Raw genomic sequence first — 66,463 nt, 5'->3', positions numbered from 1 at the left:
CCATTTTCGGAGTAATATCTTTTCTTCCACGGCAAAACCTTGTTCCCTCCAAATTTTAGTACGACGGCTGCGCAAAACGCACAAATTTTTCGTTCCCTCCACTCCTCCCGCGCACCCCACCTATCAAATATTTCGCCCTCCCTTATATACGTCGTGCCTCTCCCCCATGATTTACGAGCATCTTAACTCCCCACGTCCCCGACCTCATCCTCTCGTGATCACCCCGATCCGATGTCTTCGCCGGACGTTCTTCCATCTCGCATCTATCTCCCCGGCCGGTGGTCGCCATGGCCGGCGATCGTCGAAACGTCGGGGGAAGGAAAATCGCGCACACACGCCGAAGAAGGCGCCCAGCTCGAAGAAACGCCAAGGTAAATCTGTCGGTGATCGGCTTGTTGTTGTGTTTTTCGGATGGTTAGATCGACGAGATCGGTTTTACATGTCTACCACGCCCGTTTGACCTATATCTAGATCTTGCATATTTGATAGATCCAATCCCGACATCATACGTATAGGGTTTATCGTTTTTATTCCGGAGACAATCATGCCGTGCTATACAATCTTTGCCATCCCGCTGCTTCGTACAATATTTTGCATAGACAATTGTTTTCCGAAACACTTAACCGAACTAATTCCAGCCGTTGCCGAAAACAGCCTCGACGAGCTACGGTGAACAACGACATTGCTTCAGTACTTTTATTCCTCGGTTTCGGAGGGAAGCGAGAGTTTGATCTAGAACAATTGTTTGCTTGTTTTCTATGAAACTAGTTAGTTTGCACGTGCAATGCACTTCTTAACAATGTAATGAAGTTTTTAATCATGTACTTTGTTTCATCGGTCTATTTCAGCACATATCTGAACTTCTATCGAGCACATATCTGAACTTCTATCAGCACATATCCGAACTTCTATCGAGCACATATCTGAACTTCTATCGGCACATATCCGAACTTGTATCGGAATTGGCCCCCTCTTATGTTTTGTTCACGCTCCGCTCTTCCGATTATTTCAGCGGAGACACAAAACCCCGTCAAGCCGAGCATATGAGCTTGCCAAGGAGAAACAAATGCAAGAAAATGTAGTACGCATGGAAAAAAAATTCGCTGAAAAATATGGACTCGGCCACAAATTTCGAAAGATTTCTCCGGTTTTGCACGTACATTAGTGTATGGTGGGGTACAAATAGGAACTAGTAACAATCTAAAGGACACGGATCGCGAAGAGACGGAGGTCGAAGAGGACCCTTCGTATGAACCGAATCCGAGAGAGATAGCTACTGCTGATGATGATCTTCATTCAGATGAGGATCAGCGCACTGTCGGCAAAACTTCAGCTCGGGTCTGTGGAACTATGTCTGAACTATGATAGGAAATACGTACATGCTAAATGTTTCCTACTAATGTAGCCTCTACTTTGCTTGCAGATAGTTGCTTCTTCTGCAATAGTTGCACAGAAGAAGCGATCCATACCCGAAGTTGCACCATCCAACATTGCAACAAGATCAATGGCAACAACCGAACCCGAAGTCGGGTCATCCGATGAGCCGACTGGCCATCGCTGAGTCCGAACACCGAAGGAGCACCCTCACCTAACCAGATCATGACATCCGGAGGCAGCACCTCATCTCCCGAGGACAATCAAATTGTAAACTTTGAGCGGCAAGGTATGAAAGTTTGTAAAAACTAAACAACGTACCGCATATTTTCATATAAAAGAGAATCATTTCATATCTCTTATTTCAGAGATATTGACAACATCTGGCGGTAGTAAGAGAAAGAGAGGTGGACGCAGACGTACCATGGGCCATGAACTACATGAGTACACAAGAAGAAATGGTGGCAATAAGATGCCAATTGAATTCACCTACTGGTGTCGGGAGACCCAAGGATTATGTCCAGTCGGCAAAGCTGAGCAATGAGGTTGGTATTCACATCCGTCAAAAAATGCCGCTTGCAACACACCTGGACACGAGTACAAGAAAGATGTAACTCTCAGACATGTCATTCCTCATGCTATAAGTACTGTAGCGGTGAGTCCTGTACAATCTTGGTTTAACCTAATTAGTATGCTACATGATCAACTATCTAAGAATCTACTAATTAATGCATCACTATTTTGCAGGGAAAGTTTAGTATGGACAAAAATGATGAGGTGGCTCAAGATGTGTGCACTGATATGCTGCAAGTTAGTATTCGGCAGTTCCGATATAGGCTTAAAAGGAGTATTGGCCGAAAATTAAAAATTTCACAATCTGGAGCAAGCATATCTCAAGAAGCCAGATCATGTAGAAGAGAAAAGCTGGAAAGAACTGGTGAAAAGATGGTTTGATGAGAAGTACCAGGTACATAAACGTTATTCCTTTCAATAACAGCTCTATCGAATTCTTACATTTATCTGATCTGGATAAATAAAATGCATGTACTGAACATAGGGAGTGTGTGTAATAAATGGAAAGAACAGAGAAGCTATGAAACAGTTCCATACCACTTGATCTCGAAGCTATGTTGCTCACTGGGAACATCTAGTAAGTGTTCTGAATTTCCCAATACAGTTCATACTTCTGTCATACACAGTGTACTATGGTAATGTGCATTCTACATTTTTTCAAGCGAAGGCTAAGCAGCAGGAAGAAGAAACCTCTCCAATTGAATTTTTTAGAATCACACACACTAACAAGGATAACATTATGAGTGCTGAAGCAAAAAGTGCATATGTAAGAAATATTTCTTATTAGCACAATATAATATAATCAAGTTTTGTATGTTGTCCATGCAATGATTGTAATCTTTATGCAGGATCAAATGGTGGCAAAAAAAGCGGCGCCACGCAATGAAGATGAACCTGATTTGACTGATTTGCAAATTGTTCAGCTAGTCCTGAGCGAGAAAAGCCCATCCACCACCTGCAACAGCACATTCCTACCAAGATTGGGCGTCGCAACAAGTTCCAGGAAGTCTTCTGTCTCGGCTACACACATCCGAGAGCTACAACAAAGACTGGCAGATCAAGAGCAGAACTCCATACAGGCAGCTGAAACGTACCACAGTGAGATGCAGGCAAGACTGCAAGAACAAGATCAAAAATTTGAAGAGATCAGGAAGAAGCAGGACGAAGAACTTGAAGCTGTGAAGAAAGCTGATACGTCTCCGACGTATCGATAATTTCTTATGTTCCATGCCACATTATTGATGATACTCACATGTTTTATACACATTATATGTCATTATTATGCGTTTTCCGGAACTAACCTATTGACGAGATGCCGAAGTGCCAGTTCCTGTTTTCTGCTGTTTTTGGTTTCAGAAATCCTAGTAAGGAAATATTCTCGGAATCGAACAAAATCAACGCCCAGGGTCCTATTTTTCCACGAAGCTTCCAGAAGACCGAAGGGGAAAAGAAGTGGGGCCACGAGGTGGGGACACAGTAGGGCGGCGCGGCCCAAGCCCCGGCGCGCGCGGCCTAGTGTGTGGTCCCACCGAGGACCCCTCCGAGGCTGCCCTTTCGCCTACTTAAGGTCTCCGCCGCGAAAACCCTATTACGTTCGACGAAACCGGAGAAAACCTTCCGGAGCCGCCGCCATCGCGAAGCCAAGATCCGGGGGACAGGAGTCTCTGTTCCGGCACGCCGCCGGGACGGGGAAGTGCCCCCGGAAGGCTCCTCCATCGACACCACCGCCATCTTCATCACCGCTGCCGTCTCCCATGAGGAGGGAGTAGTTCTCCATCGAGGCTCGGGGCTGTACCGGTAGCTATGTGGTTAATCTCTCTCCTATGTACTTCAATACAATAATCTCATGAGCTGTCTTACATGATTGAGATTCATATGATGATGCTTGTAATCTAGATGTCATTGTGCTAGTCAAGTGGATTTTACTTTTGTGATCTCCGGAGACTCCTTGTCCCACGTGTGTAAAGGTGACAGTGTGTGCACCGTGTGGGTCTCTTAGGCTATATTTCATAGAATACTTATTCACTGTTATGAATGGCATAGTGAAGTGCTTATTTATATCCCTTTATGATTGCAATGTGTTTTGTATCACAATTTATCTGTGTGCTACTCTAGTGACATGGGCATACCCTTCGGGTACCCATTATTAGTATACCTGGCTCGGCCCAATATGGAGAAGACCAATATGGAGAAGGCCCAACAAGGCAACCCGAAGAAGTAGTCGACTAGGACTCTTGTAAAACCCTAGGCTGGTTGCATATATAAATCTAGCCAGGGCACCCGAAATAAAGGAGAGGGCAGATAGACAGAATATAGACAACACATCTCCGCCTACGGCGGCACCCTGTAAACATACATATGATCATATAGTGGATTGCTAGCAGCACGTAGAGATCCTCCACCGAGGGGACCCGAAGCTGGGTACGTCGTGTGCCTAATCTCGCTCCCGGAATCTCCATCGCCGCTCTCTCCCGAAACCCAAGTCTACAATACGTAGGCATTGGCGAGGTGATCCCTCGTCAATTGGCGCCGTCCGTGGGGATCGCGGCGACTGGATTTTGTCATCCGGGCGAGATCGTTCGTCTACATCAGCGGCCGATCGCATCTGGCTGGATCGTCTACTTCAAACTTCATGCAAAAAACCTGATAGTTTCGTCGCCAGGCCGTTCACCATCACGTATTGCGCGGCCATAGAATCTCTGAAGATCCAATCTACAGCGAAAAGTCTTGAAAGCATCGGCAGCCTCGAGCTATAGGTGGTCGACCGGCTGACCAACTCACGTATTCATCAGGTCAAGCATCTGTGCTAGGAGGTTGCAAGTCCCAAAGAAAAAAATCCTGATCGAGTACTCTGGAAAGGAAGCAAATAACACACGGTGGCTGAAGTCTACAAAGGAAAATCGAGGACACACCAGAGATCAACTCCTAGACGAGGAAAACAAAAAGATACAGATTCACAAGAGGAGCGGAACTTGCGAACTCACGGGGCGACGGTCCGATTTCATCCGACATGAAAATCTTAAGACTCCAGACGGGCAGCATCTGAATCGGTTACCAATTATTCACTTCCACCACAGACGTTGGTTTGCGTCCAATACAAGGAACGAAAAGGCAGCCAGAGAATTTGCAAAAAGAAAAAAAAAAGGCGGCGTGAGGACTAAGCCGTGACTTTGGAGTTTACATCTGCATCCGATCTATACCAAAAAACAAAGCTAAGTATTACTGCATTCTACACATATTGTTTGGCTCTATTACTTCGTTCACTAGTGCTATCTAGCTATGATTATTACTTCAGTATTTGCACGAAAGTACAGCGACTCGGCTACCAGCCAAACAAAATTTGACTCAGTTGTCGAGCGTGATGTCATCCGATGCAAGGACCATGAGCCGTTATATTGCCAATTTTTTTTCTCTTCTTGTATTGTTTACTTGCTCGCGGAATTTTTGCACCGTAATATCACTGCAGATCAGAACAAACGTCGACTACTTTGCTTCGATGACTCTATTCTCCATCGCGGACTCAACACATTCGGGTGTTCACCCGTCGCGGATCCGTCGGATCGACTGCGTCCTCATCATCGACTATGTCGGCCACATCTACTACTTCCGGCCAGGCGATGCGCGATTACAGACTACGTCCGGGGCACGATATGCGTCCACATCGGCTTCGTCGCACCCGATAAAAAGCTAAGTTTTATTTTTCCTCCAAGATTCAATTATTTATTTTCATCATACCCGAATACTCGAGGGCTGCACCATTACATTATTGCAGCAAATTCACCCAAACACTAGGGGTTGCGCCATTACTTTGTTACCACAAATGCACTTGGTTACTTGGTGAAATTCTTTTCTTCGCCTCTGGATATATCTACTTCGGCTGGGTGGATTTATTTTCGGCTCAATGGAATTATTTTCTTCGGATCAATGGATTCATCTTTTTCGGCTTACTGGATTCTTTTTCATCGCATTCATCTTATAAGATTCATCTATATGAATATTACTGGCTTACTCTTATACAACATTATCCGAGGCGTTTCGGGTCACTGGATTTATCATTGGGGATTATTACTGGATTTATTTTCTTCGGCGGATTCATCTTCTATATTATTGGATTCTTCGGTTCAATGGGTTAATCTTCTATAATTATTAGTGGAACTATTTTCTTCGGATCAATGGATTCATCCTCTATGATATCAGCGGATTCATCTTCTATAGTTATTACTGAATTCTTCGGGTCAATGGATTCATCTTCTACGGCTATTGCTGGATATATTTTCTTCGAGACAATTTCCTCTACGATATCGGCGGATTCATCCTCAATATATGCTCTATATTTAATGGCATAATCCTCAATATGGGTTCATCTCAAGTACTTCATCTTGGATTCATCTTCATGGACTCATATTATATTATTGACAATGGTTTCATCTTAAATGGCTTCACCTTATATGACGCCGCGACTCCATCAACTTATTTCGACATCATGGCTAACGCTCGGGGGCTCGACAACGATTTCGCCTCGGGTCACGACTGCGACATAACAATCATGACATCACCCCAGCAGTGCTTGGGGGCTTGGCTATTTCTTCATCAACAATTTGGCGGCATCCATTATTTGCTATTTGGTGGTTTCTACTATTGGCTAGATTTCTTATCTACACTCGAATACTTCATTGTGCATCGACTCCGTCGTACCCAATAAGCTAAGTGTTCCTTTATTTTACACAAAGTTGATTATCGTTTACTTTCACCGCACCCGACACTCGGGGGCTGCGCGGCATATATTCACTTTACATATCATCGAATTTGAGCATCTGACACCGCATGCGAAAAAGAGAGTCAAGGGAAAGATAGAAAAAGTTTGTTTATTTATGCAGGAGAAAGCCGACGAAATTGTCTACAAGAGAGAACCCGACAAAATTGTCCAAAGGGAGAACTCGACGAAATTGTCTTCAAGAAAGAACAGGACCCGAAGAATTATCCTCTAGGAGGTGCCGAAGAATTATCTTCAAGGAGGTGCCGAAGAATTATCCTCTAGGAGGTGCCAAAAAATTATCTTCAAGGAGGTGCCGAAGAATTATCTTCAAGGAGGTACCGAAGAATTATCTTCAAGGAGGTCCCGAAGAATTATCTTCAAGGAGGTCCCGAAAAATTATCTTCAAGGAGGTCCCGAAGAATTATCCTCAAGGAGGTCTCGAAGAATTATCTTCAAAGAGGACCCGAAGAATTGTCCTCAGGGAGGACCCGAAGAATTGTCCTCAAAGAGGACCCGAAGAAATTTTCCTGAAGGAGGAACTCGACGAAATTTTCATCAATGAGGAACCAAAAAAAAAGATGGACAAATCTTCGGGTCCATTGACTCGTCATATTCATCCGAGCAAGAGCATCGGTGATGAACCCGACAATATAGAAGAATCCAATATATTCGGCTGTCTCATCAAGTCCGAGAGAAAAATAGAAGAACCCGCAAAATGGGTCATTGCATCAGCCAAACAAGGCACTTAACAAAATATTCTCAGAGCGCCAAAGTCGCGAATAATCTCTGAATGCCGCAACACTCTGCGAAGGTAAGACCCCGGGTCCGTCCTGTGTGGCGTGGCATCGCCAAAGACTGCGCTCTGCTACTTTTTTCCGTATCAACAGATACGAAGAAAAATCCTAACGGACGCGTTAGGTACCCGATAAAACATGACTGGGACTCGACAGAATGGTAAGACCTTAAGCGGCACTCGTCGAGTTAACACCGAGTATCCCGAGATCATGTCCGGGGACATGATCTTGAAGTAGGTTTTTGCGGATTGCCACTAGAGCGATTAACTAGTACCTGATCCGTCAGATGAACTAGCCCCAACTACCATTATCCCTGTACAATATAGATATGGATGTCAAATAAAAATAGCAACGGCTTGGAGTCGATAAAAAGAGGAGCTGCGCCAAGTTCTTTATTGAGTAGTACAACTTGAGCCTATGCCAGGTGCAAGCACCTGCTCATAGGCTCGGGGGCTACTCTTATCGAGAGCATTGTTTACCCTCTCGATAAGATACAAAAAAGAGAAAAATTGTGGTATCAATTAAAAGCAAGTTGAGCCTACACCCAAGTCCAAACACTTGGATGTAGCCTCGGGGGCTACTCCCATCGGGAGCGCTGGCCGCGCACCCGATAGAAAAATAACTTTGACAGCATCTATGACAATCAAGGTTGGTAGACTCAACTCGATTCTACGACTCGAGTGGAGCCTACTCTCATCGGGAGCACATGGATTTCATCAAGTCTTCCAGAAATATAGTTAAGTTCTTCATCGAGTAGTACAACTTGAGTCTATGCCTAAGTGCAAGCACTTACCCATAGACTCGGGGGCTACTCACATCGGGAGCGCTGTCGCGCACCCGATAGAAAAATAATTTCAAGAATCGTCGACATCATCTACTACACATGATCTACGACATGGACCTCGCCTTGTATTTCTTCGACTTCGGAGATGGTTATGCTTGGAGTTTCTACGCAAGTCTTCGACTTCCCTATAAACTCGGGGGCTACTGACATGGGCATACCCTTCGGGTACCCATTATTAGTATACCTGGCTCGGCCCAATATGGAGAAGACCAATATGGAGAAGGCCCAACAAGGCAACCCGAAGAAGTAGTCGACTAGGACTCTTGTAAAACCCTAGGCTGGTTGCATATATAAAGCTAGCCAGGGCACCCGAAATAAAGGAGAGGGCAGATAGACAGAATATAGACAACACATCTCCGCCTACGGCGGCACCCTGTAAACATACATATGATCATATAGTGGATTGCTAGCAGCACGTAGAGATCCTCCACCGAGGGGACCCGAAGCTGGGTACGTCGTGTGCCTAATCTCGCTCCCGGAATCTCCATCGCCGCTCTCTCCCGAAACCCAAGTCTACAATACGTAGGCATTGGCGAGGTGATCCCTCGTCATCTAGTGATGTTATTAAAGTAGTTTATTCCTCCTGCACGGTGTAATGGTGACAGTGTGTGCATCGTGTAGTACTTGGCGTAGGCTATGATTGTGATCTCTTGTTGATTATGAAGTTAACTATTGCTATGATGGTATTGATGTGATCTATGCCTCCTTTCGTAGTGTGAAGGTGACAGTGTGCATGCTATGTTAGTACTTGGTTTGGTTATGTTGATCTGTCATGCACTCTAAGGTTATTTAAATATGAACATTGAATATTGTGGAGCTTGTTAACTCCGACATTGAGGGTTCGTGTAATCCTACATAGTTAGTGGTGTTCATCATCCAACAAGAGGGTGTAGAGTCTAGCATCTATCTATTTATTCTGTTATGTGATCAATGTTGAGAGTGTCCACTAGTGAAAGTATGATCCCTAGGCCTTGTTCCTAAATACTGCTATCGTTGTTTGTTTACCGTCTTACTGCATCTATACTTCCTGCAATATTACCACCATCAACCACACACCAGTCCTGGACAGCAAAGCACTTTTCTGGTGCCGTTGCTACTGCTCGCATTTATTCATACCACCTGTATTTCACTATCTCTTCGCCGAACTAGTGCACCTATTAGGTGTGTTGGGGACACAAGAGACTTCTTGCTTTGTGGTTGCGGGGTTGCATGAGAGGGATATCTTTGACCTCTTCCTCCCCGAGTTCGATAAACCTTGGGTGATCCACTTAAGGGAAACTTGCTGTCTGTTCTACAAACCTCTGCTCTTGGAGGCCCAACACTTGTCTACAAGAATAGAAGCACCCGTAGACATCAAGCACTTTTACGGCGCCGTTGCTTGGGGAGGAAAGGTAAAAGGCACTCATACTCCGGTCCCAGGTAAAGTACTTTTCTGGCGCCGTTGTGTGTGTGCTCGAAGCTATTTCCTTTAGATCCTGCAATTGCATCTTTTTGTTTCTTGTTTACACTAGTTAGGCACAATGGACAACAATGAGCTTCTTATTCTATTTCCTGATTTCAGACATGGATGGTTTGATGCGAAAATTAAAAAACCTATGGAACCTTGTTTGCATGCTGGTAGTAATATTAGTATGAACGCTTTGAACACCATTGTTGATAATGATATAGAAAGTTCTAAGCTTGGGGAAGCTGGTTTTCATGATCTTTTTAGTCCCCCAAGCATTGAGGAGAAAATTTTCTTTGATGATACTTTGCCTCCTATTTATGATGATTATAATGATAGTGGTCTTTTGGTGCCACCTACTATGGAGAGTACATTTTGTTGTGATTATACTATGCCTCCTACACTTGATGAGAATAATAATGATAGCTACTTTGTTGAATTTGCTCCCACTACAACTAATAAAATTGATTTTGCTTATGTTGGGAGTAGTAATAATTTTATGCATGAGACTCATGATAAGAATGCTTTATGTGATAGTTATATTGTTGAGTTTGCTCATGATGCTACTGAAAGTTATTATGAGAGAGGAAAATATGGTTGTAGAAATTTTCATGTTACTAAAATGCCTCTCTATATGCTGAAGTTTTTGAAGCTGCACTTGTTTTATCTTTCTATGCTTGTTGCATTATGCTTCATGAATTTGTTTATTTACAAGATTCCTATGCATAGGAAGCATGTTAGACTTAAATGTGTTTTGAATTTGCTTCTTGATGCTCTCTTTTGCTTCAACTACTATTTCTTGCGAGTGCATCATTAAAACTGATGAGCCCATCTTAATGGCTATAAAGAAAGAACTTCTTGGGAGATAACCCATGTGTTTATTTTGCTACAGTACCTATATTTTACATTTGTGTCTTGGAAGTTGTTACTACTGTAGCAACCTCTCCTTATCTTAGTTTTGTGCCTAGTTGTGCCAAGTAAAGTCGTTGATAGTAAGGTTCATACTAGATTTGGATTACTGCACAGAAACAGATTTCTTTGCTGTCACGAATCTGGGCCTAATTCTCTGTAGGTAACTCAAAAAATTATGCCAATTTACGTGAGTGATCCTCAGATATGTACGCAACTTTCATTAAATTTGAGAATTTTCATTTGAGCAAGTCTGGTGCCTCAATAAAATTCGTCTTTACGGACTGTTCTGTTTTGACAGATTCTGCCTTTTATTTCGCATTGCCTCTTTCGCTGTGTTGGATGGATTTCTTTGTTCCATTACCTTCCAGTAGCTTTGTGCAATGTCCAGAAGTGTTAAGAATGATTGTGTCACCTCTGAACATGTGAATTTTTTATTATGCACTAACCCTCTAATGAGTTTGTTTCGAGTTTGGTGTGGAGGAAGTTTTCAAGGGTCAAGAGAGGAGGATGATATACTATGATCAAGAAGAGTGAAGAGTCTAAGCTTGGGGATGCCCCCATGGTTCATCCCTGCATATTTCAAGAAGACTCAAGCATCTAAGCTTGGGGATGCCCAAGGCATCCCCTTCTTCATCGACAAATTATCAGGTTTCTTCTCTTGAAACTATATTTTTATTCGGTCACATCTTATGTACTTTACTTGGAGCGTCTGTTTGTTTTTGTTTTTGTTTTTGTTTGAATAAATGCTTGTGTGGGAGAGAGAAACGCTCTGCTGGTTCATATGAACACATGTGTTCTTCGCTTTATCTTTTAGTGTTCATGGCGAAGGTTGAAACTGCTTCGTTAATTGTTATATGGTTGGAAATGGGAAATGCTACATGTGGTAATTGATAAAATGTCTTGGATAATTTGATACTTGGCAATTGTTGTGCTCATGTTTAAGCTCTTGCATCATATACTTTGCACCCATTAATGAAGAAATACATAGAGCTTGCTAAAATTTGGTTTGCATGATTAGTTTCTCTAGAGTCTAGATATTTTCTGGTTAAGGTGTTTGAACAACAAGGAGACGATGTAAAGTCTTATAATGCTTACAATATGTTCATATGTGAGTCTTGCTGCACCGTTTTATACTTGAGTTTGCTTCAAACAACCTTGCTAGCCTAGCCTTGTATTGAGAGGAATTCTTCTCGTGCATCCAAATCCTTGAGCCAAATAATATGCCATTAGTGTCCACCATACCTACCTACCACATGGTATTTCTCTGCCATTCCAAAGTAAATTACTTCATGTGCTGCCTTTAAACAATTCAAAACTTAATTACTCCTTATTTGTGTCAATGTTTTATAGCTCATGAGGAAGTATGTGGTGTTTTATCTTTCAATCTTGTTGGGCAGCTTTCACCAATGGACTAGTGGCTTCATCCGCTTATCCAATAATTTTGCAAAAAGAGCTGGCGCGGGGTTCCCAGGCCCCAATTAATCAACCTTCATTAATAATTCTCTTCACTTGTTTTGCTCTGATTCATCAGTAAGCAACTTAATTTTGCAAATAGACACTCCTTCATGGTATGTGAATGTTGGAAGGCACCCGAGGATTCGGTTAGCCATGGCTTGTGTAAGCAAAAGGTTGGGAGGAGTGTCAACCATAAATAAAACTAAAGTACATGTGTAAACAAAAGAGAAGAGGGATGATCTACCTTGCTGGTAGAGATAACGTCCTTCATGGGAGCCGCTCTTTGAAAGTCTGTTTGGCAAGGGGGTTAGAGTGCCCACTACCATTCGTTGACAACAACAAACACCTCTCAAAACTTTACTTTTATGCTCTCTATAAGATTTCAAAACTTAAAAAGCTCTAGCACATGATTTAATCCCTGCTTCCCTCTGCGAAGGACCATTCTTTTACTTTATTGTTGAGTCAGTTCACCTATTCCTTCTATCTTAGAAGCAAACACTTGTATCAACTGTGTGCATTGATTCTTACATGTTTACTTATTGCACTTGTTATATTGCTTTGTGTTGACAATTATCCATGAGATATACATGTTGAAGTTGAAAGCAACCGCTGAAACTTTATCTTCCTTTGTGTTCCTTCAATACTTTTACTTTGAATTTATTGCTTTATGAGTAACTCTTATGCAAGTCTTATTGATGCTTGTCTTGAAAGTATTATTCATGAAAAGTCTTTGCTATATGATTCATTAGTTTACTCATTATCTTCATCATTGCTTCGAATTGCTGCATTCATCTCATATGCTTTACAATAGTATGATCAAGATTATGATAGCATGTCACTTCAGAAATTATCTTTGTTATCGTTTACCTGCTCGGGACGAGCAGGAACTAAGCTTGGGGATGCTGATACGTCTCCGACGTATCGATAATTTCTTATGTTCCATGCCACATTATTGATGATACTCACATGTTTTATACACATTATGTGATGACCCGGCATACCACTGCATGGTGTAGTATGCAAGTCTGATATAACACCAATGAAACACCGTTCCACTAGTATTATATCGCTCAGAGTGGTACAACAGAAACATATGCGGGTCCAAGGCATGTCTATATAATTACAACATTGACTCTGTTACATAAGATCATCACAGCCTCCTACTTTACAATGAGGTAAAATTGCAAATAAACTCCAGAAGAACGACTCGTAGTCTAGACTTATCATGAACTCTATTTGTAGAGTATTTAACTAGCTAAAGAGGCTAAGAATAGATTCTAGCTAAGTAGGAGCTAGGTTTAGGAAACTAGTTCCCTTCTACTTGCTTAATCTAGGTTTTCTCCTTGCTGGATGTGGTATTTGACTCCTCCGACGGGGTCCCGCCTCTTGAGGTAGTTGTTGACTTCTCGGTCTTCGAGTTGCACCTGTAGATCCTCCTTCGTGGCCTCCATATCTAAGCGGGGATTTAAGAGTGGGATGAGTACGAGCGTACTCAACAAGTTCATTATAGGAAAGAGGTGTTTAATGCACTAGCTACAGCATTAGACCGGAAAGTCTAATACCAATGCAGGTTTTCATAATTATTTCTTCAAGAGGTTGCTTTTATTCGGAAGAGCTATGTCCGTCAGCCTTCACCGGTTTACTAGAACTTCATGGAGCTCCTTTCCGGCCGCGTTCGCAGCTTCCATATCCCGGAACGGGGAGTGACAGGTCACGGCTTCTTTACACTCTGCAGAGGTGTGTTGCTTTACCCATAAGAGATCTTAACCTTGTTGCCAACCGGGCGCGCAACCCGTCCACACTTCCTATGGTGTGAGGCCCGGTATAAGGTCTAGCCAATCATGTTCCTCCGCTACCTCGAACACCCACCCTTTGTTGCATGCCCCGACCCTGGGTCCACGTCGGTCCCATTATTCCTGTAGATTTCAAGGTGGACCCCGACCACGACAACGATGTCTGGGCTCTACCATACACTCCTACGCCGGTAGCTGCAACCCATCCTAGACCGCAATACCGTGGGGACTTAGGACTCCCCAGCCTCACCATCTTGCTCCTTCGGGCGACAAGTGTACTACGGACTATGCCGTGGGGACTTAGGACTCCCCGGCCTCACCAGCTTGCCCCCTTGGATTACAAGTGTACTACGGTAAAGCGCATCCGTTGATGAACGAGAGGTGGAAACACTTTTGACTACTCCGTCCCACTCCGGATCTTATGGTTAACACGGGTATTACGGCACAAGAATCACTGGCGACATTTGTTGTTTAATCCTAGATGGATATAAACCCGTGCAATGGAACCTCCACCATATCAACACAATCCATGGTTCCATTGCCCACCACATAGTCATATTCATAGTTATGAAAGTAGTGGTTTTGGTTTTTATGCAATAGTGATAACCATAATACTTTGCAAGTAATTTGCTAGAAATACTCAAATGACATGAGCAAGTGATGAACTTGCCTTTCTTGACTCGCAAGATTATGCGAGCAAGGTCTTCGATACGTAGTAACTCCAACTTCTGAAATAACATCATCGTCCGGTAAGGACGATGTTTAAAAGATTGGCAAGGATGCAATAATGCATAATAATGAGATGCAATCGCTCTAAGCGTGACCTAACCCCGAGGATTTAGGATTAGTGAGTTGAAATGATTTGTTTAGAATGTGTTGCACTTTTAGGGTGATTCACAAACAAGGTTCTTATTCAGGTGTGGTTACATGGTATCATGAACAGGTGCTGCAATATGTAATAACAATAAGATTAATAGCACACAACTATAACATTTGGTATAATCTTAACATGTAATGAATAGTGATTGGTTTTAACACTACATGGCATGGTTAATGATTAATTATCATATACTTCAAAAGAATAACTTTTGAAGAACATGTTCTTTAATAAAGAACAAGTATGATAATTAGGGTTGTGGGGTTCTATGGTTTACTTTGTTTTCCACTGCTTCTGGAGTAAGTAGTAGATGAATCCCAACAAAGTTGGATTCCTCAACACCTAGGGCTTGTAAGGTTGAGTTAGGCCTGGCATTCTAAGCAATTATTCATACAAGGTTGCTATCAAGATTGGTTCATCTTGTTGGTGATAGCTAGCTAGGGTTTATAGGTCCTTATAAGCAGGTTGTGGATGATTCCTTATTTTCTTTGAAAGAATAACTTTTGAAGAACATACTTCTTAAATAATAAGAAGTATATCAATTAGGGTTGAGGTTGTCTAGGGTTTGTTATTGGATTCACTAAGTAAGGAATAGTGCTTTCCTGAATATGATGCTTAATAATTATCTTACACTAATAGGGTTTAGTAGAGTATGGTTAGGGGGTGCATGATAATGGGCATGGTTGCTATTAGGGTTCATCATAATGGTGTGATGCTAGGCATGGTTAATTACGATTGATATCTTTAAGGATAGGAGCTAGGGTTTGCATTTGGTTGCCCTTATTTGATCAATTAGGTTGGATAGGTATGCCTACATGGACTACTAAATTATTGATAATAGGGCTTTTATAATTTTAGGTGGCATGGCAAGTATTTAATTGCTGTTATGATTCTATGTATGAAAGTAGAATGCCATGATTACCTGTGAGGATCTAGGGTTTATGTTTTAGAAGTAATCTAGGGTTCAAATGAAATAGTGGAGCTAGGTTATAAATGGCATTAGGGTTTTAGGATCCCACATGAAATTATGGGGTTATCACTTTGCTTTATAATGGAACTAGGGTTTCCTAATTACTCTATAATTCTTGTATTAATAACTTCATTAATAAAGTGGAAGTTATTAATAAATTTGAAATTAAAATAATATTGGATTTTTCCTTTTATTATTTTTTAAAGAATTAATAATTAGAGTAATTATTAATTAGGATTTACATCCTCCTATTAAGGATTTAATAAATTATAAGCAAAGGAAAATTAGTTTTATTATTTTCCTGATTTGCTTATTGGTTTTTATTAATTTTAGAAGTTTTTATTAATTATTGATTTTTAATTAAATTTGGAATTAAAAATAAAGGTTTAAATAACAAGTGTTAAATAATTAAATTTTTATTAAAAATAAAAATTTCATTTTATATTTTTATTGGATAGAGTTTATTTTTAGGATCATTTTGATATCACATTTGGTATTTTTCAGAATTGAATTGAATTTGATTTATTTCTGTAAAGTTGCAGCAATTTGTGAATTTTGAATTTAAACTAAAAATAACTAAAGCTACCCGGCCAGGATACACCCACAGTCAATGACTGGTGGGGTCCTAGCCATGTCACCAGCCATGGTGGCGATGACGTGGCACACCCCACGGTGGCCGGTGACAGTAGCGGTGGTCGCCGGCGATTCCGGCCACCCGCGAGGCCGTGTTCGGTTGCGTTGGAACGAGAACGAGGAGGCGGTCCTAGTGGTGGTGGCGCCGCCACCAAATGGTCGCCGGAGCTTGGCCGGCGGCGAAGCCGAGCGGCAGAGCTCACGGGTTAGCCGTCGCGGTGGAGCTACGGCGCCTAATCGAGCGAAGCGAGCACACCAGGAGGTTGAGGAGCTCACCAGGAGGACGTAGGGCGTGACGGCGAGGTCCATGGCGGTCGGGTTCGCCGGAATCGTCATCTCCGGCCGTCGGAGGGAACGAGCTCGACGGAGACGCTACAGATCGCCATGGCTTGATTCCTTTTGCAAATTGACCATGTCGAGGACGGCGATCACGGTGGTGGTCACGGCGGGGCCTCGGGGCTTCCCCAATCGACGGTGATAGCCGGAGTCTGGTCGGGTAGGGTTTCGGCCTAGGGTGAGAACGCGCGGAGGAGGAAGGAAACCGAGTCGAGGGTTCATGCTGGGGTTTTTATAGGCGCTCAAACGAGCCTCGTCACGTCGTCGATGAAGCAGAGATCGCCAGCGAGAAGAGAAGCCCGCCACGGCGTCGTGCTGTCCACCATGCGCGACGAAGAGATGAGGACGACCCTCTCTCTGTTTTAATTCGACGAAGGGGTATCTTGGGCTAAGCTGGGCTGTGCTGGGCCAGTGCTTATTGGGCTGCTGGTGGGCTTCTGCGGACAGAGGAGGTCTAGGTGAGATTTTCTCCTCTCCTTTTCTTTTTCCATTTCTGTTTTTATTTTCTGTTTTTCCTTTTCTAATTTGCATTCTATTTTAAATTCAAATTTGAACCCTTTTCTATTTTGCAGGTGTTTGATAACTGCAATTTTATGAGGACTAGTAAGAAAATCATTATGTTACTGCATTGTTCTTGAATAAACATTAATAGATATATATATATGTGGCCTTGCTACCATTTTTAATTAGGCAAGAATTTAGGTATTAGTTTTAATTTCCTTTTTCATTTATGATATAACCCTCTGTTGAACAATTAGAGTTGGTTATGCCTCTTCCAATTGTTTTGGAAGTTATTATTATGACTTGGTTTCATATTTGAGGAGTTTGTCAATTGCACATGATTTTATGTGAGATCCAATGTATTAAATTTAATAATTGAAGCTAAAGATTTATTAATGTGCCATACTGGGATTCTATCAGTTCTAGTATAACCCCCTTGTTAAGGTTAATACTATCACTACATTTGAAAGTATCTCAGTAAGGATTGTTTCCATCATGGGTTATCTTGTTTACAAAGATAAATGGTTGATCACTACCCATATGGTGTAATTATAGGTTATAGAAGTGAAATGGCACCATAATGCATGTGCTTGGGTTTATCTCCCCTAACCATGATAAGGTGGTTGTTTACTTAACATTTTATGTACTCCTCTAGTTACTATGATATAGAGAATTAGTTTTACCTTCCACCAATTGACTTCTATTGTTAACCCTCAATTTATCATTTAAGCAACTACATTGGTTATAGTTATTTTTATAGTTAACTTTGGTCATATGGATATATGGTTTCTCACCATATAAAGTATAGAGTTTTACTCTAGAGTTTTCTTGGGTCCTTTAATTGAGGAATAAATGGAATATAGATGTGCTAGAGTTCTACTTATGATCACCAAGTGATTCACAAGTTAAGGTTGGGGTATAAGCCTGGTTTTGATGACTAGTGATCTCCCTATAATTTCATGTGGTGAATGATATTTACTTATCCTCTTAGGGTTTAACTTATCCTCATATACCTCAAGAACATGATCATGGATTAGGCATGATCAACTTGTTTTTAATATCTTTATCTCAAGTTCTTAGGGTTTATGATCATCACTCAATTTATAATGATCAAAGTTTGACTTCCTAAGGATCTCTCATTAAATGGAATTCTCACTTCAATGATCAAGCATTGTCTTGATCAATTAAGGTATAGCACTTCTATTTTACTTACTAGGATGATCATGGTTGTCTCAATAGTTTTATATCCCAGGAAAATGCCTGAGATATTATGTTAGGGTTCTACTCAACAATGATGATATGATCATCTGGTCCTAAGAATAGTTCTCTCTCTCAAATCCAGGTGTTGCCTCATCTATTTTTAGTGTAACTCCATAGCTTGAGTTCTCTCATATATAAGAATGGATTATTCTAGGTTATGATGTACTCCTACTACTCTAGTTCAATTGTTGTCCTTTATTCTTAATTAGATAAAGTTATATTTTGTATGATTGGTCTCTCTCATTTTGGAAAGGACTTTAATACTAACTTAAGGTTAGGCTCCATAGGGATTGATGTGATCATCAATATCTATGTTTAACATAAATGGTTTCTCTCTCTAGGGATTGTCTTGAATAATATCCTAGGGTTCTTTCTAAAGATGATGATTTGAATACTTGGATGTATATCCAAGGTTTAGCTCAAGGTTTGTTATTGCTTCTCTAATAAGTAAGATAGAGCTCTCACCTCTCTGGTTTTGGTGTATAATAATTTGAACTAAAGAAGAATTATATTCCTTAGTTGGATCTCCTTGTCTTGTTTTCAAGATTAAAGTAGAATGAATACCATGAGGTTCATGGTAGGATCAAGGATTAGTTTCAGACATGGACAAGATAAGTAAAGAATGGTTTCTCCATTTATGGTTACTTGATTTCCAATTGAATAGATGTTCTTATGTTATGGCAAGGAATACCATGTTATGATCTTTTATGAGATCAAGCAATTGATCATTGAGTAAAGTGTTGTTGTGGTAATTTTAGTTCCATTTGATCTAACCCATTAGATCAAATCATCTTTTCCCAAAACAAGGTTTTAGCAAAGTCACATTGAGGTTTATAGCGCTTGACTTGATGAGCTACTTCAATTCCACCAAGGTCAAGTGAAACTTCGGCTATCGTGACTCGTTTTACTTTAAAGCGCGAAAATTACCCAGATTTTCTATGCATGAATGCAATGCACACATCTGTTTCCTCTATTTTTGTAACCCCAATACCTGGGATATTACAGTCTCTACCCCTTAAACTAAACTTCGTCCTCGAAGTTTGATCTCTCTCACGTTTCGGAGTTTGGATCTGACTTGTGCAGACTACGACTTTTCTTGAACTCCGTATTGAACTTACTGGATATAATTGAATATATCCCTTGTCCAGATTCTTCCTGGAATCCACTAGTGTCTGTCTCTGAACCATGGTTCTTACTTTTATTCTTTGATTTCTTCCAATATCATTTTCTTGTTTCCATTCTCATTGACGATTCAATGATTAGGACTTCTTCTGGTACTGCTAGTCTTAACTGAAGACTAATTTAATAACATACTCCTATTTGGTAAAATAGGTCTTTGTTTTCCCTTACTACCAAAATTGCAGTAATGGTGCTTAATAAGGTACTAACTATGGAATTGGTCGTGATGGTTTATTTTTCTAATAATGGATTAGACTCATTTAGTCCATCCAATCATGGTTTATAATTGATACCTATAACTCTTTAGATTCATTTAGGTTCCATGAAAGGAATCTTTCATGTAGTCTCTGATTCTGGTATGGTCAAATCCCTTCAGTCTTTGACCTCCTTGAGCTATATTTGGTCTCTGATATTTCCTTCGTCCAACTTCTTTATCTTTGACTTACTTGAGCTTTCGTACTTCTGAGTAGATATTACTCACTTTCTCAAGTTAAAGTCCAATTCTTACTTCCTCGAGGTATGAACCTCGGCTTCTGGTCTGACATCCTTCTGAAAGTAATGTTCAGCAATCTTATGAAAATAAGATTGAACTTCCTCTTAGTTCAGACCTTCTTCTTCTCTCTTGCTCAAAATATTGAGTTATTGTACATCCAACTCAATGTTTACTCTACCCCTTAGAGTTTTCTAATGGTGTTCAATTCCTTTTCTTCCAACTATTGGACTTATGATTAGAATATTGGTATAGGTCTTGTTTATAATTTATATTCCTCTAAGGTTTTGCGAAGAAACTTTGTGGTGTATCCACTCAATTGTGGACATCCAATGTGAATCTTTTGACTAAATGTTTATAGATCTAGCTATTTGGCTAACAAGATTTTTATTTGTTCACGAACTTTTGTTACAACTAATTAAATCGTGGACTATTTGTAATACTAACTGGTACCAGCTGTGGTTATTATACCAACTGTGGCTATTTGATATCTAAAAATGGATTCTATTATAGGTTCTGATCAACTGGACGAGACATCTTCTACTTTATCTCTCAGTATTTATACTCTACCAATTGTGGTCTTCTGATATCAACTATGGTCTTCTTATATCTGCTATAGTTCTATATATCATCCTCCTTCATTCAGGGTTTATTTTGCAAGAAAAAACCACTAGCTGACACTATGAATATAGTATCCTAAGTGATTTCCCATGCATTCCCTTTTCCATAATGACTATGGTTCTACTTCTACTACTCCACAGTCATCATATTTTTCACCTCCATGCTTCATATGTACTAAAGTACTCCTCTGTTGAGGTAAAGCATGAGTTTAGGTGGGTACTTCCTTCAGAGTATTGTGGTTACTTCCCATAACTTCACTTTCTTTTGCTGATGAACCTTCCTCTTGTCTTCAGAATCTTTAGAATTCGTCACTTCCTCACACAAATACCATTACCCTCTAGATCTATAGCATCAAGTAAGAACTTGATATTGCAACATGCATTTGCATATCAAAGTCAAACTTCATGTATGGATCTAGTCAAACAATGAAATTCCAATAAAATCCAAGAAGATTCAGCTTTGTGCTTATAATACACATCATCATAAGCCTGAATATGATTGTTGAGTAAGACATCTCTAAACATCAGGCTCAGATGTGTAGTATAGAACACCACATAATATAGGTTTATATCGTGATACTTAGCACGAATATAGGGAATTCTACTATTTGTCTCAACCTTTACCTTAATTGCACATTTGCAATGAGATAAACTTGAAACAAAGTGGTCTAGGATAGTTGTGGTTAACCTAATTTTCTTTGGAAGTATTGACTTAGCTTCCATTTTTATTGAGGACTATCTCACATGATATGTCTAGGTTCGAACATTGCTACTCTAAACACATAACTATGGAAATATAACTCCTATTCTTCCAAGTGTTTCTATCATAAGTCTATGGTCATGATGTGCTTGGCACACTTCCCATATTTTTGGGACACAGTTCTTGCACTATTGTCTGACTTCTAATTGTACTTCTTCTAAGTATTTATGATGTTCTATTCCATCCCATAATGATTCTCAGGTGAATCATATATGATTAGCTACTCTACCACGTAAGTAGACATATATTATTCCTATCACTCTTCCTTATTTCCCATGATTGACTCATCATGGTCTATACTACCTCATATAACTCAGAGTTATCACTTACCATCAATTGTTTCACATGTCTAGATAATTTTACTTACTCATTACTTATCTGGGTCTACATCTTCTATTAGGATATCTTAATTATCTTCGTTACTTGATATTACTTCTAGTACAGGTCTAAGTAATTCTTATTTAACTATAACATGTGTTGGTACACATCTTCCAATAGGATATCTTCCTTATGGTTGTATCCTCTCTTTGGACTACCATGTATTGTATACCAACTGGGGTCTACTCATCTATTGTTTTAAGGACTTATTGATATGCTACATGTTTTGGATTAGCTACCTAACTTCACTTAGGAAGGATAGGTAGGAAATGTTGACCCAAGTGTGTCAGGATTATTCTCAAGTGAATATCCATCTTAAGTCATAAGAAGATTTGGTTCACCTAAGACAACTTCCTATAGACACTACCAATCCTATAGGTCTCCTTTAAAGGGTTTTAATCCTAAGGTCAAAGCATTTGCTCTGATACCAACTGTGATTACCCGGCATACCACTGCATGGTGTAGTATGCAAGTCTGATATAACACCAATGAAACACCGTTCCACTAGTATTATATCGCTCAGAGTGGTACAACAGAAACATATGCGGGTCCAAGGCATGTCTATAGAATTACAACATTGACTCTGTTACATAAGATCATCACAGCCTCCTACTTTACAATGAGGTAAAATTGCAAATAAACTCCAGAAGAACGACTCGTAGTCTAGACTTATCATGAACTCTATTTGTAGAGTATTTAACTAGCTAAAGAGGCTAAGAATAGATTCTAGCTAAGTAGGAGCTAGGTTTAGGAAACTAGTTCCCTTCTACTGCTTAATCTAGGTTTTCTCCTTGCTGGATGTGGTATTTGACTCCTCTGACAGGGTCCTGCCTCTTGAGGTAGTTGTTGACTTCTCGGTCTTCGAGTTGCACTGTAGATCCTCCTTCGTGGCCTCCATATCTAAGCAGGGGATTTAAGAGTGGGATGAGTACGAGCGTACTCAACAAGTTCATTATAGGAAAGAGGTGTTTAATGCACTAGCTACAGCATTAGACCAGAAAGTCTAATACCAATGCAGGTTTTCATAATTATTTCTTCAAGAGGTTGCTTTTATTCAGAAGAGCTATGTCCGTCAGCCTTCACCGGTTTACTAGAACTTCATGGAGCTCCTTTCCGGCCGCGTTCGCAGTTCCATATCCCGGAACAGGGAGTGACAGGTCACGGTTCTGTACACTCTGCAGAGGTGTGTTGCTTTACCCATAAGAGATCTTAACCTTGGTGCCAACCGGGCGCGCAACCCGTCCACACTTCCTATGGTGTGAGGCCCGGTATAAGGTCTAGCCAATCATGTTCCTCCGCTACCTCGAACACCCACCCTTTGTTGCATGCCCCGACCCTGGGTCCACGTCGGTCCCATTATTCCCGTAGATTTCAAGGTGGACCCCGACCACGACAACGAGTGCTTGGGCTCTACCATACACTCCTACGCCGGTAGCTGCAACCCATCCTAGACCGCAATACCGTGGGGACTTAGGACTCCCCGACCTCACCATCTTGCTCCTTCGGGCGACAAGTGTACTACGGACTATGCCGTGGGGACTTAGGACTCCCCAGCCTCACCAGCTTGCCCCCTTGGATTACAAGTGTACTACGGTAAAGCGCATCCGTTGATGAACGAGAGGTAGAAACACTTTTGACTACTCCGTCCCACTCCGGATCTTATGGTTAACACGGGTATTACGGCACAAGAATCACTGGCGACATTTGTTGTTTAATCCTAGATGGATATAAACCCGTGCAATGGAACCTCCACCATATCAACACAATCCATGGTTCCATTGCCCACCACATAGTCATATTCATAGTTATGAAAGTAGTGGTTTTGGTTTTTATGCAATAGTGATAACCATAATACTTTGCAAGTAATTTGCTAGAAATACTCAAATGACATGAGCAAGTGATGAACTTGCCTTTCTTGACTGCAAGATTATGCAGGCAAGGTCTTCGATACGTAGTAACTCCAACTTCTGAAATAACATCATCGTCCGGTAAGGACGATGTTTAAAAGATTGGCAAGGATGCAATAATGCATAATAATGAGATGCAATCGCTCTAAGCGTGACCTAACCCCGAGGATTTAGGATTAGTGAGTTGAAATGATTTGTTTAGAATGTGTTGCACTTTTAGGGTGATTCACAAACAAGGTTCTTATTCAGGTGTGGTTACATGGTATCATGAACAGGTGCTGCAATATGTAATAACAATAAGATTAATAGCACACAACTATAACATTTGGTATAATCTTAACATGTAATGAATAGTGGTTGGTTTTAACACTACATGGCATGGTTAATGATTAATTATCATATACTTCAAAAGAATAACTTTTGAAGAACATGTTCTTTAATAAAGAACAAGTATGATAATTAGGGTTGTGGGGTTCTATGGTTTACTTTGTTTTCCATCGCTTCGGAGTAAGTAGTAGATGAATCCCAACAAAGTTGGATTCCTCAACACCTAGGGCTTGTAAGGTTGAGTTAGGCCTGGCATTCTAAGCAATTATTCATACAAGGTTGCTATCAAGATTGGTTCATCTTGTTGGTGATAGCTAGCTAGGGTTTATAGGTCCTTATAAGCAGGTTGTGGATGATTCCTTATTTTCTTCGAAAGAATAACTTTTGAAGAACATACTTCTTAAATAATAAGAAGTATATCAATTAGGGTTGAGGTTGTCTAGGGTTTGTTATTGGATTCACTAAGTAAGGAATAGTGCTTTCCTGAATAGGATGCTTAATAATTATCTTACACTAATGGGGTTTAGTAGAGTATGGTTAGGGGGTGCATGATAATGGGCATGGTTGCTATTAGGGTTCATCATAATGGTGTGATGCTAGGCATGGTTAATTAAGATTGATATCTTTAAGGATAGGAGCTAGGGTTTGCATTTGGTTGCCCTTATTTGATCAATTAGGTTGGATAGGTATGCCTACATGGACTACTAAATTATTGATAATAGGGCTTTTATAATTTTAGGTGGCATGGCAAGTATTTAATTGCTGTTATGATTCTATGTATGAAAGTAGAATGCCATGATTACCTGTGAGGATCTAGGGTTTATGTTTTAGAAGTAATCTATGGTTCAAATGAAATAGTGGAGCTAGGTTATAAATGGCATTAGGGTTTTAGGATCCCACATGAAATTATGGGGTTATCACTTTGCTTTATAATGGAACTAGGGTTTCCTAATTACTCTATAATTCTTGTATTAATAACTTCATTAATAAAGTGGAAGTTATTAATAAATTTGAAATTAAAATAATATTGGATTTGTCCTTTTATTATTTTTTAAAGAATTAATAATTAGAGTAATTATTAATTAGGATTTACATCCTCCTATTAAGGATTTAATAAATTATAAGCAAAGGAAAATTAGTTTTATTATTTTCCTGATTTGCTTATTGGTTTTTATTAATTTTAGAAGTTTTTATTAATTATTGATTTTTAATTAAATTTGGAATTAAAAATAAAGGTTTAAATAACAAGTGTTAAATAATTAAATTTTTATTAAAAATAAAAATTTCATTTTATATTTTTATTGGATAGAGTTTATTTTTAGGATCATTTTGATATCACATTTGGTATTTTTCAGAATTGAATTGAATTTGATTTATTTACGTAAAGTTGCAGCAATTTGTGAATTTTGAATTTAAACTAAAAATAACTAAAGCTACCCGGCCAGGATACACCCACGATCAATGACCGGTGGGGTCCTAGCCATGTCACCAGCCATGGTGGCGATGACGTGGCACACCCCACGGTGGCCGGTGACGATAGCGGTGGTCGCCGGCGATTCCGGCCACCCGCGAGGCCGTGTTCGGTTGCGTTGGAACGAGAACGAGGAGGCGGTCCTAGTGGTGGTGGCGCCGCCACCAAATGGTCGCCGGAGCTTGGCCGGCGGCGAAGCCGAGCGGCGAGCTCACGGGTTAGCCGTCGCGGTGGAGCTACGGCGCCTAATCGAGCGAAGCGAGCACACCGGGAGGTTGAGGAGCTCACCAGGAGGACGTAGGGCGTGACGGCGAGGTCCATGGCGGTCGGGTTCGCCGGAATCGTCATCTCCGGCCGTCGGAGGGAACGAGCTCGACGGAGACGCTACAGATCGCCATGGCTTGATTCCTTTTGCAAATTGACCATGTCGAGGACGGCGATCACAGTGGTGGTCACGGCGGGGCCTGGGGCTTCCCCAATCGACGGTGATAGCCGGAGTCTGGTCGGGTAGGGTTTCGGCCTAGGGTGAGAACGCGCGGAGGAGGAAGGAAACCGAGTCGAGGGTTCATGCTGGGGTTTTTATAGGCGCTCAAACGAGCCTCGTCACGTCGTCGATGAAGCGAGAGATCGCCGGCGAGAAGAGAAGCCCGCCACGGCGTCGTGCCGTCCACCATGCGCGACGAAGAGATGAGGACGACCCTCTCTCTGTTTTAATTCGACGAAGGGGTATCTTGGGCTAAGTCTGGGCTGTGCTCTGGGCCGGTGCTTGTTGGGCTGCTGGTGGGCTTCGCTGGACGAGAGGAGGTCTAGGTGAGATTTTCTCCTCTCCTTTTCTTTTTCCATTTCTGTTTTTATTTTCTCGTTTTTCCTTTTCTAATTTGCATTCTATTTTAAATTCAAATTTGAACCCTTTTCTATTTTGCAGGTGTTTGATAACTGCAATTTTATGAGGACTAGTAAGAAAATCATTATGTTACTGCATTGTTCTTGAATAAACATTAATAGATATATATATATGTGGCCTTGCTACCATTTTTAATTAGGCAAGAATTTAGGTATTAGTTTTAATTTCCTTTTTCATTTATGATATAACCCTCTGTTGAACAATTAGAGTTGGTTATGCCTCTTCCAATTGTTTTGGAAGTTATTATTATGACTTGGTTTCATATTTGAGGAGTTTGTCAATTGCACATGATTTTATGTGAGATCCAATGTATTAAATTTAATAATTGAAGCTAAAGATTTATTAATGTGCCATACTGGGATTCTATCAGTTCTAGTATAACCCCCTTGTTAAGGTTAATACTATCACTACATTTGAAAGTATCTCAGTAAGGATTGTTTCCATCATGGGTTATCTTGTTTACAAAGATAAATGGTTGATCACTACCCATATGGTGTAATTATAGGTTATAGAAGTTAAATGGCACCATAATGCATGTGCTTGGGTTTATCTCCCCTAACCATGATAAGGTGGTTGTTTACTTAACATTTTATGTACTCCTCTAGTTACTATGATATAGAGAATTAGTTTTACCTTCCACCAATTGACTTCTATTGTTAACCCTCAATTTATCATTTAAGCAACTACATTGGTTATAGTTATTTTTATAGTTAACTTTGGTCATATGGATATATGGTTTCTCACCATATAAAGTATAGAGTTTTACTCTAGAGTTTTCTTGGGTCCTTTAATTGAGGAATAAATGGAATATAGATGTGCTAGAGTTCTACTTATGATCACCAAGTGATTCACAAGTTAAGGTTGGGGTATAAGCCTGGTTTTGATGACTAGTGATCTCCCTATAATTTCATGTGGTGAATGATATTTACTTATCCTCTTAGGGTTTAACTTATCCTCATATACCTCAAGAACATGATCATGGATTAGGCATGATCAACTTGTTTTTAATATCTTTATCTCAAGTTCTTAGGGTTTATGATCATCACTCAATTTATAATGATCAAAGTTTGACTTCCTAAGGATCTCTCATTAAATGGAATTCTCACTTCAATGATCAAGCATTGTCTTGATCAATTAAGGTATAGCACTTCTATTTTACTTACTAGGATGATCATGGTTGTCTCAATAGTTTTATATCCCAGGAAAATGCCCGAGATATTATGTTAGGGTTCTACTCAACAATGATGATATGATCATCTGGTCCTAAGAATAGTTCTCTCTCTCAAATCCAGGTGTTGCCTCATCTATTTTTAGTGTAACTCCATAGCTTGAGTTCTCTCATATATAAGAATGGATTATTCTAGGTTATGATGTACTCCTACTACTCTAGTTCAATTGTTGTCCTTTATTCTTAATTAGATAAAGTTATATTTTGTATGATTGGTCTCTCTCATTTTGGAAAGGACGTTAATACTAACTTAAGGTTAGGCTCCATAGGGATTGATGTGATCATCAATATCTATGTTTAACATAAATGGTTTCTCTCTCTAGGGATTGTCTTGAATAATATCCTATGGTTCTTTCTAAAGATGATGATTTGAATACTTGGATGTATATCCAAGGTTTAGCTCAAGGTTTGTTATTGCTTCTCTAATAAGTAAGATAGAGCTCTCACCTCTCTGGTTTTGGTGTATAATAATTTGAACTAAAGAAGAATTATATTCCTTAGTTGGATCTCCTTGTCTTGTTTTCAAGATTAAAGTAGAATGAATACCATGAGGTTCATGGTAGGATCAAGGATTAGTTTCGGACATGGACAAGATAAGTAAAGAATGGTTTCTCCATTTATGGTTACTTGATTTCCAATTGAATAGATGTTCTTATGTTATGGCAAGGAATACCATGTTATGATCTTTTATGAGATCAAGCAATTGATCATTGAGTAAAGTGTTGTTGTGTTAATTTTAGTTCCATTTGATCTAACCCCTTAGATCAAATCATCTTTTCCCAAAACAAGGTTTTAGCAAAGTCACATTGAGGTTTATAGCGCTTGACTTGATGAGCTACTTCAATTCCACCAAGGTCAAGTGAAACTTCGATTCATCGTGGATCTGTTTTACTTTAAAGCGCGAAAATTACCCAGATTTTCTATGCATGAATGCAATGCACGCATCTGTTTCCTCTATTTTTGTAACCCCAATACCTGGGATATTACACATTATATGTCATTATTATGCGTTTTCCGGAACTAACCTATTGACGAGATGCCGAAGTGCCAGTTCCTGTTTTCTGCTGTTTTTGGTTTCAGAAATCCTAGTAAGGAAATATTCTCGGAATCGGACGAAATCAACGCCCGTGGTCCTATTTTTCCACGAATCTTCCGGAAGACCGAAGGGGAAAAGAAGTGGGGCCACGAGGTGGGGACACGGTAGGGACGGCGCGGCCCAAGCTCGGCCGCGCCGGCCTAGTGTGTGGTCCCACCGAGGACCCCTCCGAGGCTGCCCTTCCGCCTACTTAAGGTCTCCGTCGCGAAAACCCTATTACGTTCGACGAAACCGGAGAAACCCTTCCGCAGCCGCCGCCATCGCGAAGCCAAGATCCGGGGACAGGAGTCTCCGTTCCGGCACGCCGCCGGGACGGGGAAGTGCCCCGGAGGCTCCTCCATCGACACCACCGCCATCTTCATCACCGCTGCTGTCTCCCATGAGGAGGGAGTAGTTCTCCATCGAGGCTCGGGGCTGTACCGGTAGCTATGTGGTTAATCTCTCTCCTATGTACTTCAATACAATAATCTCATGAGCTGCCTTACATGATTGAGATTCATATGATGATGCTTGTAATCTAGATGTCATTGTGCTAGTCAAGTGGATTTTACTTATGTGATCTCCAGGAGACTCCTTGTCCCACATGTGTAAAGGTGACGGTGTGTGCACCGTGTGGGTCTCTTAGGCTATATTTCACAGAATACTTATTCACTCGTTATGAATGGCATAGTGAAGTGCTTATTTATATCCCTTTATGATTGCAATGTGTTTTGTATCACAATTTATACGTGTGCTACTCTAGTGATGTTATTAAAGTAGTTTATTCCTCCCGCACGGTGTAATGGTGACAGTGTGTGCATCGTGTAGTACTTGGCGTAGGCTATGATTGTGATCTCTTGTAGATTATGAAGTTAACTATTGCTATGATGGTATTGATGTGATCTATGCCTCCTTTCGTAGTGTGAAGGTGACGGTGTGCATGCTATGTTAGTACTTGGTTTGGTTATGTTGATTTGTCATGCACTCTAAGGTTATTTAAATATGAACATTGAATATTGTGGAGCTTGTTAACTCCGGCATTGAGGGTTCGTGTAATCCTACACGAGTTAGTGGTGTTCATCATCCAACAAGAGGGTGTAGAGTCTAGCATCTATCTATTTATTCTGTTATGTGATCAATGTTGAGAGTGTCCACTAGTGAAAGTATGATCCCTAGGCCTTGTTCCTAAATATCGCTATCGCTGTTTGTTTCTTGTCTTACTCGCATCTATACTTCCTGCAATATTACCACCATCAACCACACACCAGTCCCGGATAGCAAAGCACTTTTACAGGTGCCGTTGCTACTTGCTCGCATTTATTCATACCACCTGTATTTCACTATCTCTTCGCCGAACTAGTGCACCTATTAGGTGTGTTGGGGACACAAGAGACTTCTTGCTTTGTGGTTGCGGGGTTGCATGAGAGGGATATCTTTGACCTCTTCCTCCCTGAGTTCGATAAACCTTGGGTGATCCACTTAAGGGAAACTTGCTGCTGTTCTACAAACCTCTGCTCTTGGAGGCCCAACACTGTCTACAAGAATAGAAGCACCCGTAGACATCAAAAGCCCAAGAAGAAAAGACTCTGGCTTATGAAAAGAGGCTGACTGAAATGGATGTCGTGCTTAATTTGCTCTTGAGGACATCCCAGCCACCATCCATGTCTCAATCCCAGGGCAACTAATCTATTGCACCACCGTCCTACAACATTATTAATCATAGGTCTTTTAATTTCTTTGTGTTCCAATTGTAATTTTTCTTATGAATCTTTCGGTCTGTGAGAGACATATATACTTCTTGTGCCACCATTTATGCATGATATTTATTGTCTATTTTTTGATATTTCGCCAGTTTTTTTGTTTCCCAAATTTCGCAAATAATTCAAATGCTCTCAAATTTTGTCAAATTCAAAAGGTGACGGAAAATGTCACAACGTCACTATTAAATGAAACCACGTGGCACCAATTTACTGGTCCCACTTGTCGGAATTTGTGGGTCCCACCGATCAGCATTATTGGGACCCATATGTCGGCAACAACCTGGTCCCACTTGTCTGAATTTTGTGGATCCCACCGGTCAGAATATTGTGGGTCCAGCTTGTCATAATATTTTGTGGGTCCCACCAGTCAGCACCATGCCGGTCCCACATGACAGATATCCATGTCAGCGCCGTCGGACCCATGTTGTCAGAAGCCAAATGGACCCACATGTAAGGCCACGTATGCTTTTTTTGGACCAATCAGAAACTTCCCAAGATTTAGATATTGACAATGAACCTTTGATGTTGACGAATTTGCAGGTCGTCACCATCAAACATTTGACGTTGACGAAAAAATGCATACCGTCACCCCCTATATTTTATGACGGAGCTTCCTTGACGAACCCCATGACGATCAAATTTTGTCACCGCGAAGTTATCCTTGACGAAAATTGGCCTTAACATGACGAAGTGATTTGTCAAAAAAATTGTTTTCCTTTGTAGTGTGATGTGATCATCAATATCTAGGGTTAATATAGGTGGGTTCTCTCTTTCTAGGAAATGTCTTGAATAATATCCTAGGTTTATTCTTAAAGATGATGATTTGAGCATATGGATGTATATCCAAGGTTTAGCTCAAAGTTTGACATTGCTAGCTTCTCTACTAATTATAGAACTCTCTCTCCTCTAGGCTTTGATGTATAATAATTTGGAATAGAGAAGAATATATCAATTGGAAACTAGGGAACATTTCTAGAGTTGAGATCCTTGTCATGAATTCCAATATTGAAGTGGAATGAATACCATGAAGTTCATGGTAGGAACATAGATTAGTTTAAGACATGGAAAAGATAAGATAAGAATAGTTTCTCCATTTTATTGTTACTTGGTTTGTAGTTGAATATATGTTCATATGTGATGGCCATGAATACCATGTTATGATCTTTGATAAGATCAAGTAATTGATCATTGATTAAAATGTTGTTATGTTGTTTTTAGTTCCGTTTGATCTAACCCATAGATCAAATCATCTCTACCCAAAACAAGGTTTTTTGCAAAGGTCACATTGAGGTTTATAGCACTTGGCTTGATGATCTACTTCAATTCCATCAAGGTCAAGTGAAACTTCAGTTACTGTGACATGTTTTACTTTAAAGCGCGAAAATGCCCCAAATTTTCTATGCATGAATGCAATGCACACATCTGTTTCCTCTATTTTTGTAAGCCCAAATCCTGGGATATGACATGTTTCCTTGGCAATATCGATCAACTCATGGTTCACGAAGTGCAGGAGAATGCATGGAACGTCATCGGCGCCCTGCGGAAAACATGTAGGGCGTTAGGGATGCCTAGTTAAAGGCAAGGAGATGGAAGTTATCGGCCGAGGATTAGTTACCGTGATGGCTTCCAGCTCGGATAATGTCGAGGCACCACCGACGGCGGGAGTGCAAATGACGGAGGGGCCGCTTGTTGGCGCGGTACCGGGCGACATATTCTCCGCACCAACGGGTGCATTGAGCCGAAGTAATGGCGCCGCCAGAGAAACCAATGTTGGCGCCGCCGGAGACACCAATGTTGGTGATGCCGGAGACACCAATGTTGCCGCCTGCGGAGACACCAACGGCGCCACGTTGTGCGAGTTGCTGGCCGTGAAGTTGGGAATCGGGGAGGCCCCTGTTCACCGGCCTTATACCACTCCTTCGGCCCCACAAGCAAGGTAGGCATGATGGAGGTGATCGTCGCTCCCATTTGGTCCTCCACTTGTTGTCGTTGTGTAGTATGGAAGCTCTCCACTTGCTGTTGCACTTCCTCTTCAACTATCATCGGGATCTGCGCCACTTGTGCCTTGAGCTCTCGAACCTGCTGGTCGTCGATGTTGGTCTTTTTCTCCTTTCTCCCAGACTTATAGTACTCCGACCATTTCATGGACAAGCCTTTTCCGGGCACATAACCAGCCGGCGTCGGCTTAGTCAATGGATCCTTGTTCTTCACTATGTTCAACGCCCTATTTAAAGGGTTGTCCCAATGGGCACACGGGGAGCTCGTGGACCCCGTGCTGCTACTGCTTTAAGTATCCTGCGGAAGGAACATAAACCATTTAGAAATTTGGATTCATTGATTATAATGCAACCATAAGGAGCTAATTAAGCGGGTGTATTCCTTACCTTTACACGCTCAAGGTCCTTCACCGCCTTATTGGTGGTAAGCTCCTTTGTTACCAGGTCTACACCGTACCGGGCCCTGAGATAGTTCCTGGTTTGCTTATCTTTGTATTTTGCGAAGAGGGGCGGTAGGCCGTTCCTGGCACGCTCCTCGTCCTCCTTGTCCCATTTTGGTTGCGCCACTGCGTAACCGCTGAGATCGAGTTTGTGGGTGCCTAAGTTCAAATCCCGTATGTCCTTCCCCCACTTACTAGAATCCGAGGTTGAGTCACTCTTGCACTTGATCTTGTAATTATGGTAGTTAGCTTCGGTCAGTTTTCTTGACCTTCTCGTAATTGTCTCCTTGATCTTCTCATAATTGTCACCTTTCAGACTCATTTTCTTCACTCAGTTTATCCAACTAGAGAGGGCGGTGCTCATCTTCCTGAGGGCGGCATTGTGCACTTTATTCCGTCTGAGACAGTCAACCGGGAACGAGTATCATTCGTTCAACTTCATTGAGAGGACAGAGCGCAAATTCGCTCGGTCAGGATGACTGAGGTTCTCGGTGTTGATCGAGACCGTTCTCCGGACGATGCACCGAGTTGTGGCGCGTACCCTTTGAAAAATTTAGCGGGCATCGTTGGAATCTCATTGGGGCCCGTTTCAGTTAATGCATGCTTCACGGTGTTGAGCACATTCGGGCGACGATCCTTCATTGCCTCTTCGTTTGACCACCGTCTGTGCTTTTGCCGCCATCAGTGGTGTCATCCCCGGTAGCACCATCAGTTGTGTAGTCGGGATCCGTGTTAGCATCCTCGACATCCATGTCGCGGCGAGGTTGTTCCTCAATCTCCTCAGGCTGCTGCCGCAATGGCTTCGTTGGCGCCGACCTCATCGTTGTCGGCCATGTTCGCACTAAATAGGAAAAAATGCATATACTAAGCGAATAAATTCACGGAAAAATTGGGCATGACCTTTACTAATTTATTGACCAAAGAGTGCCCCATTTTCACCGAAACGGAAATGAATTAAAATTTCGGTGGTAATGTGCAACTCATTTGAAATTTCTGCACAAAAAATGGCACATATACACCACAAAAAAATGCCACAGGTCACTATGTCACATATACATTTGATCCTTGTCCTCCATATACACCACCAAAAATGCCCAAGAAGCAGCACCAAGTCACAACAACAACTAGCAGCAGAGCAAGCTAGCAGCAGCAAAATAAGCTAGCAACAGCAACAACAACATCAGCAGCAAAGCAAGCTAGCAGCTTGCTGTCATATTAATATACAAAGCTTCCACCTCCATACAAATAATATCACCACTATTCTATGGTAAATCCTATTTGTAATAATAGACAATTTTGTTTTTACAATGTCCAACATATTATTAAATATATATCCAAACTGCCTCTAGTTGTAAAGCTTGCTGTCATATTTTTGTAATACACATTTAAAGTTTTTAATGGTATATTTTTAATACATAAGCTTTCTGGAAACATAAGGAAAGGAAACATACAAAGCTTGATGTCATATTATTAATACATAAGCTTGTTGTCAGATTAGAACCACTGAAATTAGATGATACAAAATATTATATTTTTAATATTGCACACGCAGCTAAGAACACATTTTCTAATATAGTGGCCAGATAACTGATAATTTACACACCCTCCCTATTAAAATAGATTTCTATTGCACAACTGCCATTTTCTTGGAGAACAACTAGTACCAGATTGTTTCGACACCTTTGCTATGATTTTTTACACAGGCAACTAGAAAATCAATCACACGAATTTGTTCACATAAAAATCAACGGATAAGCTACAAATAGAATCTAATCGAGATTGGGGAAGAATACAAACAATGCAAGCATAAACAGAAGTTGATGCTGACCTTGAGGGTGCCGACGAGGACGTGGCGCGGAGGGCGCAGCGGGGAGAGCGGAGCGGCGTGGAGGACCCAGAGGCGAGGAAGGGTGGTGTCCTGCTCCGAGGGCGTGGCGGTCGGGGAGGACACGACAGGGAGGGCGTTGCATCGACGGCGTGGCAGCATCCCGCTCCGGGGGCGTGGCGGCGTCCTGCTCCTGCTCCGGGGGCACGTCGGTGATGCATGTAAAATGCATACATGAACTCTGTCCTTTATCATAATGAATTTCCACATATTTTCAACATATATTATGATAATAGCATGTTTTATATTGATTTATGGGGATTTACCAATTATCTCCTTTATTTGGTTTATAACTCTACAGAACAGAAATTTCCTGTTCTGTGTATTTTTCACTTTCAGAGACCTATACGGAGTCAAATTGAGCTGGAATTTTTGGAGCATCATTTTTTCATCGGGAGAAGCACCCTAGGATCTCGAAGCACACTTGGAGGGGCTTGAGTCCCAAAATAGCCCAGGTGGCACGCCCAGACTTGTAGGGCGCGCCACCTGACCTCTTTCGGCCGTTGATCATCCAAATCGCGTGATATTTTCGTCCACTGACGTATTTTGACCCAAAACGCACTATATATATGACCCCAGACAGTTCTCGGAAGGAGAGCACCGCAGAAGACAGAAACATGAAAACAGAGGCTACAGAAGCAAAGATTGGAGGGGGAAACTCCACAGGAGCTACCGCCGGAGGGATCTCCACCTTCTCCTACGTCTTCATCATCATCACCATGATCAAGGGGGTAGTCCACCTCTGGACTACGGGTTTGTGGCAGTAGCTTGATCTATTTCTCTCATGTTTTTCATAGTTGTTAATTCCATATGAGCTGTCCAACATGATTATGGCCATATCTATGTGGTGGATCCTTATTCTATGATATTATGCTATGAGATCTAATCATAATATATGCAAGATGTATTGATAGATGCATATTATGTACCCCGTTCTTAAGTATTGGTTTTCATCCAACTATTATGCAAGAGCGTGTGTGGGGTGATATGTGTATTAGATATAGTAACATGGTTTTAGTGATTGAATAGTGACATGATTTATTGTGGTTTTGCCATTTTTTGCTACCTCACTAGGGATAAAGTGAATGCATGTGCTATGTTCGTCACGCGACAAAAGTTATGATCTTGCTTGTTCATTTGAACAAAGCTTCTACTTTCCCTTGTTCTAGGTTTTTTGAAATAATCATTTTTCGGACCACAACGTGTTATTTTATCACACATACAATGTCTATTTCACACGGTTCTACTTGAATTGGATGGAAAAATAACCATCCAAACAACAGTTGGCACTCGGCAAAGATTGATGGTGTCAAGATTGCCGTCAAGATGGAGGGAGGGTGGCCACTGTTACATGGCTTTTCCGAGTGCCAAAATTTGAAACTCGGCAAAGGCATATATACCTCATGCACGCTAGCTTTCTAAAAATTCACGATATTTTATACGGTCTCCTGAGGATTTCACTAGAAGCGGACCAGTTTTAAACTACATGTCTACTTTTCGTTTTGCAAGATTTTTTGTAAAAATCATTTTTAGGTCATGACCTAAAGAATGGTATAGTTTGCTGGAAGAGCCCTGTTGCTACATGTTTTTTTGTGAAGCATCTACAAGAAACACAATATGCAATGGTACGAAACCAATGTACAAATTAGAGTACCACTTTCACATTACGGTTCACATACGTGTCGATGATGCTAGCTTTCTGGGAATTCACGGTATTTTATACGGTGGCCGGCCGGTTTCGCTGGAAGCGAGATATATTTGAACTAATCGTCAATTTTCCCTTGTTCTCGATTTTCTCAAAAAAAAAATTTACGTCCACAACGTGTCATTTTATCAAAAATATGATGTCGGTTTCACGCGGTTCCCACCAGTGTGCCCTGCGGCCTAAAAAGCATTTCGCGGGTCCCAATTTGATCACACCTCACTCAGAAAAAAACAGAAAATCGACCTTCATGAGGCGTCATTTTATGTGATCTAGTTTCGAGGAAAGAAATAAACTTGGAATAAGATAGTTTTTGTTAAAAATCATTCACAAAATGAGCTAACTCCTACGATGTTCTATGACTTTTACGGCAAATAAGACAAACCATTATCTAAAGCATGATTTACTTTGCCAGAACGAGCCCATATTACGCACATGGGTGAGCCTTGGGTTGTGAAGAAATGTCGGATTTATGAATTTTTCTTTCCTAGCTCTGGAAAATTTCATTTTTTATTTTCCAACACCGAAATAGGTTTTTTTGTGAAGCAGCTGTAAGAAACGCAATCTGCAATGGTACAAAACCTGCGCACAAAATTGGAGGACCACTTCCGCTCTACGGTTCACATAATCACATACATGCTGATGTCACTAGTTTTTTTTTGGGAATTCGTGGTATTTTATGAAGTGTCCTGCCGATTTCGGTGGAAGCGGGCCCAACTTGAACTAACCGTTAACTTTCCCTTGTTCTATATCTTTTGCAAAAAATATTTTTTAGATCGACAATGTGTTGTTTTATCACATATATGATCTCTCTCTCTCTCTCTGGTACATCTTGAATGGGAGGGAAAAATAAGCGTCCAAATCTAATGTATTTGCCTAGTGTCAAGATTTAACATTAGGTAAAGCTTCTATTTGCCGATTGTCAAGATTCGACACTAGACAGAGCCTCTCTTTGCCGAGTGTCAACTAACGGACACTCAAAAAATCGCAACGATACTACATAAACGAAGTATATTTTAATGAAGACTCTAATGTTCCTAAATTTTATGGACTTTCCCAATCTCGACGATTCGTGAGATAATAGCTATTATTCTTTTAAGTTACCTATTATTTGAAGGCAAAGATTGACGGCGTCAAGGTTGCCTTCAAGCTGGAGGGAAAGGTGGCCATTGCTACATGTCCTTGTAGTGCTAGCAAAGGCACTGTTTGCCGTGTGTTCTTTTTTTGCCAAATGTTTTATGTATATTCATCGTGTATGGCTTCTTTACCGAGATTATTTTAATCAACACTCGGTAAAGGTGCTCTTTGCCGAATACCCAAAATAAGAGAGTCAAATCTAGCTTCAAATGCCTCTTAGGTTCGCAACTTGATATTCGGTAGGGATATTAGGCCCGGTGGGCTCAGCTTCTAAGGCCTTTTAGGTTCGCAACTTGAGTTCAGCGGGAGGCGACGACCGGGCCTGTTATTGAGCTCGGCATGCTAACAAGCTAGCCTACTACGTGATATAGAACAACAGATCTAAAAAACAAGAATTAGAGATTACAAAGAAGAATAAACCACATTAATTCCATACAAGTATGTACAGCACTGAGTGGTAGGAGGCTTCTGTTATACCAAGCCGCTGACTAAGCAATACAAATGCGGTTATTACCGGCAGCCGGGCAGGATCAAATCGAAAGTGTCACAACAAAAATTGAAAATATTAACCAAACAATGCGCATATATCGCCTCTCTACGTCGGCGATGTACGGGCTACCGATGGAGGGCACATAATGAACCGATGTGAGGGGCACTGAAGCTACAGGTCACATAGGTATTCTAGGAGAGGATGCAACTAGAGCTAGTAGAAGTTGACCCAGGACGCGTAGCTACCCCCGAACCACCAGGTGGACGGTGCAACGTTGGTCGCCGTGACTTGGCGGCCGTCGTCAAGCTGCACCCTGAAAGATAGGCCCTGCCCGTTGAGGTAGGCGTTGCTCTGCCAGTTGGCACCCCAGTTCCTGCTCATCGCCAGCCAGTCTGTGTTGGACCCCTTGATCCACAACCCCGTCACCACGCCGGAGCCGCCGACGTTGAACACGTTCACAAGCTCGAAGTAGTTGTGCCCGTTTATGGCGAACTTGACGCCCTCACGCTTCTGGCATGAGACCCTGAAGAAGCACAAGTGACATCGCTTCATACATATGCACATCGTCTGCATATCAAATTTAAACTAAAACTACGATAAAAACTATGAAACGGAGGGAGAAGCAATTACCTCTTGTAGGTCACCGGGACAATGCCGGCTCTGTAGATGGCTATGGTTTCCCACGCGGGCTGCGACATGTCGAAGTGGCGCCGGGGCGGGTTACACCAGCCACCGTTGTCGTTGGGTAGCGCGTAGTTAGCCGGGCAGAGGTTGGTGGCCGAGATGGTGATGGACTTGCCGGCGTTGCACATACTGCTCTTGCTGGTGTCGCAGGTGATGGTGTAGCACGCGCCGCACATGGCGCCGTCGTTGAACAGCACCGGGCTCAGCGCTGCGTTCTCCAACCCATACCCTGCGTTGTACAGGTTGCCATACCCACACGCTCCATCTGCATAGCATGGATAGTAACTAATCCTTAGAACACCCACTCACTCGAGAAGGATGATGCACGTACGTAGGTGGAAAATGGAGACGAAACCAACGTACTCATAGTGCCGGAGCCATCTCTGCCGCCGTAGAACGTCGCCGTAGCGCTCGTCGAGTAGTACTGCGCGTCTACTACATGAGAAGCTAATCCGCAAAGTGCAGTCACAAGCACCAATACTGCTGCTCTCTCTTTTGCCATTGGATTGTTAGTGCTTGCTTGGACCGAGGAGGGCTTGTGATATGCTGGCTTGTGTCCTTCAGCTGCCTTCCTGCACCCTGGGATTTATACTAGTCATGAGACTCCTCTAATAACTCTTACAGTTGGAGATAGGGTAAACCTAGCCTTCGACTGTTTCTTCTTTGACTTTTGGCACATCGAGTTTTCAAACGAGTAAAAATATAGGTTTCTGACGTGTTCTCCATGTTCTTGATGCTGTAAGAAATTTATCTATGTCTGCAGAAATTCTTGTGTGCATGTGCCCTAACTGAGATTCCAATCGCCACACACTACCCTGCATGTGAGAGAATCGTTTGTGCTGAGATGGAAATTTAATGATACCTTGTTAAATAGACTTGACATACAGCTAAAGTCGGTGGAAACTAAGTCGATGTGATCACCTATTTCAGAAAAAGTACAATGTGAGCAATTCTGTTACAGCTATACATGCATGGCCTCAGCCATATGACAGCCTGCATATTGTCTAAACAAATTTTACAAAATGTGTATACTACATACAGTGGGCTATGCCTACTTACCGGGTGGTTTACAGCTTGGGACGAGAAAAGAATTACTTGTCCAATGACATGATAAAATGCTTAATGCTACAGTTCTAATATACCGAGTAACCCTACGTCACTCTTTCTGTTTTTTTTGTATGTGAGGAACTATACCTCAAGAGATATAGTTACTCCATACTTTCCAAAAACGTATCCGTATAATTCTAGTAAAATGTCAATGCCTTCAAGGTTTGACCGTAATTTATCGACAAAATATCAGCATCTATAATACCAAATCAACATCATAGACACAACATAAAATATACTTCTATAATATACTTATTCATTATTGTAGATGCTGATATTTCCTTTTTATATTTGGACAAACTTCATAAGATTTGGCTCTTAGAAAATTATACTCCTTAATCTTTATATTTTGAAACGAGAGAAAGTATTTGTGAATCGACATTAACATACGTCCGGTCAAAAACATTGTTCATTTTATACTGGTACACATATCTATATTCAGGTCGAACATTTCATGGCTTTTACTTGATCAGCAATAGTTATGTTTCGGCTGCCACATAGTGAAGCAACTTTTTTATGTGCACTATATGTGTTTATTCTCGTATCATCTCTCAATCATCGATATCTAGGGACGATTAGAGAAGTGTACATGCTAGTGTATGTGTTTATTCATAAGCAGTAGTTTCACATCTCAAAGTTACCATGTTTTTGCGCAGCTGTTTATCTGCCGTTGACATCCCAAGAAAGTCACATTTACTAGAGCAGGCCACCTAGTACAGGGTATTGTCATGTGTGACGCGGCACTGTTTCTGCAAGTTTTGATCTGTGATTTAACTCCTCTGAACTGACAGAGGGCTAGCTAGCCTATGAGTGGGGTACATCTTCACTACGTACGTACGAACCTTAGTGTACCTTCCGGACGGAACACTTGTGTCAGTTGGACTGGGGCATGCATGGATGCTAATTCTAATCGTCCTTCAAGTCAATCATGTATTACTAATACAAAATATTTTCTTTCTGACCAATCAAATAGATTTTACTGAAGTCTCATTGTGCTCCGTCGTTGCCATTACTTTATGTAGTAACATGTAGGGCCCGTGAAGTAAGGGCATCTAGACGGCGATAACATGGCCAATTGGCGCCCAGATTAACCGCAATTCTGAAACGGATCGAATGATCACAGGATTTTAAATTGGTGTCGGTTGGAGGCGAAGTGATAAGCGGTGAGATCCATGATGGTAAGTACGGTAGTTAAGATTCGGTGTGAACACAACATTGGGATTGGTTCTCTGAGCTCTGTGTTTCATTCTGACTTGCTTGTCGATCTGAATCAGCAAGATTAGACTTAAATGCGCAAGGCACATTATTTCTATTTTTTGCTTTGTTCGTGGGATAAATGAGAAATTAAGTTAAGCCAAATCAGGGTTACCAGCTCAGAAGCATTATAGAAATGGTCAAGAACCCTAGTTTTCGTCATGTCCATGTGAACTTGAGAGAAAGTGAAGAGGAATTAGCATGTCCCGAGTATTACGCGTCCCATGATAGAAGGGGAGAAGATATGCAAGACCCATTAACTGAGCATTCATCAGTATTCAAACTGTAAGTGCGCACTAAGATGAAACATCACACAGACACTCCCATGGGAGGTAACATGTAAGCGTGGGTACTGCTAGTGCTAGGATTTAGGGCTGGCTGTTTCGACCTGGGCGAGGCATCTGGAAGAGTGGACTTTGCGGGGCCAGGGTGTCATGCTTCCAGTTTCGATCTGAAGGATGAAGGAGGCACCGGGGAAATGAATTGTGACAGCAAGAAGACCGCAAGGAATGAAGGCACAACGAGTGTGTTTTGATCATTCAGGTTCAGTTTTGTCAGTCGAGCGCTGCCCCTTACTTTTGTTTTTTTGACGGTCGAGCGCGGGGGGTGCTTTACACCGACCTGCTCGGTGCGGAGCGACGAGCCGCACACCCCCAGCCATTGTTGGGCCCGGCCCACGGTCGCGGTTTCAGTTCCTGAACAGGTTTTTATTTGTTTAGATTTGAACAATTTTTAAATTAGAACAAATTTTAAATTGGAACAAATTTTCAAAATTTATTATTTTTTATATACGAACAATTTTCGAAGAACATTTTTAAAATTTGATTTTTTTAAAATTTAAATAATTTTCGAATTTGAACAATTTTTATATTTGAACAATTTCGAATTTGAAAAAATATCATATTTAAAAAAATCGTATTTGAACAATTTTTATAATTGAACAATTTTTTATTTTGAACAATTTTTTTACGTGAACAATTTTCGCATTTGAACAATTTTTATACTTGAATAAATTTTCGAATTTTATTTTTTTCGAATATTTGAGATAGCATTTAAAATATATTTAAATTTAAAAATTAAATCTTAAGAACGAAAAAAGAAACAGAAAAAAAAGAAACAAAAATAAGAAACAGAAAAAAAAGAAACAGAAAAGATAGAAAAACAGAACATCAAACAACAAAAAAACACGAACTGGGCCGACCAGGCCGGCCCATACCGCGCGCGCGGGGGTGTGCGGCGCGCGGTAGCCACCGACCTGGTCGGCATATAGGATTTGCCGTCGAGCGCTGCCCCTTACTGTCACGCTAGCTCGTGAACGGGCCGAGGAGCAGCGAACTCCTCCACTCACACTTACAAGGCCCCTCTCGTCCATGGGTCGTAACCTAACCTCCGTCGTTGGGCTAAAGCTGTTGGCCCATCGTAGCCATCTGCACCCTAGATTTATTTGGTTTTCTTGTACTCTAGTAAATCCAGTTTTGTATAGTTTGGCTACCGTAATAATAACAAAATAAGCTAAAGTTGAGGTGAAATTTAGAAAGACAATTTCTTGTTATGGTACTAAAAAATAAAAAGAATGGACTTTAAAAATAAAGTTACCAAAGTAACTAAAATAATCTGTAAACACAATAAAAGTCAATACAATTATACAAGCAACAAATCACATGATGTATCATGAGTTCATGATTGCAAACTATTTATGGAAAACGACCTTGAAAAAGCAAGAAACCTTAAGTTAATTTTATCAGCTTTTAAGAAACTATCAGTCTTAAAATTATTTTCCATTAAATTGAAGTGTTCTTCTTCGGTGAGGCTCAAGACAATGCCACCCAGCATGTTAATCTTTTTGGTTGTGTGATTGCCTGATTGGTAAGTTTTATATTAGTTATTTAGGCGTTCCGATTCGTTACATGTGGCTTAAAAATGTTGAATGGAAACAAGTTGAGGAAAGTCTTCAAAGACGTTTATCTAGCTGGAAACGCAAGTTACTATCTGATATGGTAGTGTATATGATTTTCTTGTTCCAGTTGCCTAAAAGAGTTTTGTAAAGATTAGATTATTTTTGATCAAGATTCTTCTGGCAAATAGATAGTGAGAAAAAGAAATAACGACTAGCGAAATAAAATGTTGTTTGCCGTCAAAAGATCAAGGAGGACTTGGTGTTCAAGACCTTAAAGTTAAAAACTGAGCTCTCCTTGGAAAATGAATATGGAAAATATCCATATAGAGAAAGTATGTCGGATTTATCCCAAGATTTTGGAAACCTGGGGACACATTACTTATAGCTGATCTTATAGCGACAAAGAATTTCTTATTCCCGTATGGATCTTTCCCATCAAGGATTGATCTCAGATAAGGTTCTTGCAAGATAAATGGCTTGGCAATGCCACTCTTCGAGAATAATATCCTCCGGTATACAATATTGTGCGTCACAAATATGATACACTAGCAAAGGTGCTGGAAACATCACCACTGGATGTGATGTTCAGGCGTGATCTCGTTGATCAAAGGCTAACATCATAGAATGCTTTGCTTCGACGTCTGGATATGATCTGGTTAATGCAAGGAACTAACGAGTTTTCATTCGAATACATGAGAGTGGAAATTATGTACAATGCATTGATCCAGCCTAACGTGTTGGTAGATAATACAAAAATCTGGAAAATAAATATTACATTAAAGATTAAGGTATTCATATGGTATGTTCGTAGGGGTTATTTTACTAAAGACAACCTTGCAAATCGTAATTGACATGGAAGTAAAATATGTGTTTTATGTCATCGCAAAGAGACTATTAAACATTTATTCTTTCAATGTCAGTTTTTTAGATCTATATGGCCAGTCACCCAAATAGGTTAACTTATACCCATGACGTAGCGTTGTGAATATCAATGGCAACTAGCTTAATGAGGTGGATCACATGTTTAAAACTGTTATTAGGGTGGGAATGCTTGCGATGGTCGCTATGACTATGTAGAAATGACAACATTTTTAATGATAAAAATTATTCTCTTCTTGTAGGTTATCTACCAACATTGTTTTGATTCATTCATGGTCGTCTCTTCAGCGAGGGAGAATTGCGGCCTACTTATGGAGGTGCCTACCCTGTTCGAGTATACAACAAGAGATACATTTTCCCAACATAGATTATAACGGAATCTGTGGTTGGCAATCCACGTTCTTAGGCGTTCATAATGTTTCTATGATCAATTGTTATGCCTTCTGTATCGTCGGGTGCCTGGATGTTTGTGCGGCTGGGTACATCTTAACTATGTAGAATCAAGTTGTAATACTTATACTTTTTAAATAATAAAGTATTCTTTATCAGAAAGCGGGTTTTATAAATTGAGTAACAGTAAAACTCAGCTACCTTGAAGCTTGCACATCGATTTCATGTCGTGGACCGTCGGATCAGGTCATTCAATGTTCGGTTCTTGCTTAGGTCATCGAATCCCACCAAATGGTCCAGCCAAACGTGACTGGTTTGCTACTCCGGAGTCCATGCTAGACGATTTGTGGTATATCGGGCCGTAAAAAGCTTAAACGGGCCTCAGGCCTTGTTTTGTCGGGCGATGTGATCGTATCTTGTTCCTTGTTCTTTCTTTCCCCCCTCTCTCATTATTGCGCCGTCTTGAGCGGTGCCTGAGCTTTCCGCTCCCACATGGATGCGTTGATCGGCCATCTACCTCCTAGATTCTGCCGTCGATCCAGACTCCTCGGCCACCATCAGCGCCTGCCTCTGGCAAGGCCATGCCTACGCTAAGAACAGGTGATTCACGAGCTCTATAAGACTGTAACTCTTGAGTCTTGTTTTTCCACGCCCCAAGTATGATATTGATTGGTTCGCCTTCTTTGTCGGCAATGCCTTCATGGGAGGCTGCGGGGAATTCTGCTGGTTCCCATTAAGTTGTTGTCTAGTGCTACATTTAACGGAGGAATTCACTTCCTAGATTGAGCTTACCACACTTCCTTTCAGATTATGCAGTTGAGGAAGGTAAGACCACATTGTAGCTACAACACATTGTGCTATATATTATTGTCGTGAAGACACCAATTATAGGTAGTGTTTGCAAAAAAGAAATGTTCTAAAGACATTATGGATGCATAGAGATTTACAATAGAAAAGTCTCTCAACCGTGATCAAAACATTGTAGCTACAACACAACCTACAGGCAAGACAACATCTGGAGTCCGTGCTCTCAACACAAAAATTTTGACATAAAAAACCACTTACTCCAACGAATTGGCAAATAAGACCACATGTGAATGGAATTGCCAGAAAAAACCACCTCATAGTGGTAGCAGGACTTCCCAAGAGACACGTGGCACCTTCCGCGGCTTGTGGCGGAGCAACACTGTGGTGCAGGCACTATCGTTCATGCAGGGGTGCCGCCATGAGCTGTGGTGGCAGGGCCCACCACCATACTCCTTCTGTCATGTGTAATGGCTATGCTGCTTGCAAGGTAATCAGAATCCAGATCTAACTCCTGGAATCCTACGATTTAACGATTCTACAACATCGTGTCGATCCAAATCCCACTATGAATCTCAATCTGGTAGAATCCATGTTGACTCACGATTCGAACCATAGAATCTTATACAATATTGTAAAATCCCGATCCTGTTTATGGAATTTCCTGATTCTACTTACTGGTTAATTGAGTCATCCGTTTAACTGTAGCAGCATATCATGTCAACCTTCCAAGCCAGTTTCACTTGCCTGGAAACCATTTATTTACATGGAAGGTTAAATTCTACACCGTCTTATCATTGATAAATTTCTAGCAATAATTTTTTTTAAGTTTTTTTAGCTATATTAGGGTAAACCATATTGCTAGAAATTTTACTTAGTATTTTCACCTCTTCTATACTACTATACAAAATTTTAGCATGGATAAAATCTTCGCTGAGAAATCTAGTAGAATCCAGGATTCTACGACTCGATACTACGACTCGACTCCGTCAAACGAAAATCGATCCGACTCCGAATCCCGACTCTAACTACCTTGCCTGCTTGGCCTAATGTGCCGCCACACCTAACGTGGCAGGGTCCTGCCTCAACGATCTACGGCGGCAGGTGCCACAAGTTGCCTGGCAAGTCCTGCCGCCGCTGTGAGGTGGTCTGTTTTGGCAATTTTATTCACAACTGGTATTTTTTGCCAATTCGTTGGAGAAGGTGATACTTTATGCTAAAATTTTCTTAACACAGTGCCTTCAAAAAGGCCATTGCCAGACACAACAAATTGAGGCAAACCTTGGATTTTGACCCTGGAGCAAGTCCACCCTCTCGAAAGAATACCTTCAATAAGTCCATTGCCAGGCACAACAGATTAAGGTTAGACCTTATATTTTCACCCTGAAATATAAGACTCCATACTCCTCTAGGGCTGCCGGCCCCAGTCGCCGATGTCGTTGCTGCAAGTTAAGAAACACCAAGCAAAGTCCTTTTCTACACGAATACCCAGTCCGCCATTACTAGACCTTAGACCTCAGCCACTATAACATTCTCCGGCACTGTCATTTCAGAAATAAAAAATCAAAATGTCCATGATGGTAACAAATAGTGAAGTTTAGCGTCACTCCTTCCTGAAGCCACATGGCTAGAAATATGGGTGCACACGATCGAATCCCATCCGATCCAGCAATCTACATGAAGCCAATGGAGATTGTCAGCGGAGCCTTCAGAAACTCGTCACCGGCCAGATCAATGAGGGCCGACATCAAGCAGAACACCATCTTTGTGCGAGAAGAACCCAAGGACCGCCTCCTTTATCAGGAAGATAGGCAGGCCCTCACGCTGACGCCCACCCGCTCCCAATAAGAGACCGGAGATCTCAGCGGGCACCACCACCACCCGCACCACGTGAAGAAAAGGCGCTGAGACGTACCGAGTCCCACGAACCAGGCGATGTGCCACCCTTGTGGCCACAGTGATCACCAAGGTCGCCGAAGAGGTCCAGTGCCGCCTCCCAATGTCCATCTTCGCTGGATGAGCCGCGTCGTCCATGGCCACGCGAAGCTCCCGCCAGAGATGCCACCACACGAGGAGGAGTAGGCCCATGCCTCCACTAGTCACGCTCGGATATGAGAGCCCGCCATCACCGTCTACAGGGAGGGGCTATGCCCGTCGGCTTCCTCTGGCGACAGCGGGAGATGCGGGGGAGGAGATGTGGGGCGGCGGCTAGGGTTTTGCCCGAGCCGCCCCGCCACCTCCTAGGAGCGACACAAGTGTGCATCAAGAGACCGTTAGGTTTTTGTAGGCAGTCGGGCAAAGAAACTGGATGCTACCAATTGATCTATCTCGGCCTTCTATGTTCACTTGTATAAGTTTGTGGAAAAAAGATATTTTATGTTGTCTACGTAAATAAGATAAGAACATGTCTCGTGGAAAACTATTTTAGATCGCCAAAAAATATCTTTTTCACACAGTCCATAAACTTTTTTTTTTGCGAAACTTAGTGTGTAACATAGAATGTCTAGATTTACAGCCAGATATTTTTCAAAATTTATAAGCATTTTAAAACATACCTTTTAGACAAGGGGTGCATCTACACATATAAACCAATGTGAATTTCCCCAAGAAACCAACCTATCAAAGTATTGGTATTTTTCTTTCGAGCAACCCAGCAGGGGCTCGTAATATTGAGCTAGCTTTGTGAATGCTCTTCCAGCTCCCTTTTTCGGTATGGGGTCGTGGAATTGCTTGATGTGGAAGTGACGGTGTGTCGTGCTGTTTGTGCCCCGCACATTTAAAAGTGTGAGAAGAAAAGCTGATTTACGTTCTGCTCCATTGCCTTAGCAGGTCCCTACCCCCAAGGACGTGCTTTTTTCGCCACAAAGCATGGCACCCTCGGTCCACTTGCTGTAATTCTTTTGTCCTATACTCACATATGCATATATTCTTCGTGCTTACCGTTAAGTGGATTTTGAACGAAAAGAATGCTGCAGGAAGGGCCTCCATTTCCCGGAAACTGCTAGTGAACCTAGATCTAGGCGCACTCGGGTTTTAATAAATTGAAATAAATATTGAAGTTTTGAATAAAATGAAATAAAATTTTGCACACACATATTATCTTAATACTCACTTGCTTATATTTCAAGAAAACATACAAATATATGTAGCCTACATGAAAGTGACAAAATATCCAAAAAATAAAAATTTCCATTTTTCTTTTCTAGCGTAGGCCGCATATGGTTGTATTATGCCTTGAAAAAATGCACGGGTAAGTATCAAAGTAATGTATGGATGCATGAACTATTTCAAATTTTCAGAAATTAAAATACGGAGTAGCATTTTTTATTTTCTTTTAAAAACGGGTGCGCCTACACCCATGTCCACCAAATCTGGGTCGCTCCAATTTCTCTTTCCTCTTGTCTCTCCTTCCATCCCGTTGAAAGTCGCTAGTCCACCTACGGCTCCTATCCCCTCCCTCTCTAGTGGCTATGTCGTCTGGTTCGTTGAGGTGAGGGGTATTCTGGCTCCTCCGTATATACTAGTAGTAGGTTTAGGTCATGGGCTTGGTACCTTCTTGTGTTTATCGTGCTTGGTGTTATGCCTTGGGGATTTTAACATATTGTTGCAGAGCTCCGTGGTGGGGAACGAGCTGAAGGGTTGATACAGTGAGATCCTCTTTAATAAGTGTGTTCACTTCTCAAATTCGGTCAATGACATTGTGACCCATCTTCATTCAAGACATCGAAGTGATGGAAAAGAAGGGGGCCTCAATTTGCATGTGGCTTGTGCAGATCTGGCGAGCGAAGGAATATGGAGTTTGTTTCTTTCTTCGGAGAGGCATCGTGTGTGCGGCCTTTCGCTGGCCTTAGTCTGGCCCGCCGCGGACCTTGATGGGGCCATTTCTGAGGCCTTCGCCAGCTTCAACGCGACAACCATGCTCGGGAGCTCCAGATCAACTCCAATGGAGAAGGACCTAATGATGAACTTCTACTCTATTTTTAGGTCCAATGTGTGAAATCAGAGGACTGGAATGTCATTTATGTTCTCTTTGAGGTCCTCTTTATAACTTGTAATCCTATCAAGATAATAAATGCAGTTTCTATATCCTTGTGTGTGTGTGTGTGGGTGGGGTGGGGGGCTCCCCGCTGCTCAAAAAAAGGAAAACTAATCAACTACTTCCTTTGTCTCAGTTTAACATGTGTGCACGTAGTTTAAGAAATTACTTTAAGCATTATTTTGATCAATAAAATATGAAATATATATCGCAAAAATTATATCATTGGAAATCTTTTTTGTATACGAATCTAATGATATAGATTTTATAGGTATAAAATTTATATTTTGTTGACCAAATCAATGGTCAAAATTTGTCTTAAACTGCGTGCATGTCTGTTAAACCGAGACATAGGGAGTACTTTACATGGAACAATTGTATATTCTTTTTTTTTTGCAAATCGAACAATTGTACATTCTGGTAATGCGGCATTAATGATTCTTTAAGTTTGTCAGATTACTCATTCACTTTGTTTTCTGGACGGTAATCGGCATCAAGCGTCCGGTCGAGGTCCGGCATCAAGCGTGGAACACACACAAGAAGGGCAGATCGATGAGAAAAATGGAAGTTGCTAGCCACCACACACGGTAAAGTCTGTCGGTTCGGCATATGTTTGCTCCTAAAAAAAAGACTGAAGTTCTAACGTTCGCTCATTAATGTTTCCTTTTTTTTTTTGCTACTTTGGATGTTTGCATGGATATAAAGGGAAATGCCTTTTTCTGTTCTGGGAGCTATCATATCCAAAGGAGAAACAAAGAAAGGAGTCGATAAAAACAAAAGGTAGGAGGAGACGGTTCGTGAGTGGTGAAACTGTCGCTATAACGGTGAAATGATTGAATTTGGAATGAACAAAGCAGTTGTCTTATTCAAGGAAAAAAATAGCGCGCTATAACAAAATAGCGTGAGTCTAAAAATACGCTATTAGCATGTTATAACGTGCTATTAACGCGAATAGCGCGCTATAGCGCTGAAATAGCGTAGCGTCGGCTCTCCAGATATGCTATAGCGTGCTATTAGCGTTGGAATAGCGCGCTATTTTTTTCCATGGTCTTATTACAAGAAACCCCTAGTAGCTTTTGTACTTGCTGCGGGTCGGGCAGCATTACACAATGAGGATTGATCAAATTATCAAGACAGAAAGAAGAACAGAGGTGCAGTGGTAAAATTAAAGTGGAGCACAGACACAACTCGGGATTCATGCATGTCAGTCGAAAGAAACACCACATATGAGTACTTAGAGCATTGTTTGGTCAGGTCTTTTTTGGGGCAAGCCTGGATTTGATCTTCTCCACTTCCTTGGTGCCGACCTGGAAGGCCTTGGTGAGCACATTGTTGGGCACGGGCGGCGTGGCACCGAAGAGCGTCATGGCGAGGGACTGGGTGCCCGGGAACTGGCTGTTGAATGCCGAGATGACGGAGGCGGGGCCGTCGCCGTTGTTCTTCTGGAAGTGGACGAGGCCGCGGGGGAAGACGAAGACGTCGCCGGCGGCGATGGTCTTGGCGATGAGCTTGTTCCCGGTGGTTATGAAGCCGACGTCGAGGGCGCCCTGGAGGACGAAGACCATCTCAGTGGCGCGCGGGTGGGTGTGCGGCGCGTTGAGCCCACCCGGCGCGTAGTCGATGCGCGACATGGAGACGCCGAGGGTGTTGAGGCCAGGCACCTTCTCCACGTTGGCTCCGGTCACCACGGAGCCATAGGTGTTGTTGGTGTTGCCTGCCGTGCCTAGACCTTTGAAGTAGAAGTCGTCCTCGGTTACCGTCGCCTTGCAGGCGAACCCATTCACTTTCACGCCTGCACACAGACATTTCCAAGGGAGCAAGAATGGAAGGTGAGCACTCAAGTCTGCAGTTGTTCTATTTCTATTGTTCTCGATTGAAGTAGGGGTAACAACTTACCTGAAGTGAGATCGGCAACGCAGATGTCCTGGAGCAAATCAGGGTCGCCGGCGATGGAGGGGAAGGGGAGAACAGAGAGCAGGAGTGCCATGATGGCACAGGGAAGCAGGGGCGAAACCATGGCCATTGCAGGCTTGCTCTCGTGCTTGCGCTGGTCCTTGATTTGGATGAGAGTATTATGACCTGGGGCCTGCCTCTCTTTACTCCTTTCTCTGTGCACGCTCCTTTACGCTCCCTGTTCGAGATGAATGACCTTGTTGGATGCTGAATAGACAAAAGATGTGGATGAAATTTATAACAGGTGGGGACTAGAGAGAGAGAGACTGGAGCAGGAGTGAGTGATGTGAGTGCCAAGGTATGAGAAGAAGATTGTCCGTTCACCCCAAGAAATGTGCTGGCCGTGTGAGGTAGGAAGTAGGAGAAGATTGCTGTAGGAGTACACAAGGAACAATGTGATAGGTTGTTATTTTATACCCATCTCTTGATTTTGATCCCGTAGCAGAATATTTTAGGTTCTGAACCACAAGCCACTACAGGAAAATCAGGCGCTGCCGTGCAGCATATCATTGCCGTGAGGCACCGCACGGCAAAGAATTCTTTGCCGTGCGCCGCAAGAGGCACGCACGGCAAAGAATATGTGCACGGCAAAGTTACAGGGTGGCGCACGGCAAAGATAAAGAGCACGGCAACCTCACCCATGCCGCACGGCAACGTTCACTCGCACGGCAAAGTTCCTCAAACGCGCACGGCAAAGAAACCATGACGGCAAAGCCAACGGAGGCCGCACGGCAAAGAAACCGTGCTCGGCAAAGGATCGGGACATTGCCGTGGGCTTCCCTTTGCCGTGCGGCCAGATAAAATGCACGGCAAAGACGCCTTTGCCGTGCACTCCTTCTTTGCCGTGCGCCATACTTCATTTTATTTGTTTTTCTTTCTATTTTATTTACATCTAATACTTATATTTATTTTTTTATTAGTTTTACTTTTTGATGACTATTTATTAGTGTTACTTAAGACAATGTGCAATACAAAATTAGTCTCCATGCTCATCCCCCACAAATATCGGGGTTCCGGTGCTCCGGCGGCCGTCCCCCTCCTTCCCCCAAAACAGCGGGACGGCGGGTCTACCCCCGTTGATTTCTCCGCGCGAGGGTGCACAATGTACTTTTTCATTCTCTTAGGTTTGTTAGGGTAGGTTTTAGGTCCAGTTGCAAGTTTTGGTTGCATTTCGGTGCTCCGGGGTCATTCCCCCTAAAAACGGCTGTCTCGTGGGCCCCGGATGGTCTACCCCCTAGATTTCTCCGCGCGAGGTTCCACCAATATACCTTTTCATAGGTTTAGGTTTGTTTAGTCCATGGACATATGGAAAACCATGTGTGGCACCCTTTGGCACAGTCTAGCCCCCGATATACCCGCGGCGGGACACTTCAGCGGTACACGTCCGGGAATCGTTAAGTGTTATCGCCCGAAGGTGAGGAATGTCGGACCGGGGATCCATGCCATGCACCATTTTGTGAATCACACCTTGCATCACACTTTGACACATAGCATAGGTCCACATGCAAGGTTTGGTGGGGTTCCGGTGCTCCGGCGGTCGTTATCCCCCTCCTTCCCCCAAAACAGCGGAACGTGTGCCCCGGTGGGTCTACCCCCTAGATTTCTCCGCGCGAGGGTGCACCAATGTAACTTTTCATTCCTTTATGTTTGTTTAGTACATATACACATGGAGAACCAAAGATTGGGACCCTTTGGCACATATACCAGCAGCTAGAGCCATTATCACACGATCGACGGTGTGCTCGGTCTACTGGTTAGGGTTAGGTGTAGGGTTAGGGCTAGGGTTTAGGGGCTAGGGCTAGGGTTTAGGTTAAAGGGTAAGTATTTATGGTTAGGTTTAGGTTTAGGGTTGAAGGTTAGGGTTAGGGTTTATGATGCATGGTTCTGCAGCTCCGGCGTCGTGGTTTAGGGATTTAGAGGGGTTTAGGGCTCGAAGCCTCCCAGCTTAGGGTTTAGGGTTTAGGGGAGCTACTTTTGCACCATTAGACCTTGCACCACACTTTGGAACATATCATAGGTCCACATGCAAGGTTTGGTGGGGTTCCGGTGCTCCGGCGGTCGTTATCCCCCTCCTCCCCCCAAAACAGCGGAACGCGTGCCCCGGCGGGTCTACCCCCCTAGATTTCTCCGCGAGGGTGCACCAATGTAACTTTTCATAGGTTTAGGTTTGTTTAGTCCATGGACATATGGAAAACCATGTGTGGCACCCTTTGGCACAGTCTAGCCCCCGATATACCCGCGGCGGGACACTTCGGCGTACACGTCCGGGAATGCGTTAAGTGTTATCGCCCGAAGGTGAGGAATGTCAGACCGGGGATCCATGCCATGCACCATTTTTTGAATCACACCTTGCATCACACTTTGACACATAGAATAGGTCCACATGCAAGGTTTGGTGGGGTTCCGGTGCTCCGGCGGTCGTTATCCCCCTCCTCCCCCCAAAACAGCGGAACGTGTGCCCCGGCGGGTCTACCCCCCTAGATTTCTCCGCGCGAGGGTGCACCAATGTAACTTTTCATTCTTTTAGGTTTGTTTAGTACATATACACATGGAGAACCAAAGATTGGGACCCTTTGGCACATATACCGGCAGCTAGAGCCATTATCACACGATCGACGGTGTGCCCGGTCTACTTGGTTAGGGTTAGGTGTAGGGTTAGGGCTAGGGTTTAGGGGCTAGGGCTAGGGTTTAGGTTAAAGGGTAAGTATTTATGGTTAGGTTTAGGTTTAGGGTTTAGGGTTAGGGTTAGGGTTTATGATGCATGGTTCTGCAGCTCCGGCGTCGTGGTTTAGGGATTTAGAGGGGTTTAGGGCTCGAAGCCTCCCAGCTTTAGGGTTTAGGGTTTAGGGGAGCTACTTTTGCACCATTAGACCTTGCACCACACTTTGGAACATATCATAGGTCCACATGCAAGGTTTGGTGGGGTTCCGGTGCTCCGGCGGTCGTTATCCCCCTCCTCCCCCAAAACAACGGAACGCGTGCTCCCGGCGGGTCTACCCCCCTAGCTAGATTTCTCCGCGCGAGGGTGCACCAATGTAACTTTTCATAGGTTTAGGTTTGTTTAGTCCATGGACATATGGAAAACCATGTGTGGCACCCTTTGGCACAGTCTAGCCCCCGATATACCCGCGGCGGGACACTTCGGCGTACACGTCCGGGAATCGTTAGTGTTATCGCCCGAAGGTGAGGAATGTCGACCGGGGATCCATGCCATGCACCATTTTGTGAATCACACCTTGCATCACACTTTGACACATAGAATAGGTCCACATGCAAGGTTTGGTGGGGTTCCGGTGCTCCGGCGGTCGTTATCCCCCTCCTCCCCCAAAACAAGCGGAACGCGTGCCCCGGCGGGTCTACCCCCCTAGATTTCTCCGCGCGAGGGTGCACCAATGTAACTTTTCATAGGTTTAGGTTTGTTTAGTCCATGGACATATGGAAAACCATGTGTGGCACCCTTTGGCACAGTCTAGCCCCGATATACCCGCGGCGGGACACTTCAGACGTACACGTCCGGTGAATCGTTAAGTGTTATCGCCCGAAGGTGAGGAATGTCGGACCGGGGATCCATGCCATGCACCATTTTGTGAATCACACCTTGCATCACACTTTGACACATAGCATAGGTCCACATGCAAGGTTTGGTGGGGTTCCGGTGCTCCGGCGGTCGTTATCCCCCTCCTTCCCCCAAAACAATGGAACGTGTGCCCCAGCGGGTCTACCCCCCTAGATTTCTCCGCGCGAGGGTGCACCAATGTAACTTTTCATTCCTTTATGTTTGTTTAGTACATATACACATGGAGAACCAAAGATTGGGACCCTTTGGCACATATACCAGCAGCTAGAGCCATTATCACACGATCGACGGTGTGCCTGGTCTACTGGTTAGGGTTAGGTGTAGGGTTAGGGCTAGGGTTTAGGGGCTAGGGCTAGGGTTTAGGTTAAAGGGTAAGTATTTATGGTTAGGTTTAGGTTTAGGGTTTAGGGTTAGGGTTAGGGTTTATGATGCATGGTTCTGCAGCCTCCGCGTCGTGGTTTAGGGATTTAGAGGGGTTTAGGGCTCGAAGCCTCCCCGGCTTAGGGTTTAGGGTTTAGGGGAGCTACTTTTGCACCATTAGACCTTGCACCACACTTTGGAACATATCATAGGTCCACATGCAAGGTTTGGTGGGGTTCCGGTGCTCCGGCGGTCGTTATCCCCCTCCTCCACCCAAAACAGCGGAACGCGTGCCCCGGCGGGTCTACCCCCCTAGATTTCTCCGCGCGAGGGTGCACCAATGTAACTTTTCATAGGTTTAGGTTTGTTTAGTCCATGGACATATGGAAAACCATGTGTGGCACCCTTTGGCACAGTCTAGCCCCCGATATACCCGCGGCGGGACACTTCGAGCCGTACACGTCCGAGAATCGATAAGTGTTATCGCCCGAAGGTGAGGAATGTCGACCGGGGATCCATGCCATGCACCATTTTGTGAATCACACCTTGCATCACACTTTGACACATAGCATAGGTCCACATGCAAGGTTTGGTGGGGTTCCGGTGCTCCGGCGGTCGTTATCCCCCTCCTTCCCCCAAAACAAGCGGAACGTGTGCCCCGGCGGGTCTACCCCCTAGATTTCTCCGCGCAGGGTGCACCAATGTAACTTTTCATTCCTTTATGTTTGTTTAGTACATATACACATGGAGAACCAAAGATTGGGACCCTTTGGCACATATACCAGCCAGCTAGAGCCATTATCACACGATCGACGGTGTGCTCCGGTCTAACTGGTTAGGGTTAGGTGTAGGGTTAGGGCTAGGGTTTAGGGGCTAGGGCTAGGGTTTAGGTTAAAGGGTAAGTATTTATGGTTAGGTTTAGGTTTAGGGTTTAGGGTTAGGGTTAGGGTTTATGATGCATGGTTCTGCAGCTCCGGCGTCGTGGTTTAGGGATTTAGAGGGGTTTAGGGCTCGAAGCCTCCCCGGCTTTAGGGTTTAGGGTTTAGGGGAGCTACTTTTGCACCATTAGACCTTGCACCACACTTTGGAACATATCATAGGTCCACATGCAAGGTTTGGTGGGGTTCCGGTGCTCCGGCGGTCGTTATCCCCCTCCTCCCCCAAAACAGCGGAACGCGTGCCCCGCGGGTCTACCCCCTAGATTTCTCCGCGCGAGGTTCCACCAATGTAACTTTTCATAGGTTTAGGTTTGTTTAGTCCATGGACATATGGAAAACCATGTGTGGCACCCTTTGGCACAGTCTAGCCCCCGATATACCCGCGGCGGGACACTTCAGCGTACACGTCCGGGAATCGTTAAGTGTTATCGCCCGAAGGTGAGGAATGTCGGACCGGGGATCCATGCCATGCACCATTTTGTGAATCACACCTTGCATCACACTTTGACACATAGCATAGGTCCACATGCAAGGTTTGGTGGGGTTCCGGTGCTCCGGCGGTCGTTATCCCCCTCCTTCCCCCAAAACAGCGGAACGTGTGCCCCGCCGGGTCTACCCCCTAGATTTCTCCGCGCGAGGGTGCACCAATGTAACTTTTCATTCCTTTATGTTTGTTTAGTACATATACACATGGAGAACCAAAGATTGGGACCCTTTGGCACATATACCAGCTAGCCTAGAGCCATTATCACACGATCGACGGTGTGCCCGGTCTATCGGTTAGGGTTAGGTGTAGGGTTAGGGCTAGGGTTTAGGGGCTAGGGCTAGGGTTTAGGTTAAAGGGTAAGTATTGATGGTTAGGTTTAGGTTTAGGGTTTAGGGTTAGGGTTAGGGTTTATGATGCATGGTTCTCGCAGCTCCGGCGTCGTGGTTTAGGGATTTAGAGGGGTTTAGGGCTCGAAGCCTCCCCAGCTTAGGGTTTAGGGTTTAGGGGAGCTACTTTTGCACCATTAGACCTTGCACCACACTTTGGAACATATCATAGGTCCACATGCAAGGTTTGGTGGGGTTCCGGTGCTCCGGCGGTCGTTATCCCCCTCCTCCCCCAAAACAGCGGAACGTGTGCCCCGGCGGGTCTACCCCCTAGATTTCTCCGCGCGAGGGTGCACCAATGTAACTTTTCATTCCCTTAGGTTATGATTTAGGGTTAGGGTAAGGTTTAGGGTTAAGGGTTATGGTTAGGGATTTCGGGTTGATCTCGCAACTCCCGCGTTAGCAATTGAAGTTGCGTCTACCCCCTTGATTTTTCCGCGTGAGGTGAACCGGATTGAATCACATATTTATTGAAAAGCATGGGACATATATTATTACATAATACACATTTTGAAAAAACAAGTTTAATATAATTTTTAAATAAAACTTAATGTTATCGATAATTAAAATGGTAAAAATAAAAAATTCTTTGCCGTGCGTGAGCCCACGGCAAAGAACTCCGCCGCACGGCAAAGGAAACTTTGCGCACGGCAAAGGCCTAGCCGCACGGCAAAGGTTATTTGCGCACGGCAAAGTCTTTGCCGCACGGCAAAGCGCCCCCGCCGCACGGCAAAGGCCTCGCGCACGGCAAAGGCTTTTCACTTAACCCTAAAACGCATCGATCCGACCGGTGTTCCCGGCCGGATCGAGCACGCGCCCCCACCTCGCCTCCTCCCACGCGCCAAGCGCCGCCGCCCACCTCCTCGCTCTCCTCGCCCCTCCGGCCAGCCGCCGTCGCCAGCCCCCCCCGCCCACGCAGCCGCCGCTGCTGGCCCCACCCGCCCACGCAGCCGCCGCTGCTCGCCCCTCCGCCCACGCAGCCGCCGCTGCTGGCCCCTCCGGCCAGCCGCCGTCGCCAGCCCCCACCGCCCACGCAGCGGGCCGCCGTCGCCCACCTCCTCGCTCCTCTACCCCTCCGGTCAGCCCGCCACCGCTCGGGCCGCCCCTTCCCTGCCTCGCCTCCCGCGTCGAGCCGCCCTCGCCTCCCGCTCCTCTCGCCCTCGAGCCGCCCCGCCTCGCCTCCCGCGTCCGCTGCGGCCTGCCCTGCCTCCGATCCCGCATCGCTGCTCAATTAAGGTTAGCAATTTTTCTATCTCTTACTTTTTTTGTTCTAGTCGGTACATGCAAAGAAATATATAAAGTATACAAACAATCAGTAGCGCGCAATAGCAATCAGTAGCAAATGAGTAGATGCAAAGAATCAGTGACAATGCCAATCGCTTGCAATTCCGTAGATGCAAATGCAACAGCGGTGAGGATCTCTTGGCCGCAATAACGGAAAGCTCTTCGAGGCGCCGGAGGTGAAGCGAGATAGTAATCTGGAGGTGAAGCGAGATAATATTTTAGTGTTTAGTATAAATTAGAAATAGGAATTTAGCTTTGAAAAAGGTGTTTATGATACGGATATGTTAAAACTAGCCCCATATGGCAAAAATAAGATAATGTGCCGGAAGGAAATTCTTTATGGTGAAGTAATATTGTTATACCACTATTGTAAAAAATTCTTGTTCACTTGCATGACTATTTTTCTCGTTATGCGAGCGATGCTTCGAGGTGGACACGAGGGGCGGCGTCGCGGGGGTGTTTGACGGGGCGTTTCGGATCTTCTTCGACGATTCTCTCAGAGGGTCGTTGGTCTTCTTCGCCGGCTGTCGGTCACGCTTCGAGGGTGAGAATCCGTTCGCCTCTCTTGTACCTAGGTTTTTTCTTTATGTCTAGATCACCAAGTCTGTCGCGATACCTAGGCGTCTCTTCCCGACCGTAAGGGTTACGCGGATAAATATGCATTAGTGGTCTCGCATATTATGAACCGTAACTCTTACGGCATTTATCGGGACAGCCGGCGGATGCGTAGTTGGGTACGTTCTCCGTGCTCTACCCCGATCCGAGACAGGATTTCGGTAGCGCCTCCCCGTTGTTCTCCGGATGCACACCCTCTCGGATTTTTGCCGAGACGTGTATCGGGAGAGCAGCGGGGAGGTGCTGCCGAAATTCTGTCTCGGATCGGGTAGAGCTGGGAGAACGTACTCAATCTACGGATCCGGCGGCTGCTAGGAGCCCACCTAGTAGAGTTTCAGGTTGATGCACGCGTAAAATAAATAAATATATGATGCATTTATTTCCTATTTGATATATAAATGCTATGTTCGTCTGTTTTGTTGCTGATTAGAGGATGGATAATCGTGGCTGGATGTACGATGGCAGAATCAGTCAGTGCAACTATACTGATGAATGGGGAGAAAAGACCGAGCAGCTTGTGGATAGGGCGTTTGCCATCCCTAGCGGACCTATAAGTGTTTGGTGCCCTTGTAGTAAGTGCGCTAACCGAAAGGCACAGGACAAGGAAACTATGAGTATGCACCTGATCAAGTTTGGGTTCACACCGTCCTACAGGATTTGGACTTACCATGGAGAAAAGGCAAAGAAACGTGCTAGGAAGGAGGTGCGGCAGATTCAACCTAGGGGGAATATGACACCTGGTTTTGATAGGTGCTTAGAAAACTTGGCTAATGGTAATGTGCTCGAAAGCTCTCATGTAGAGGTGGAGACACCTCGGGATGCGGAGACAAGTGAGGACCCGGAGGAAAACACAAAGGAGTACTATGAGGCTCGTTTGCTTCGCAGAAACCCCTACATGAAAATACAGAGGTTACCCAACTAGATGCCATCGCTCGCCTTATGGCCTTGAAGTGCCATAGGAACTTGTGCGGAGATGGGTTCGATGAACTTCTGGTCATCGTAGGCAGCCTTCCGCCGAAAGGGCACCTCTTGCCGCAAAACTTCTACTATTCGACCAAATTGCTCGGTGACCTTAAGATGTCATCTCAGCAGATACACGCTTGTCCAAAGGGATGCATGCTATTCGGAGAGGAGCACGCTGACACAAATTATTGCATCAAATGCAATTCCTCTAGGTACTTTGAGGTAGACCGCAATGGTGATGGTCAGAAGAGGCAGACCACGGTTGCCAAGAATATCCTCCGCTATCTTCTAGTTCTACCGAGGATCCAACGGCTCTTCATGACCGAGGATACTGCCCAACAGATGAGGTGGGCCGTGGAAGGAAACAGATACACCGACAAGATGATACATCCGTCGGATGGTACTGCATGGAAGAACTTTGTCAAGAAATTTCCACCGAAAGCGAGGTGACCCGAGGAGCGTAGCAGTTGCGATATCAACCGATGGGTTCAATCCATATGGTATGTCGGCTGCAAGTATACGGTTGTTGGCCGGTGTTTGTTATTCCCATGAACCTCCCCCCGGCGTCCGCATGAGATCGGAGAACATGTTTGTGTCGATGATAATCCCGGGGCCCAAATACCCGGCAAGAACATGAATGTGTACCTGGAACCGCTGGTGGATGACTTGGTTCGTGGCTGGGAAGGTCGCGGGATCCGAACATATGACGCATCAAAGAAGGAGTACTTCGATATGTATGTGTGGTACCACACGTCCCCGCATGACCTGCCAAGGCACGTGCTTTGTTCTCGCGGGTGGTGTACACATGGGAAGTGGCCTTGCCCACGATGCGAGTACAGTGCCGTGACTTTCTTCTGGCTAAACAAGGGAGGCAAGTATTCATGCTTTGATGAAGCTCGACAGTTCCTTGAGCGGAGGCATGCATACAGGAGTGATGTAAAGAGTTTCAAGAAAGGCCGTGTTGTCCGTGGCCCGAAGCCAATTCCGAAGACCGGAACGGAAATCAAGGCCGAGTTAGATGCTCTTCAGCCTAGCCCTGATGGGAATGGTTTCTTAGGATATGGGGAGACACACCAATGGACTCACAAGCCGTGCTTATGGAAGCTCCCTTACTTTGAGTTTCTCGAGCTCCCGCATAACATTGATGTAATGCACACCGAGAAGAATATCGGTGAAGCCATTTGGAGCACGATTGTGGACACCGAGAAGACGAAGGATAACATAAAGGCTCGAATTGATCAAGAAAGGTGGTGTGATAGGCCGGAGTTGAACATGCAGCCACCTAATGGTGCCAAAAAAACTTGGACTAAGCCACACGCTCCGTTCCGCCTCACAAAGGCCCAAAAAGGGAGGTCTTCCAATGGATGAAGGACTCCTTGTTTTTCCCCGATGGGTTCGCAGCCAACTGGATGAGGGGCCCGAACATTGAAACGCTCGCGAGTACAAGGACCGAAGAGTCATGACTACCACATATGGCTTGAGCGGATAATGCCGGTGATGATTCGAGGCTATGTCCCCGAGAAGACTTGGCGAGTGCTAGCGAGGTTGAGTTTTTTCTTCCGCCAGATTTGTGCTAGGGAGTTAGACACTAAAGTGATTGAGAAGCTGGATGAAGAGGCACCCGTGTTGCTTTGCGATCCGGAGAAGATCTTTCCTCCGGGGTTTTTTAATCCGATGCAACACATGATCCTGCACCTCGCGGAGGAGTGCTTAAAGGGGGCCCGAATTGGGGCCGTTGGCAGTTTGGTCCCGAGAGAGAAACACAAAAGCTTCGTCAAATGACCGGCAATAAATGCAAGATCGAAGCATCCATAGCCGAGGCAGTCCCGAACGTGGAGGTGGCAAACTTCACCACTAAGCACTATGATCCCAACATTCCCACAAAGCACAACCCGGTCCTCCGTTACAATGCCGCCAACAATGAAGAAGTACCCAAGCTTAGCATCTTCGTGGGGCTTGGTGGCAAGTCAAGTGGCTCGAAGCCGTACAGAACGGACCTACCCGAGCGGACCTTGATCCACTCGTATGTCTTAAACACCATGGTCGAAGTGAAGCCGTACATCGAGTAAGTGCGAACCATTTAATTATTCGCAAACGTTCACTCGTATGTTCGTGGCTAACTCTTCCTCTTTTCATCGGTATAGGAAATTCAAGGCTATACATTGGAAGAATACCCACGAGGAGCCTACCCCGGAAGAATCCAAGCAAATTTTCGATAAGGGAGGCGGTTTCGGTTTCGAGTAGCTGGTTTTGTAATTTGGTACTATTCTATCCAAATTAGCTAGCACTTCCTACATTTATCGGTCATTTCTCGTTCTAAACTTCTTGTGCTAAACTTGTAGGCAAGAACTGACAAAGAGATGAAGTCGAGCTAAGAAAAATTGCTAGGGGCTTTGACCATTCCGTAGAAGCGTTCAACTCCTATGACGTGAACGGGTATCGCTTCCGGACCCATCAATACACAACAAGCCGGCCCAACGCGAAGACAATAAATAGTGGGGTGGTATGTCAAGGTGATGATGGGCTCCATTACTATGGAAGAGTCGAGGGTATATACGAGCTGAATTACGGGTTTCACAAAGGGCTAAATCCCGTCGTCTTCAAATGCCATTGGTTTGACCCACGTCGGGTGAGACGGGATCCTGAAATTGGGTTGGTCGAAGTTGAAAGGAACTCCGTTTATAAGGGAGAGGATGTGTACATCTTGGCAACCCAGGCCTTTCAAGTATTCTATCTCCCGTACGCGTGCGAAACCCGACAAAACGTCTACATGGATGGGATGTTGTGATGACGGTGCCTTCACGCAATAGGCCGCCCCCGCCAAACAAGGACGATTACCGCCGCGTAGACCCCTCAGCAAGGAGTGTCGAGTTTTATCAGGAAGAAGGGCTCCCCGGCCATTTCACAATCGGCTTGCCGACTATCGATGACATGGTCGTAGACGATGAACAAGAAGACGCGGGCATGGATGGAGACAATGCAGAAGATGAAGATGAGGATGTCTGTGCCCCGGAAGACCTGAGTTTGCTCGAGGCGTTCAAAGCAGGGATTGACCTCGATGCAGATGGACCACCTCCAGGTTTCATTGATGATTATTGGTTCGCCGAGCCTGATGACGATGAGGAGACACGCGGTCCAATCACGGATGGCGACACATGCTACTGATCTATGTAGTAGTAATTGTGAGGCTAGCCTATTTGTAATAACTCCGTGTAATAGAGATTGTCTAGCTAGGTTATTTGTAAGAACTCCGTGCTATGTTTGAGAGAACTCTATGGTAGCTATTTGTTGCTTCCACTAATTAATTAATGTTCATCCTTTTGCATTATTTGTTGCTTTCATTAATGTTCATCTACTTATATTTCTGTTGCTTTCACTAATATTTATCTCTTTACAATATTGCGTACTAATAAACCACTCTCTTCATTTGTGTTTGCAGGTGATTGAAGCATGGCGCCAAAAAAAAGGGGTGGCGGTCTTAAAAAGAAGCTCAAGGACTTGGTAGGTGTAGGGACTTCGAGGCAGGGCCGAGCTACTACCCCCCCTCCTAGCCCCCCTCCTGCCGCTCCCACAGGGCGGCCGCGTAGGAAGAATGCGACGCGGGTACTCACTCCTAGTCCTAGCCCCCCTCCCGCAGCCGATGATGATGACGAGGAGGAGGACCAGGAGCACCACGGGGGTGGGGAGGACCAGGAGGAGGAGGTGGGTGGGGAGGACCAGGAGGAGGAGGGGGGTGGGGAGGACCAGGAGGAGGAGGGGGATGAGGACGACCTCTCGGAGGATGAGGGGTTGGGGAACTTAGTGTTCGATCCTGATCCAAGCCTAGAGTGGTGTGAGCCGGAGGATTACCAGTACGTTCCAGCTTTGGAGAGGCTGAGGCCACGTGATAGGAAGCCATATCGGCGTGGGATAACACAGCTCCCTCGCCGAAGAGTCGGCGCTACAGGCACGTTGTTCTTGTGCCCTATGGAAGGAGGTACATGTTATTTTTTGGCATTTCGTTATCGCAATTTTGTCATTATCAAAATTATTATCACATACATATTGATGTTGTCGTTTCATGGTGCAGCTCGTTCCAGCTTTGAAGACCCGACGCAGAGACCGCCACGTGGGTACTCGAACATCCTTGGGGGCCTACTTAGATTTTATTTCCCCGGGATAGTCGATCTCCCTACCGGTGGCTGCGACGTAGCTTGGAGGTGGGCGCACTACAGCCTCGCGGAAGATCCTCTTGGCCGCGGCACCGCGGCGGATTTGGTTGTTGCCAAATTCTGGGTACGTGACTTTTGACTTCTTACCATTCATACACTCTCCTTGGTTCACAATAATTGCACTAATGCCCCTTGTTTTACCTATGTTGCGAAATTCTTCAAGAGGGCCGAGGGCAAGGAGAATGCGTGCGATGATGTCCTACACCAGCTTGCAAGGAAGAGGGTGACTGGCATGCACTACGAGGCACGTGTTCAATGCGTCCGCGACTGGCACGCCGACCGCTTCGTCCACATGAGTAAGGAGGACGCTCGCGACACGCTCATGCAGCCGTGGCAGTACTTGCAGGTATTTGCATTTATGTGTTATTGATTTCTTTATCGCCATGTAGTTTATTTTACCATAATGGGTTTATCTTGTGCATGTAGAACCCTCCTCGGTACGTCGGCAACGACGATAGGTGCTTTCGTGCGATGGTCATGTGGTGGACATGCCCCCGGTACCTCAAGAAGCACGAGGAGGGCAAGAAGAAGCGGGCAGAGATGCGAGGTGGATCGCATATCCAAGGCAGCATCCCCATCTCTCTTCACCTGCGTAAGGAGGTGAGCAAATTAATGGTTCCTTCATTCTTTGAATTCATGTTATATATTTGTTAACTCTCCAAGGGTGTGTCACTTCACCGAATTACATGTTCTCTTTTGCAGGAAGTCGGGACGGGAGCGAAGCCTAACGTCTTTGCCGTGCTAAAGAAGATGAAGCAAAGGAAGACGCCTGATCCCGAGACGGGGTCCGTGTGGGTTAACCCGCAATCCGAGACCCGGTGCACGTCGTATGTCTCCAAGTTCAAGCGGAAGTACGGCGAGGAGGCCAATCCAGAGGCCGAGGACTTTGACCCTGAGGTCGCGGTGCTTGCGGGAGAAGGCTTGAAGCATGGCCGCCTATGGTTTGGTGACGGGTGCGTCGACCCAGCGAGGGTTCCCTCTCTCCGCCGGATCCGTCGTGGTCGTAAGAGCGGCCAGCCTGAGGTAGAGCCCCGGCCACGGGCTTCGGATCTAGCCGCTCGAGCGGTTACGGGTATGTTCTTCCTCGGGTCTCTACATTTCCTTTACATGCTTTCCATTGAAATGTTAATGACATCGCGGCAACACAACGTAGGAGGAGATGGCAGCGAAGGAGCAGGGCGGCCCAGGAGCACGCACGGAACATGGAGCGGACGATTCTCGGAGTACCAGCAGCGACAGGACACGTATGATGCAGCGGATGCAACAGCAGCAGCAGATGATGCAGCAGCAGCGAGGCACGGATGAGCTGGCTGATGAGCCATACGGCTCGTCTACTCCACCGGGGAGTCTTCCTCCTCCACCTTACTCCATGTGGATGCCGCCACCGCCCACTCAGACCCGGGGACACCTATCACCGTCAACAACATGAACATCATCCGGAGCATGAACCGCGGTGAGTCCTCTTGTGCCCAACCCGCTACTTGTTCAAGTGTTCAATATGCAAATGCAAATGTTCATTCCATCAACATGCTTATAGATTATATGTCACAAGGCAATGACGATGAGGCCGGCGGAAGCGGAGGAGGACAAGGTTGATGGCATGGTCTTCGTGCACTCGTCGTCGTTGTAATGCATTGTTCGCACTTGTTATGGATTGTTCGCACTTGTTATGGATTGTAATAATGGACATTGCACTTGTTATGCATGAACTATGTGTGCTCGATGTATTTGTGGTGTTGTTGATGTGTTTGGTGATGCTATGGTGAATATATATGTTGTATATGTTATATATTTGTGAAATGCAATATTTGAACTGCAGGGATAAATGAAAAACAGCAAAAAAATGAAAAAATCAGGCCCCTTTGCCGTGTGTGTGCACACGGCAAAGGACATTTGGTCACTTTGCCGTGCGCACACGCACGGCAAAGGCGCCACGTGGCGCAAGCCCGTGCTCCTGGGAGGCGCTGGGTGTGCCTCGGAGGAGGCTTTGCCGTGCTGGGAAGGGCGAGGGCGCACGGCAAAGAAGTTTGCACGGCAGAGACTAGGCTCACGGCAGAGACTAGGCGCACGGCAGCGAGGTAGACGCACGGCGAGAAGTTGGCACGGCAGAGACTAGGCGCACGGCAGAGACTTGTCGCACGGCAGCGAACTAGACGCACGGCAGTGATTTGTCGCACGGCAGCATAGTAGACGCACGGCAACGTTTTGCCGCACGGGAAACGCGTGGGCTCACGGCAAAGCTCAGGACGCACGGCAAAGACGTTGCCGTGCAGACTACCCGAAGCGCACGGCAATGACATCGTTGCCGTCGGTAGCGTTGCCGAGCGCTCGTTGCCGTGCGTCCACGCACGGCAAAGACTTTGCCG

The 66,463-nt window shown here is 43.9% G+C and overlaps 2 protein-coding genes across 2 annotated transcripts; both read right to left on the bottom strand.

The window, feature by feature from the left end:
• Positions 1-38,485: 38,485 nt before the first annotated feature.
• LOC124648981 (expansin-A33-like) lies at positions 38,486-39,458 on the bottom strand. Its single transcript, XM_047188664.1, has 3 exons — positions 39,320-39,458; positions 38,903-39,221; positions 38,486-38,795 (listed from the first exon to the last, which is right to left on the bottom strand). The coding sequence occupies exons 1-3, from the start codon at positions 39,456-39,458 to the stop codon at positions 38,486-38,488; spliced, it is 768 nt and encodes a 255-aa protein (XP_047044620.1).
• Positions 39,459-50,336: 10,878 nt separating this feature from the next.
• On the bottom strand, positions 50,337-51,460 carry LOC124708917 (germin-like protein 5-1). The gene is made up of 2 exons (XM_047240554.1): positions 51,220-51,460; positions 50,337-51,115 (listed from the first exon to the last, which is right to left on the bottom strand). Exons 1-2 carry the CDS (start codon positions 51,344-51,346, stop codon positions 50,574-50,576), a joined length of 669 nt encoding a protein of 222 aa, XP_047096510.1. The 5' UTR covers positions 51,347-51,460; the 3' UTR covers positions 50,337-50,573.
• Positions 51,461-66,463: the final 15,003 nt, after the last annotated feature.

This window comes from Lolium rigidum, chromosome 4 (genome assembly GCF_022539505.1).
Source record: "Lolium rigidum isolate FL_2022 chromosome 4, APGP_CSIRO_Lrig_0.1, whole genome shotgun sequence".
Lineage (NCBI taxonomy): Eukaryota > Viridiplantae > Streptophyta > Magnoliopsida > Poales > Poaceae > Lolium > Lolium rigidum.
This window is presented reverse-complemented; position numbering and strand designations above follow the sequence as displayed.

What these genes read in the sequence shown, in the direction of transcription:
- LOC124708917 (XM_047240554.1), bottom strand. Translation starts at nt 51,346, where the DNA reads ATGGCCATGGTTTCGCCCCTGCTTCCCTGTGCCATCATGGCACTCCTG. An exon ending in CGTTGCCGATCTCACTTCAG is followed by an intron (nt 51,116 to 51,219) that starts GTAAGTTGTTAC and finishes GTCTGTGTGCAG; the next exon opens with GCGTGAAAGTGAATGGGTTC.
- LOC124648981 (XM_047188664.1), bottom strand. Translation starts at nt 39,458, where the DNA reads ATGGCAAAAGAGAGAGCAGCAGTATTGGTGCTTGTGACTGCACTTTGC. An exon ending in AGATGGCTCCGGCACTATGA is followed by an intron (nt 39,222 to 39,319) that starts GTACGTTGGTTT and finishes CATGCTATGCAG; the next exon opens with ATGGAGCGTGTGGGTATGGC. An exon ending in GTCCCGGTGACCTACAAGAG is followed by an intron (nt 38,796 to 38,902) that starts GTAATTGCTTCT and finishes GTGCTTCTTCAG; the next exon opens with GGTCTCATGCCAGAAGCGTG.